The sequence below is a fragment of the Lygodium microphyllum genome, chromosome 4, assembly GCF_053477565.2.
Source record: "Lygodium microphyllum isolate KBCC chromosome 4, Lygodium_microphyllum_v1.1.10, whole genome shotgun sequence".
NCBI classification, from domain to species: Eukaryota; Viridiplantae; Streptophyta; class Polypodiopsida; order Schizaeales; family Lygodiaceae; genus Lygodium; species Lygodium microphyllum.
Window position 1 is genome coordinate 60,679,450 of NC_141138.1, and position 72,089 is coordinate 60,751,538.

The following is a 72,089-nucleotide window of genomic DNA, read 5'->3' on the forward strand; positions in this document are numbered from 1 at the left end:
ATTTTACCCCAAGGCTCCTAGAATAGGTGTAGCTGAGAGGTTGGGTTGCAAATTTCATGTTGATAGTGAAGGATGAGATCCATCTATCCAACTCTTGAATGCCTACCACTTTCATTAGACCCTAAGAAAAATCAAGATATTGGTGGATGCAATGATGGAGATAATGCTAGGTTCTACCTTTTGCTATCAGCATTTGTATTTCTCTCCATTATGATCTAGAGTTGTAATCTCTTATTCATGCATATCCAAGTCCAAGTCAAAGTAGAGTAGTTTCATAATAGAGTTGTTAAGGTTCAAAGGTTGGGCAAGAAAAGGAATATGTGAATCATGAGAGAGATTAGGCAGATTGATGGTCTCCAAATTAATCTCAATCAATAATTATTTTTGTATTGCTTTTACCCATTCCTTGATCTTATCTATTGTGGCCAATTTCGCTGCCTAGGATTGGGGCATTCCCCTACTTTTGCATAGCAATCTTCTCAATTTAGGGTATTGTTGTTGCACTTTTGTACTCCAGTCAAGAGCTACACCATGTAGAGTAGTTAATCCTTTGATTTTTAGCGTAAAGCCAATGCATTTCCATCTTTTCCTAGCATTCTTACTACCTACTATTTACCTTTTCACTATGGTCGATTCCTCAATGGTGAATCCAACTTTTTTGCTATATGCTCTTGTGAAGGTATTGATTAGAATATAGATGATTATTCAAAATCAAGCTCATCAGTGGTATTGAAATTGACTTCACTTAGTATAGTTGTAGCTAGTTGTTACCAATCATGTGTGGCATAATAATGAGTCACTCTCACAGGTTAGAGATGTCAGGTTAGTTAGTGACCTACTTGCATACATTATATGTTTGACTTAGGCTTAGAATCTGTTGTGTGTTACACAATGAATGAATAATGGAAAAATGAAAATGATACAACACCTTTCATTGTGAAATTATCGATCAAGGAAAAACAGTGACTACTTGGCTATTACACACGAGTAGAATCATGTTGGGGTACAAACTGATACCCAGAATAATGTACATGTATGGAGATGTTTATGTCTTTGAGCTATAGATCTAAACTACATTTTCTATTTGGGAGCTTTGTTACACTACCACTGACTATGGTAAATATACTTAGTTTATGTCTTGAGCATTTGATGATATTTGCAATTACAACTAGTAAATTATAACCTGGTTCTGGGGAGATGTTTTGGATGTGCTTTCTACCCCATTCTTGTTAATTCTCCTCAAGAAAGACAATCAGTGTTGAGAAGAACTATTAGGGATAGAGGAAACTCTATTATATAAGCTACTATGGTCAGCTAACTTTTACCACTAATAAATTGATGTGGGTCTCCTTTCCTACACTAGTCCTTGATTGGATGGTTGAGGAGTTTTAAAGAACCTAGCTAAGGTACTAGGCTAAGCCTTGTGTGTGCTTCATGCACAACAATTTTGTTGAGGTTAGAACAATGAGACTATGTTATGGGTTTTTCAAAATGACTCCCTAAAAGTTATGGAGGTGTATGATGATAATGGAATTGAGTTAATTATATAGAAAATTTTGGCTTGCTCTAGTCTTAGTATCATGCTATTTGTGGAAATAGTTTGGTTGATATGCCTGTTAGAATATCAAGCTCATTTAGTGTGTGTTGACCGACATGACCTAGACACAGCTAGTCTAGCCATAGTAGTTAGATACATTAAATAAGTCGGTGCCTTTGGTGTGAATGGTCTTATGACCGTAGGTTGTATCTTTCACTATTGAGTGTGGTATGAATAATGGAGTGTGAGAGAGGAAGCAAGTTGCTTCACTCTGTCTGTCATCTATCTGCCTCTTTGAATTTGAACATGGTATCAGAGCCATGAATGGGCTCACTAATGGAATGCTCTCAATAAGAAGACTTGAAGAGTGAACTGAAGAGCTGGAAAAAGAAGAGGAGTGACTGTCATTTCCATCAAAGGTCACACTAGAGGTATGTACTGTGAAGCATTGGAGTCTCATGGCTTGAAGAAGGGTTGTGGCTTGCTGAGAAGTCTTCCAAGGACTGATTGAGCATCAGTGAGTGCATCATTGTCATGGTAATGAGCAAGATGTGCAGCAGCACAGATCTGTCTAGCCAGCGTGTTTGCGCCTGTTTCCAGGCTGAACTCCATGGCTGAGATTCAGCACATGAACTGCTTACCAAGGCTCTATTGAGCATCACCAGGAGTGTAGCTTGTCTGGAGATTCACCAAAGCTCCGTTGAGCATCAACAAGTGGGCAAATCTGATTTGAATGTACTCTGAACAGTCTGTGTGGACTGTGCCTATGAACAGGCTGCTCTCATTGGCTGAGATTCAAGGAGTATAGTACTTGTCAGGTGGCATAGAGCTTGGATGCATACCAAGGAAGGTTCTTGAAGGGTCTATCTTACTATTGCTCTTGTGGGAGCTCATGTGGGAGCTACAATAGAGGTGTAAAAATCTGAATACACAGGGCTGAACTGTCAGTGAACTTACAGTGACATTGTACACTTGGGAAGTCTGCATATTTGGATGCTCTTTGGCATGTACATTGAACTTGGATGTAGCACTTGATGCTTGGTAGAAGACATGTCATACTTCTTGGGTATTTTGACATAAACATGGAGCTTCAAATGGCCTGATCTGAGAGCCTGTGATAGGCTGAAAAATTGAAAAAAAATTTGCAGACATAAAGCACAAATTGGTTATTTCTGAAGAACTAGTTGGCTGGGTTTGTTCCACAGGTACTTGAAGACTTGGTCTATGACTGTTGAATGCTTGAGCATTGGAAACAGAAGTAATGCAAATGGTTTATGGATATTTGGGACTGAAATTAATCCCTGTTGGTAGTGCATTGGCTATTTGAAATCTGGGAATTTATTTACAATATTCATATATGCTGGTTATATACTATTTTGAGGTTCTATGCCTATGCATGGCTTGACACATGTACCCACAGTCAACTAAGCAGTTTTGGAACATGCATTACGGTTATCCAGGTAGAGTTTGAATTTGGAAAGGCTGCTGTAATTGCAGTTTACAGGTTTGGACTGCATGCTTTTGGACCCTGGCAGTGGGTCTGCAGGAGTTAAATCTGAACCAAACATCAGGCATATGTAATGGCAGGTGTCTTTATGAGTTGGATCAACCGATTGTGACTTTGTTTGGGATGATATTTGACTGAAATTTACTGGTTTTTTTCTACAATTAATTGCAGAAAACTATCATAAACAGTTCTGGGCTGAAGTTGAACTGTTAAGAAGATCTTGGTTTGCAGGTAGTCAGGCAAGGTCTGCAACATGGCAAATGCTGATAGAACTGATAATGTAACCCAGATTGTGGGAGAAAAGCTTGATAGTAACAATTATGCAATATGGAAGTTCCGCATGGAGAACTTTCTGATAGGCAAAGGATACTGGGACTTAGTGTCAGGTATTGAGGCTGAACCTGAAGTTCCAGATAGGAATCCTACCGCTGATCAAAGACGAGCTCATCGAGCTTGGACGGAAAGAGCTCGCAGAGTTTTACATTGGCTGTCATTATGTATCTCGGATGCTATGGTGATGCAGATCATGAACTGTAAATCCCCAGCAGATGCATGGAACATATTGGTCAAGTACTATGGCACAACTACGAGTGCCAGGAAGATACAACTAAAGCAAAAATTCAACAACATAGAGAGGAAGAACAAATCCATACAGGACTATGTCACGGAGATTAAAACCTTAGCAGATCAGCTCGCATCTGTTGGCTCACAGGTAGAAGATGAGGATATGGTTGCAGTGACCTTAAATGGCTTGGGTCCGGAGTACAAGTCTTTTGACACTTCAGTATCTGTGCGGGCTGAGATGCCTGATTTTAATGAGCTGGTTGCATTATTGATTCATGAAGAGGTAAAGCTTGGCTTAGCTACTGGGTCAAGCAGCTCAAAGAATAAGGATGCAATTTTTTATTCGAATCAACGTGGTCGTGGTAGCCGTGGTAGAGGCTATGGATCTGGCAGAGGAGGCCAGCAGAATGCATCCTATAGTAATAGCAATCAGCAGTCATCAAATTGCAAGAGGTAGTGGCAACTTTCGAGGCAGGGGGAGATCGAACTCCCATGGCAGAGGCTCATGGCAGCAGCAGCGTCAATCAGACAATCCAAATAAGGACAAGGATTGTCACTACTGCGGAAAGTATGGGCATATTGCAAAGGATTGCTGGAAGAAACAGGGAAATCAGAAGGGCAAGCAGTATGAACATTATGCTACGTCCAGTCAGGTAGATGACTCTGGTGATAGACTGTTTGACATGCAACATGTCAAAGATAAGGCTGCTAAAAATTCATCTGACGATGTAGTGTGGTACATTGACTCGGGGGCGTCGAATCACATGACCCCTCATGGTGATTGGTTCACGGATATGGTGGCTGAAAAGCATGGCTATGTATGCACAGGTGATGACACGCAACATAGCATTGAGCATAAAGGCAAAGTGCCTTTGGTTGTACATGATGGCAGGAAGAAGAATCTTCATGATGTTTTGCATGTTCCTTCGATTACGAAGAACCTATTGTCTGTGGGCCAAATGACAGAGTAGAACTTGCAGGTTCGCTTCAATAAGCATGGCTGCTTTATTGAAGAGTTTGGCAATGGATGCAAGTTGATCGCGAAAGGCCACAGAAATGGAAGAATGTTCACTCTTGATGCTACACTGCCAGAGCTGAATTCCGCTATGTTTGCTCAGGGTTCTGGCACTATCAGGGACTTAGAGATTTGGCACAAGAGAGTGGGGCATGTCAATTTGCAGAGGCTACAGACCATGCAGAAGAAGCAGCTGGTAACAGGGCTACCTAGATTCCAATATTCAGACATTGGCCATGTCTGCGAGGCTTGCCAGTTTGGTAAGCAGTCACGATTGCCGTTTGTCAGGCATGTAAGACAGAGTACATGACCACTGCAGTTAGTGCACTATGATGTTTGGGGACCAGCTCATAATGCATCTATGGGGGGTTCCAGATACTATGTATCTTTCATTGATGACTACAGTCGATATACCTGGCTTTACATATTGAAAACAAAAGATGAGGTCTTTGCTGTTTTTCAGAAATTTAAGGCACAGGTTGAGAAGGAATTTGAGTGTTACATCTCTTGCTTGAGATCTGATAGCAGTGGGGAGTATGTCTCCAATGAATTTGCTGTTTTTTTGGCTGAAAATGGCATTCCTAGATAGCTAACCTGCAGCTACACTCCGCAGCAAAACGGAGTAGCTGAAAGGAAGAACAGGGTTCTGATGGAAGCTGCTAGGGCCATGATGAATGAGAAGCATATGCCTCTTTACTATTGGGTAGAGGCTGTTGTGACAGTCGCATATATTCTGAACAGGACTCCCACTGCAGGCATTCATGACATGACACCGTTTGAGAGGCTCTATGGCTATAAGCCGAATGTAAGACACATGAAGGTCTTTGGCTGTCTTGCTTATGTGCACATTCCAGATGAGAAGAGGAAAAAGCTGGATCCCAAAGCGCATAAGAGTGTGTTCATTGGATACTCGCAGGAGAAGAAGGCATACAAATGTTATGATCCCTCTACCAGGGAGACTTTGGTAAGCAGGGATGTCATCTTTGATGAGCTGGGCTCTTGATATGTCTCACCAGTTGCAGTGCCATCTGATCTACCTTCCACTCATGTCTCTACAGTTGATATGCAGCAGAGCACTACTATGATAGGACCTATCAGTCAGACAGTATCCCCATGGACAGGGAGATTGAGGAGATCACCGTCCACTGACACGGGTATGTCAGTGAGGGGGAGACATGATGTCTTGGACAGCAAAGGAAAAGAGAAAGTTATTGAGGATGGTATGATGACACCTGGCAGAATGACTTCGGGCTATGAGTCTAGTGATACTTTAGACAGCGAACTTGGTATTCCGACTGTCTATACGCCTGGCATGAGGCAGAACAGGTACATTCCGCCTCATGAGAGAGGTGAATTGAGTAGTGCACCACAGCCTAGACGATCGCAGAGGGTCAGATACCCTGTTGACAGGTTGACGTACTCTGGTTATTCTGCAAAGCATTATGCATACATGACAAAAGTGATGGAGATCAAACAACCAGGTACTTATGCTGAAGTAGCAAAGGATGAAAATTGGTGCATGGCTATGGACGAAGAGATGAAAGCCTTGGCTGAAAATTAGACTTGGGATTTGGTGCCACTGCCTGAAGGGAAAAAGCCTGTTGGCTGCAAATGGCTTTATAAAATCAAATGTAAGTCTGATGGCAGTGTGGAAAGGTACAAAGCAAGGCTGGTCGCTAAAGGATATGCTCAGCAGTATGGGTTGGATTATGATGAAACATTCAGCCCGGTTGCAAAAATGGCAACCATACGAACTGTTATTGCCTTGGCTGCTGCAAAAGGCTGGAAATTGCAGCAGATGGATGTTAAGAATGCATTCCTCAATGGTGATTTAGCAGAGGATGTATACATGGTTCAGCCGGAAGGGTATGAGCACCCTGATTTTCAGCATTATGTGTGTAGGCTGAAAAAGGCACTGTATGGGCTGAAGCAGGCTCCGAGAGCCTGGCATGCTAGGATCAGCAGTTACTTGCAGAGTCTTGGATTTGTTGTTGGCAGGGCTGATCACAGCCTGTTTACAAAGAAGACTGACAGTGGCTTGGTAGTGCTGGCCATATATGTTGATGACCTGATAATCACTGGAGATGATGACATGGGAATTCAGCATGCTATGAGGATGCTGAAATTTGAATTTGACATGAAAGATCTGGGAGATCTGAAGTATTTCTTGGGTATTGAGGTTGTACCAGCTGAAAATGGCTTATGGCTGATGCAGAAGCACTATGCCATGGAAATGCTTAAGAAGTATGGCATGGCTGAATACAAACCACTGGATACACCTCTGGACCAGAATGTAAAGCTAGACATGAACACTGGGGCTGAAGTAGAAGATGTGACTATGTACAGGCAGATGGTCGGCAGTCTGATTTACTTGACCATCACTAGGCCTGACTTGAGCTAAGCAGTAGGGCTGACAAGCCAGTTTATGCAAAAGCCGAGAAAGCCTCACTTGGATGCAGTTAGACGCATCATGAGGTATGTTAAGTCCACTGTAGACTATGGGCTGTTCTATGTCAGAGATAAGCCCTTGATACTGATTGGATACACAGATGCAGATTGGGCAGGATGCTCAACTGACAGACGATCTACGAGTGGCTATGCCTTTGGCTTTGGTAGCGGCATGATCAGTTGGAGTAGCAAGAAGCAGCCTACGGTTGCTTTATCTAGTACTGAGACAGAGTACAGGGGGGCTGCATTGGCAGCATGTGAGATTGCTTGGCTGCTCAAGCTTATGGCTGATTTGGATATTCAGGTTGATGCTCCAGTGAAACTGTTATGTGATAATCTGAGTAGTGTACTCCTGGCCATGAATCCAGTTTACCATGCTAGGACAAAACACATAGAGGTACACTATCACTTTATTCGTGAGATGGTCCTTGCAGGAAAGGTTGATCTTATGCATGTGAGGACTGATGAGCAGGTAGCAGATATCTTTACCAAGTCTCTGGGTAAAGATAAGTTATGTGGTTTTAGACAGCTACTTGGAGTACATATGCTGTCTTGAGCTTGAGGGGGAGTGTTAGGATATCAAGCTCATTTAGTGTGTGTTGACCGACATGAGCTGGACACAGCTAGTCTAGCCATAGTAGTTAGATATGTTAAATAAGTCAGTGCCTTTGGTGTGAATGGTCTTATGACCGTAGGTTGTATCTTTCACTATTGAGTGTGGTATGAATAATGGAGTGTGAGAGAGGAAGCAAGTTGCTTCACTCTGTCTGTCATCTATCTGCCTCTTTGAATTTGAACAATGCCTAAGACTACCTTCACAAGGGGAAAGTAGAGAAAGAAACTATTTTTTGTAGTTGTGAATGCAAGGCTCTCTAAACTTGTTATTAATAGCATCAAGCCTATTACTAGTCAATGCAAGACAAAGCTAAGGACAAGGAGGAGGAAAAGGGTTTCATCAAGATTGGCAAGTAGAAGATGAAAGCTCCCATTAAGCATGGACATGAGTAGTCATCATTCAACAAAAAAGCTCAATACATTAAGGAGAGTGTGTCAAGAATCGAGTGGTGGGGAGACTTGCTTGAGCTGTTGTACCAAACACACACCATACACACAAGAGGAAGACCACTCAAGAACATAAGAAGAGAGATGGTGTTATAATATATGTCACAAACACAAACCATACATCCAAAAACAAGTAGAGGAAGACCGAGGAAGCCCAAGTCAAAATTTGAATGAAGAAGCTCATTCTACCCAAGTAGGAAAAGTGTAAGAGAAGGCAATCTCAGAAACAACGTGGAAGACCATCGAATATTCTAGCAAGGTCCTCTCAAATATAAGGGAGGTCCTCTCAATGATGAAGGAGGTCCTCTCAAGGATCAAGGAGGCTCTCTCAAGGATCAAGGATGCTCTCTCAAGGATCAAGGGGAACCTCCAAGGGCTCTCGCAAGGAATGTGCGAGGCACAATGTAATTCATGGGAAGGCTCCGAAAGCCTTAGAGGTGCAATCAACATTAGAAATTATAATCGGATACTATAGAATTAGTGGAGTAGGAGACTGTAGAGGACCAAGATTGATCAACCTCATCGACAATTTAGTGGAGTAGGAGATTGTAGATATGGTAGCCCAGTGTAAACCACGAAAATGAAGAGCTTGACCTAGGAGATTTTCCAGTCGAAATCTAATAAATGGTGAACGAATATGATGCACAAGCTAGGCTAGATCCCCATGGTGAACCATCAGAAGACATCATAGCGGATCTCGAGGAGGAAAGAAAGCTAGTGACGAAGGCCTTGTAGAACATAGCAGCATACAACCAGTAGCAATAGACATTGAAATGCAATAGACATTGAAATGTGAGAGGTCCAGCACATGCAACCCTAGTGAATAGAAACCCAAAAGTACTAGCGCATACTAGCAAGACATTGAAAAGCAAGAGGTCTAGCTAGCCAATAGAAACCAAACAGGACCGAACGCAGAGAGAGAAAGAGTGCTACAAGCAGACGTAACGCTGAGCAAGCTTCTCATGAAGTGTCTAATAGAGAACACGTTGGTAGAGCAAAGTGTGGTAGCACTAGCAACATCATTGTTTGTAGGATAAGGAGTTACCTATGAGGACTCCAAGAGAGAGATGAGGATCCCTGTAGTTGTGAAACAACTAGACAAGTACCAGTTGAGAAATAGTACAGTTTTGTATAGCAGTTCAAGCATGCTTATGAAGCTAACGGCTTCACAGATCTCACTTATTAGCGCTCACAAGCTTTGGGACTTTGCCTAGGAGACAAACGATGGATGTGGTACACTAGTCTAGACAATGCCAAACGTAATGACTTTAATACCCTCAAGAGTCTCTTCATCAAGAGATTCTTTGAGGAGGCAGGATACTCTAACAACCTCATTGTTAGATTAATAAACGTCAGAGTTAGAAGGATAAGGAGGATATCTATCTGAGACTATGTCACCCATGTGCGAAGTCTCTTTAAGCGAATCCCAATTGCAAAGTGATCTAGCAAAAAAGTGGTCTCCACCATGTTCATAAGTGGAATCCGAAGTGAAGATATTTATAAAGCCTTGGAGAGAAACTCATTTTAGTGGTGATGGATACCTGGAAGGCTACACCAGTCAAGCTAAACACCATCTCAACTACGCTTAAGGGCAATGCTCAGATCAGGAAATCTTATGAGCCAATGACTAAGTATATCCCTTGCCCTAGGGATGAGTAAGATTGGATGCATGTGCTAGCCATAATCAATTTGCCATTCTCAGATAATGAGGAATACGAGCAAGTCGCTAAAGCAATCAGTAAGCCTAGAGACACACCCTTAGTACCAATTTGCATGATGGCTAGGAGCTCGATACGGGCAGACTTTGAATTGCAAAAAAAAAGCATATTTAGAATCGAGAAAGGAGTTGTGCAAATGGGAAAAAATCGCACCTAGTAATAGGAGTGATTGATTATGACAAAGTAGGTCTAGCCGCACGAGTACTCAAAATAGAATCGCCATCAAAGAGCTACAACCTCCAAGAGAGACTCCCTCTTCTAGCAAAGAAAGAGAGTTCCATTCTAAGTTGGAAGTTAGCTTGGATAGTGATCCTGAGATACCCTAGCCACTTAAGACCAAATGCACTAGAGGAGACCTACCAGTCCACCTAAGGCACCAAAGTTAAAGGAGGAAAAAAGAAAATAGCCTAGGGATGCACAAGTTCAGGAGTAGAAGAAGCCGCAAGACTTGCCGAAATGATTCAAGGGATTCAAGAAAGGCGAGAGAGGGTAGTGGTATTTCTAGGAGCCAAAAGTAGAGGGCAAGTGAGTGAGCCTATAGAAGGACCTGCCAAATTCAAGAAGGTCAATCTAGCTAAGGAAGGGGAGACACCTTGACATGTTTTCATGGCCATGACTTTCCTAGGGCACGTGGTGCCAAAGAATAGCATTGCCACACCAACTTCTCCAAAGTTAGGGTTGTTGTCTATCTTCCACCACCAATCGACTACAAGGGAGTTCAGTGCTTCCTTGGCTATACAGGCTACTATCGACAATTTGTGTTAAACTATGCATTAATTGCTAGGCCTCTATACAAATTGCTCATAATATTTGAATGGACCAAGGAATGCCAATGTGCATATGAAGAACCAAAGCACCAATCTTATGAGTGCTAGGCTAGACCATAACCTTCCACGCCAACATTAACGCCTTGAAGTCTGCCGTGGGGGCTCTGTTGTGCCAGTCAAGTGAACACAATTTAGACTCTCCAATGAGCTTTGCTAGAAAAAAACTCACGGATACCAAGATGAACTACTCCACCACGAAGAGGGAGGGGTTAGCCATGGTGTTTGATGTAAAGAAATTTTGGCATTACCTTCTGGCCACACCTTTTGTCTTCTTTGTTGACCATCAAGCCTTGCTTTATCTTGTTAACAAAACCTATGCTACAGGACACATTACTTGATGCTTGCTTCTGCTTCTCAAGTTTGACTTCTTTGTGGTTGTACACAAAGAAAAGTAGCACTACATGGCCGACCACATGTCTTGCATACCAACATGAGAAGCCGCGCCTGGACAGGGCATCACAAACAACTTGCCATACAATCACCTATTCAACCTATCCAATGACAGGGACTTGTTTAGAGCTGACTTGATGCCATACTAGGCTGACAACATAGTCCAGGTGCTTGGGCACAGACTATCCAAACGACCCATCAAGAATGCCCAATTTAGGTGACTCATCCTTCAAATACAACCCTATAAATTGATAGTAGGACAACTCTATAGGCTAGGGCATGAGAGCTTGCTACGTAGATGCGTATGCAAACATGAGATGCATGACGCACTTCTAGAAGCACATGACAAAATTGCAAGAGGTCACTTCAACGAAGACACAACATCCCACAAGGTGCTGTAGTCTCAAATGTGGTGACCTACCCTTTTTCGAGATGCAACACAATTTGTAAGGCACCGTGACAAAGTGCCAACAGACCAAGGCACCCATTTGCAAGGATAGAATGGAGCTAAGTCCAATCATTGTAAGACAACCATTCAAAAAATGGGGGATAAACATCATTGGGCCGATTAGTCTTGTAGCATAGTACTCATAGGCCAAGTATAGCATTGTTGCTACAGAGTATCTCACCAAGTGGGTAGAAGCTCAAGCCACAAGGAAAAACGATGCTCAAACTACTGCTAAGCTTCTTTGGGAGTAGGTGATCTCACTGTTCCGCTACCCCATTGAGTTAGTTAGTGATCAAGGCATACACTTCATTAATGAACTGTTCGCTCACTTGCTCTTGACCTTTCTAATCATCCATTGAAAATCCTCACCCTACTACTCTCAAGAAAATGGCAAGGCTGAGTCTACTAAAAAGATCTTAGTGAACATCCTAACAAAAGTGGTCTCTGCCTCGCGTGGTGACTGGGACAACAAACTGATGGAAACCTTATGGGCCAATCAAATCGCCTATAAAGCAGTGGTAGAACAGACTCTCTTCAAGTTAACCAATGGAACTGAAGCCATTTTACCTATAGAGTTCCTTGTCTTGAGCTTGAGAATAGCCACCCAAGAGACATGGGATGGAAAGAAGGCATGGACTGACCACCTGATCAAGCTAGCACAATTATCAAAGACTCAACTTCTAGCCACCCATGCATTGATTTGCAAAAAGGCATGTCACAAGAGTTGGTTTGACAAGCATTTCAAGTAGTGGAGAATTCAAACTGGGTGATTTAGTGTTGTTGTACTCAATCAGGGGCCACAAACAAAAGATGAAGTTTAGGGGATTACGACCTTTTCAAGTCTGCACTATTAGCCAAACTAGCAATGTAGAGTTTGAGACCCTAGATGGAGAGGGCATAGGTTTCTTCAATGGGAGCCTCATAAAAAAGTATTTTTCTCCCACACATCCACTACATGAGCCTCCATGCTAGAGCCCCCTGTAACACAATATTAGTGATTTTGGGAATCTCCCAATTCCCATTTTTTGAATACTAAAAAGGTGACACCCGGATAGCATGCCCATAAGTTTCTCAAAACCATACGATCTGACCTATCACTGGAAAGTGCTTGAAAAGTGGAATCTATTGAGCTATAGAGCACTCAATTTGGAGTTATAGTATTCAAGTTATGACAAATCCAAATATTTGACCATGTGTCCCAAACTTATGGGAAATTTCCGTATTCCCCAATATGGTGTTCTGTGAAAGTCAAAGTCACCACAATAACAGAAATTGAGGAAGATGAGAAAGCAGTTGCCCTTGCTTACCTACGCATAATGGTCACTACCCAACAAACACATACCTTTGACACATTGATTGATTAGGAAGCTGATTTCAATATCTTAACTTATGATCATTGGACTCAAATTGGCCACCCCCACAACTACAACCTACCAATGCCAAACTCAGCCCATTTGGGGGTCAATCATATGCCCTTCTAGGAAGGTGCAAAGTAGCAACCTCTGTCAAGTCTGAAAGCATATTCATAATCGTATACCCTTCTAGGAAGTAGTAGCCTCTATCGAGTAGTTTGAAAGCATATCCATATCGAGTCTAAACACAAAAGATGTTGGTGAGGAATCGTTGTTAGGATGTTCATTTAAAAATCAAGCACATTATTGTAATGTTGATTACAAGTCACAACATATTCACCTTGCAATCAGCACTGTACGAATAGTCACAGCTTTCAACAAGGGCAGTGCGGCTCCACCAAAGCTCGTGAGCTCATCGGTAGAGCAACACACCACCAAGTTTAAGGAGGGGGGTAGAGACTTGTCACAATTGTCACAATTTGTCACTCCACACCATCAGCATACCATTGAGATCAAAGCTAAGGCCCCTAAACCAGAATTTAAGTGGGTGCCTAAACATCAAGGATCACCTAGGAGCATGCAATCGTGACCTCGCAAGTCTAGGAACTTACATGTGAGACCTAGAAGGCAAAGAAGAAACTACAGGTACCAACGAATGGCTTGAAAGAGATCAGAGAGAGAGAGAAGGATTAAGGCCATGAAAAAAGGGTAGCAACCATGCTCCCTATTTAACCTATCATTATCTTCCACAGTCAACTATGTACACACATACAAATCATACAGATGTAAGGTAACCTATATGTAACCATAGTTGAGTTAGTGTGACCCAACCTTATTGAGCTAAGGTAAACAAACTGAACCAAGGTTCATGAGCTTGACTCTCAGCACTCCCCCTCAAGCTCAAGTGTGATACTTCACTCCAAGTAGCTCTCTGAAATGCACAAACTTATCTTTACCCAATGACTTTGTAAAGATATCTACAACTTGGTCTTCTGTCCTCACATGGACCAAATCAATGTCACCTCTTATAATCATTTTTTCTTTTATAAAGTGATAGTGTACCTCAATGTGCTTAGTCCTAGCATGATGTATAGGATTATTGGCTAGGAGTACACTAATGTTGTCACAATAGAGTGTGACAGGCCTGACTTCCTACATGCCCAAATCATTAAGAAACTTCATGAGCCATGCTGCCTCACATACAATAAGTGCATCACCTCTATACTCTGTCTCAAGTACTAGAGAGTGCAACTATAGGCTGCTTCATACTGCTCCAGCTAACCATACTACTACCAAGGTAAAATGCATACCCACTAGTAGATTTCCTATTATAGGCACTTCTTGCCCAGCCTCAGCATCTATATATCTTGCAAGATCCAAAGGCTTATCATGCTCATAGAATAGACCATAATTTGATGTAGCCTTCACATATCTCAAGATCCTCCTCATTACATCCAAGTGAGGCTTCCTAGGCTTGGGTATGAATTAGCTAATCATTCCAATTGAATAGCTAAGGTCCAATCTAGTAATGGTAAGGTAAAATAGGCTACCCACCATTTGTCTATACATAGTTAGATTCTCAATCTCATGCCCAACATGTGCAAGTAGCTTAATACTTTTCTCCAATGGAGTGCTCAAAGACTTACAATACAACATACCATACTTGGTTAACATGTCTTGTGCATATTTCTTTTGCAACAACTAAGTACCATGAGGTGTAGAGACAACCTCAATCCCAAGGAAATACTTTAGTTCACCTAAATCTTTGATGTGAAATTCAGCATGTAACATTTCCTTGATCTCTCCAATTTCCGTGGCATTATCACCTGTAATGATCAAGTCATCCACATAGATAACTAATATCACATAACCAACCCTTGTTCTCTTTGTGAATAGGCTATGATCAGCCTTTCCCATAGTGAAACCAAGTTTCTATAAGCATGCACTTATCTTAGCATTCCAAGCTCTAGGTGCTTGCTTCAACCCATACAATGCTTTCTTCAATCTACACACACGTGTAGGAAAATCTAGATGTACATAGCCCTCAGACTGATCCATGTATGCTTCCTCAACCAAATCACCATTGAGAAAAGCATTCTTCACATCTATTTGATGTAAAATATTACACGGCACAGCGAACAGAATCTGAGAAAGAGATAGAGAGTACGCAACAGAAAATAGGAGAATAAGTAAATTCTTTAACTCCAAACAACTGATACAAAGATGGCTCTGTCCACCCGTGCGCTTCCACTGTGTGAAGCTTAGATGGAGATCTAGACAGAAGATAGGTGAAGAGATTAAGGCTAGCTGGAACAACAACTCTGACTGGGTGAAAGATGAGTGAGAGATGGCTGCGAAGGGGTTTAGCTTTTATAGCCCGCGAAGGTCGTTAGGTCCGACCTACCATATGAGCCTCCACTAGTCGGCCAGGAAATATTCTAGGGAATATTCCCTTTACCATCGGGCACTCTGTCTAACCCAAAGATTAGACCCACAACAGTCACCTTTTTGCCATCCGGTCACATAGACCTCATCTGATATACAAGTCAGGACTCAACCAATGTCCGGGCTCACATTTGGCTTCTCCTCATAATGGGGGCCTTACAACTTTGAGCACCATGGATCATTGGTAGCACCTAATGAGGGTGGGGCATTGATCATATCTAACACCCCCCCTCAATGTCCACCCATAGGTGAACTATCTCCTCGGCCCAATGCCGAGTCTCTGAAGATAAACTTGAAGCAGATCCTTCGTAAGTGCTTTGGTGAAGATATCTGCTCCATTCTCCTCTGTTGGACAGTAGACCAATTCCACTATCCCATCCTCTATCAAATCATGCACATAGTGATACTGGATCTCTATATGTTTGGTGCATGCATGAAACACTGGATTTTTGGCAATGGCGATGGAACTCTAATTGTCACATCTCAGCATAGTTGATTCTTCATCCTGCACTCCCATATGCCATAGAATCCTTCTCAACCATATTGCTTCACATGCAGCAAAACAAGTTGCCTTATACTCTACTTCGGTAGAAGACAATGCCACTGTTGGCTGCTTCTTACTAATCCAAGAGAAAATTCCTGAACCAAAAGAGAAACAATAACCAGAAACTGACTTCTTGGAATCACTGTCTCCTGCCCAATCTGAGTCACAGTTCCCCACAAGAGAAGTTCCGAAACTGTATATGATACCATAGTCAAGAGTTTTCTTCAAGTATCTGAGCACCCGCATCCCAGCCTTCCAATGACTCTCATGAGGTTTGCTTGAGAACCTGCTCAAAACACCAACAGCAAAACTGATATCTGGTCTGGTGTTACACAAGTAGATCAGACTGCCGACCAACCTCCTATACCTCCCAATGTCTGCTAGTGCTGATGTATCCTCGACGGATAACTTTGCATTCACCTCCATAGGTCTAGCTATCTCCTTGCACTCGGTCATGCCAAATGCCTTCAAGATCTCCCATGCATACTTCTTCTGAGAGATGAAGATCTTTCCTAGCTCTTGCCAGACTTCAATCCCCAAACAATAGTGCAGCGAGCCCAAGTCTATCATTTCAAACTCAAAACTCAAAGCCTTTCGAGTTTGGTTGATCATATCTTCATAGTCACCTGTAATAAGAAGGTCGTCCACATATAGGACAATCACTCCAAACTTTTTACCATCCCTGTAAACATACAAGTTAGCATCTAAGGCACATCTTTTGAAGTTTAGGTTTAAAAAGAACTTATCTATCCGCTGGTACCATGCTCTGGGGACTTGTTTCAGCCCATATAATGCCTTCTTTAGCTTACACACTTTATTCTCAGAATGGGGGGCCTCAAACCTTGGTGGCTGAGCCACATACACCTCCTCCTTGAGGTCACCATTTAAGAACATTGCCTTAACATCCATTTGGTACACTGGCCACTTCTTGTGGGTAGCTACTGCAAGTACCGTGCGAATAGTGGTCATTCTAGCAGTTGGGGCAAATGACTCTTGAAAAATCAAACCCTTCAACTTGTGAAAATCCTTGGGCAACTAGTCTAGCTTTTTACTTTTCTAAGGTACCATCAGCCTTGTACTTTACCTTCCAGATCCACTTGGTGCCAATAACCTTCCGCTTTGCTGGTCGATCCACTAGCTCCCAAGTGTCATTCTTCATTATGCTGTCATACTCTGCCTGCATAGCAGCCTTCCATGATGGATCTGCAAGTGCTTCTTCTAAGTCAGTTGGCTCCTTTACTTCTCTCATAATCTCAACCATCAAGGCCATATTGACTATGTGAGCAGAAGCCCTCCTTTGCTCCTCTATTCTCTGAGACCTCCTTGGCCCGTCTACCTTCTCCTCAATAGATGCAGGTATAGGATTATTGTGGTCATAGAGTTGTTTCACCCAGCGCGGCAATGGCTTTTCCAGTGGGGTAATGTCAGGTTGGTGAGCTTTTTCCTCATCATCTGAAGATGATGCTTCCTCCTCCTTAAGGATAGGGATAGCTCTCGGGACAGATTGATAGTGGACTACTTCTTTGCTTGATGATAAAGTGGAAGAACTTGCCTTCTCCTCCTCCACTGTATGCGGCTCCTCTTTGAAAACCACATCACGGCTCGCGATGATCTTCTTTGCCTCTCGGTCATATAATTTGTAAGTCTTCTGCTCATCACTATAACCCAAGAAGATACATTTTATGCTTTTTGGTCGTAACTTGTTTCTCTTCTCATCTGGAACATGTGCATAACATTCACATCCAAAAATTCTGAAATGTGAGACAAATGGTTTCTTACCACTGTAAGTCTCATGGGGTGTTTTTCCCTTGAGAGCCTTTGTGTAGCTCCGATTTAGAATGTAGACTGCAGTATTAATAGCTTCAGCCCAAAAATGATTAGGAAATCCCTTTCCCTTTAGCATGCATCTTGCCATCTCCACAATGGTGCGATTCCTGCATTCCACAACACCGTTCTGCCGAGGTGTGTGAGGCGTCGTCAATTGATGCTCGATCCCTTTGCTCTTGCAAAAGCCTTCAAACTCCTTTGAGTTGAACTCATCACCACCATCTTTTCTAAATTTCTTCACACTTTTCCCTGTTTCATTCTCAACAAGTTTTAGCCATTCCTTAAACTTACCAAAAGCTTGAGCCTTATCACGAAGGAAGTACACCCACATCTTCCTACTGTAGTCATCGACAATCAACATAAAATAAGAAGATCCCCCCAAGGCCTGTGTAGGCATTTTACCACACAAGTCAGCATGCACCAACTCTAGAGGAGCCTATGCTCTATTCTTGCTTTCTTATGGAAATGCCTTTCTCTGTTGCTTGCCCATCATACAAGCTTCACATGGTTCCTTCAATTCAGTTATTGTAGGTAGGTGAGCAACCATACCTTGCTTTTGCATCTCCTTCAACACTGCAAATCCGATGTGTCCAAACCTTTCATGCCAAAGCTTACTTGTGCCCACTCCAGCGGTGGCTGTAAGAGCACTTAGCTCATACAGGTTGTTCCTTCTTTCTCCTTTGCCAACAATTGTGCCAGCACTATCAAGAATTTTTGCACCTGTCTTCTTGAACCTCACTTCATGACCAAGATCAGTTAACTGATAAGAGATTTCTCCTGATTTCGGGAACATACAACACATTTGAAAGCTTTTTGACTTCATCATTTGCAGCAACAAAAGAAATAGTACCTGTGCCCACAGCAGGGCATTTAGCATCATTTCCAATCGTCACAGTGATGGTTTCTTGTAGAGGCTACATAGAACTGTATAGACCTTTGTTGTTGGTCATGTGACGGGAGGCCCCACTATCCAACACCCATGAGTCAGTGGTAGATTTTTCTTGCGCCGAAGAGCACACTTCCTCAATGGTTGCCATGAATAATTCCAACTCTACTTCAGCCGTATTGGCTGTCTCTTTCCCTTTACTTTTAAGGGTACCATTCTTTTCATCTGCCTTCTTAACACGACAATCTGCAATTGCATGTCCTTTCTTCTTGCAGTAGAAGAACTCTCCTTGAAACTTCTTCTTGCCGCCCTTCTTCTTTTTGTCACCATCATTTTTGGTGGAGGAAACACCTTTGCCTTTTGCATTGGCAGAGAATGCAGCATCTCCATTGTTGCTTCCTTCTCGGGCTTTCAGCCTCAACTCCTCCTCCATTAATAATGCACAAAACTCCTCAAAAGTCAAAGCTTGAGATCTCACCTGAGTATTAAGGGCAGTTACTAGTCCATCAAACTTTTGTGGACAAATCCGAAGACACCTCCGAACTAACTCTTCGCTAGTCTTTTGTATCCCAGTGCCAGTCATCTAGTCGCGCAGATTCTTAATCCGAGTGATGAATGCTTCAACCGTCTCTCCTTCAGCAAACTTCTCCACTGCTAGTTGATTCTCCAAGTTTTGAATCCTTGTTTGGTTTCGTGTTTCATACTGACTCCTTAGTACATTCCAAGCCTCTGACGCTTTGGTTGTATGCTGAATCAAAGTCAAAACACTGTCAGAACAGCTTGTAACTAAGGCACACAATGCATCTGCATTCCTTCGTTTCCAAGCTCGTAGAAGATCTGCATTCGGAGGAATCATCACACTAGGATTTGATGGGTTGAGGGTAGGCTGTGGTTCTGCGTCAGTCCCCAGCACAGTCTCCAGAAGCTCATAAGAATCAAGGATAGTTGTAATTTTGAACTTCCACAAGGTGTAGGTTGTACCATCTAACTTGCCTTCGCTGAAGGTTGGTGGACGAATCCTCAATGTTTGAATAGTCGGTACAGCAAAACCACCTCCTGCACCACTTCCTAATGCGCCAGAACCGCTTCCGGAAGTTGACATAGTTTCTCTTTGCTGTTGAAGCCTTTGCCTCTTGCACACTCTCCAATCTCTAGAGCCCCCTGGGCTCTGATACCATGTAAAATATTACATGGCACAATGAACAGAATCTGAAAAAGAGATAGAGAGTACACAACAGAAAAGAGGAGAATCAGTAAATTCTTTAACTCCAAACAACTGATACAAAGATGGCTCTGTCCACCCGTGCGCTTCCACTGTGTGAAGCTTAGATGGCGATCTAGATAGAAGATAGGTGAAGAGCTTAAGGCTAGCTGGAACAACAACTTTGACTGGGTGAAAGATGAGTGAGAGATGGCTGCAAAGGGGTTTAGCTTTTATAGCCCGCAAAGGTCGTTAGGTCGGCCTGCTGACTAACCTACCATATAAGCCTCCACTAGTCGGCCAGGGAATATTCCAGGGAATATTTCCTTTACCATCAGGCCGGGGATGCTGCCCTCGGACCCCTGCCAGGGGGGCACTGGCCCCCCTGGGACTCCCCAGCCAGGGGCCGCTTCCGCAGCCCCCAGACCCCACAATAGGGGCCCCTTTTAACTCCCTTACACCGCAACTCCATGCAATGCGCCTCAAGTTGCTACCAGCTTAACCACTCCATCTAGCCTAAAGATTAGACCCAAAACAGTCACCTTTTTGCCATTCGATCACATAGACCTCATCTGATATACAAGTCAGGACTCAACCAATGTCCGGGCTCACATTTGGCTTCTCCTCATAATGGGGGCCTTACAACTTTGAGCACCATGGATCATTGGTAGCAAGCTATCAATGCGCCAAGTGAATCATAACCACAAGTGAGTGGCCATGTAACATCATCAAGTTTTCCTTTGCCTTTACCTTTATCCACATTTCTCCCCGTCACTGGCATAGCCGCGCCAGTGGACAAATATGCTGAAGCCCTTAATCTACTTGTTCGAGGAATAACTAATGTAGTAGCATCTTTAGAAGGCCTAGAATTTTCTACACTCTCATTTATACCTGCATGTACATAAGTCTCTTGACAAACATCATCATCATTCATCAATATGGTCTTCTTCTCATGCCATGACTTCAGCTCATCAAATACTATATCTCTCAAGACAAATGTCTCATGAGTAGAAGGATTGTAGCATTTGTAAGCCTTCCTATCTTGTGCATACCCAATAAAGATGGACTTTTTGCATTTGGTCAAGCTTCTTCCTCTTCTCATCTGGAACATGTACATATGCCAAACATCCAAAGACATTAAGATGGCTAATGTCAGGCTTTATCCCATAAAGCCTCTCATAAGGAGTCACCTCATGTATCTCTACTGTTGGTGTAGGATTCCAGATATACACATCAGTCATTATAGCCTTTACCCAATATGCATTTGGTAGGCTCTTCTCATTCAACATGGCTCTAGCCGATTCCATCATCACCCTGTTTTTCCTTTTTTCCACACCATTTTGTTGTGGTGTGTACCTGCATGTCAATTGCCTCTTCATCCCATGGGCTGCCAAGAAAGTGATCAAAGTCTTTAGAAACATATTCTCCACCACTATCAGATCTCAAACATAAGATTAATAAGCCAATTCTTTCTCAACATGTCTCTTGAATTCCTGAAAAGCATCCATGATACCACTCTTGTACTTTAGCACACATACAACTATGTGTACCTACTATAGTCATCTTTGAATGACACATAGTAGCATGATCCCCCAAGAGATGCATTCTATGAGGGTCCCCATACATCAAAGTGTACAAGCTGTAATGGTCTGGTAGTGGTGCTTACATGAATCATAAATGGAAGCCTTGATTGCTTTCCAAATTGGCATGACTGACATACATGGACCAATTCCACATGCTTGAACTTAGGAAATCCAAGTACAACTTGCTTATGCTGCATATTTTTCAGCTTTTGAACATTTACATGACCAATCCTTTTATGCCATATCTCATTGTCCCTTATTGTAGCATTGTCATGTGAATACATAACAACATTAAAGGCTGGAATTTAAGTATCCAATGTGGAAATCTTGCCATTTCTTTTGCCTTTAGCAATGAGCTTGCACCATTGACCATACTCTTCAATGTAGCATCCATCTCTCTTGAATCTAACTTGTAGATTCTGTTCAGCCATTTGTCCCACAGAAAGAAAGTTTTTGGCAATGGAGGATACATGTAACACATCATATAGACTCTTTTTCTTGTCACCATGCATCATCAAGGGAAACAATACATGTATGCTTAATGTCATGATGCATATCAACCCCTGTGCAAACATAGCAAACAACCTATCATCCTCTTGCATACCACTAGAAGAAGGATGATTACCATGTTTCCTTCCTCTTACTCTGTAATTATTTTGCTTCTTGTAGAAATCTTTAGCTACATGCCCATATTTTCCACAATAATGACAATCCTTATTTGCATTTGATTGCTATCTAGGACTCATTTGGGGCTGATGCCAAGTACCTCTTCCTCTAGATGAGTAACCCCCTCTTCCATGAGCATTAGAGACACCTCTATTTTCTTGAGACTACCTAATTTTTCATCTAGTACCTTGCTTTCATGGGTTGCATATGCATTTCCAACCCCTTTTCCTCTAAAGTTGGACCTTCCTCTTCCACCTCTACCCCTTTGATTTGAGTAGTAGACATTTTCCCTACTGTTCTTAGTAGACAGCTTGGATCTTGTATTGAGTCCAAGCTTCAATTCTTCATGCAAAAGAAGTGCCACAAGTTCATCAAAGTCAGGTTGCTCTTGACGCACTGATATGGAAGTGTCAAACTGCTTGTACTCCTCTCTAAGACTATGAAGGGTAGTGGCCACCAAATCATCATCCTCAACTTCAGCTCCAATTGAGTCTAGTTGCTATGCAATGGTTCTAATCTCACTCACATAGTCTTCAATAGACCTTCCATTCTTTGATATGTGGCTGAATTTTTGCTTCAATTGTGTCTTTCTTGCATGAGTGACATGGCCATAATTCTTCATCAACAAGTCCCAAGTGGCTTTTGGTGAAGTACAATTTGCAATTTGCATAGCTTTTGTGTCTGACACACATAAGGATAGTCAATGCAAGACCTTGCTAGCCTTTTCCGACCATGTCATATGTGCCTTTAATTGATCTTGTGTTGGAGGTCTATCCTCCGATAGCTTGGGCTCATCTTCAAGACCTGTGACTAGATCCCAATAACGTCTTCCAATTAAGAAATTTGACATCTTGAACTTCCATAAAACAAAGTTATTGTAGTCCATCTTCTTACCTTCTATCTGGGTGATAGTATCCTTCTCTCGTGTGTTTGCCATTCCAAAGTCTTCAGCTTTGCAAAACAAGATTTGATGTGTAGTTTCAAATACCCCAAAGTGCGAGTAGAGGCAATGCACTTAAATCACCTATAGTGCAACCAATTTTTACTGAAAATTTATAGCAATAACCTCTATTGCATTCTCAGCCAATACATGTACTTTGTTCCCATTCAACCCTAGTTGCAATGCCTCCAAACAAACTTGCATTCCAATCTAATGTGGTGACTACAAGCCTTGGCAAAAAAGCTACTGCCTCTCTTTTTGCAGCTTGCAAGAAAGAGAACAATACCTACGCAGTAGCCTTGTGTTGTCACGTGTCCAAAAAAATTGTTTTCCCTTGGCCTTAGCAGTAGTAGTCAATGTGGCGATTAGTTTAGTTAACTACCACATGTACAAATAGGAAACTATCATAAATTTTCATCACATCAGAGTGCTTGACCCAATTCTCACTTGGTAAGTTTCCTTTTTCTTTTAGAGTCATATTGTCCAGCAACCCTGTTCTTTTTCAGCATAGTTGTGCCACAGCAGGAGTCAACAAGAATAGGCAGTGTTTGCTGACGATGAAGCCATAAACTAGAACTTTGATGGGCAGCCGTTTTGCCGTGCACACTCATAGATACAACAGGGAAAGAGATGGTGCTCATGGGGTCTCACTCCTTGATTTGGGGAGTACAGCAAACCTTTGCATCGACTTCGTCTTTGGAGACGGCATTCCACGGCTCTTACAGCACATGCTCTTTTGGGCATGGATCAGCTAGCGTCCCCCACAGAAGATTAATGAGGAGAATAGTGATTCTTCTATGATGATGATGTGATCTAATCTCAAATGCCTGCTCCAGAATTAGATGGCAGTAGATGCTTCACGTGGGATTCCTCTTCTACTGTTTGAATCGGGATATCTTGGCAGAATCTTGCACCACACCAATGACTTTAGTCCCACCAGAGATTTAGAAGCATCTTCACTTCTGCACCAGGAGTTTAAGCTGATCAGCAAGCGTTCGTATGATTAGATGTGACTCTTTGTCAGAGTTCCGAAGCGGTGAATCTATCCTATAGATGAACTGTGCGACTATCAAGTCATTTCTATCAAAGAAATGAACTTTAATGGAGAGAATGATGGCAAAAAAGGATAGCAGCTTGAGCCTTGACTGCAGATTCAATTAGACCTTAAAGAGTGTGCAAGGGTTGCTCAATCAGTGGCAAATCATTTCCAGACAGAGTCTTGCTGAGTCGAGGAACAGAAACTATAGTTGAAAAACTCTCAACAAGTAGTAGAGGCAACTCCTCAACATTAAGTGCATTGAACATTGACAATGAGTATGCAGCAAACTTGAGTGACAGTTAAAATAATATGAAGGTGGAGAATGGTGGCTCTGACACCATGAAAGAGATGAGAGAGAGAGGAGGATTAAGGATAGGCAAGAAGGGTAGTAGCCATGCTCCCTATTCAACTTGTCATTATCTTCCACAGTCAACTATGTACAAACACAAATCATACAGAAGTAAAGTAACCTATATGTATGCTACAACTATCTATATCATCTCTCACTTGACTTGGGTGTCACCTATATATACTAACTCTACATCAATATGAATCATTCTTTGGGAGCATGTATTGTGTATCTCTCTCGTACTCTCTCTCTCTCTCAACATGGTATCATAGCTATGGATGCATAGCAACAAAAAGGAAGATAAGTTGTTTCATTATTTATATTTGATTGAATTCTTTGCACAAGTGATGATTTGATACATGAACTTGTTCAAATTAGAAGTATTAGTTAGTTTTGTCTTTAAAAACAAAACCAAGTCTGGGTGCGTAGCTCTCGTCGTGCTCTCGAATCTTGTCAAAACCGCTTGTCAATCGGAGTTCTGGATCAAAAGTTATGACAGTTCGGGATTCAAGACAACAATTCTGCTCGAATTTGCGATTCTTTATTTAAAACTGTAATTTTAATTACAGTTCGTTAATCCCCAATTATAGTTCGTTAATCGCTCGTCTTCGTTAATGACGTTGATTACGACAAGCAAACATCTTGCTATTTATAGCGATGTTTTATTCTCGTTCACGTTCTTTGTTCGACCGAAATAGCACTTTTCCTATACGTGTCATCTCGTCTTGCACGTTACGTCTCTCTATTTCGCGCTTTCTTTTTAGTCACTCAATGATTTTTGTCGTTCTTACATGCATCTCCCTATTTTGATTGTCACGCGTCTCAATTATGCTCATCTTGTTCATGGTTTGCAGATTTTGCGATCTCATCTTATTTGTTTTCTCTCGAGATACAGGCATGGCCAGTTGCGTAATTCTTAACGGATATCCTTCTGACCAACGTTCGGTTCCCTTCTTCCAAGGATAAGGCTTTTCTGGGTGGAAAGTAAAGATGATGCTAATTCTTGAAGGTGACAAATTATTTGATATTGTTTTGGGCGACCTGTCTTGCCCAGTTCAACCTATTGATGTGACGAATGACAATTCTCTGATTACTGATGGCCCATTATTTGAACAATGGAAAATTGATCATACTGATTGGATTCGTCGTGACAAAGTGGCTCGTCGTTATATATTGTCTGCACTTTCTGACTCACTTATGTTGGATGTCTTTCATCTGGAAACCTCTCATGCTGTTTGGGAGTATCTTATCTCAACGTTTGAGAAGAAATCAGTCACCGAAATTTTATATCTCCAAACTCGTTTGAAAAATCTTCAATATAAGGTTGGTACTTCTATGCACTCTCATATCAAGGCTTTTAAAGACATTATCAATCAGCTTGGTACTACCGGCACTCCTGTTGCTAAAAATCAGATTGTTACTCAACTTCTTCATACCATCAAAGATCTTTTATATGACAATATCATCACTATTTTGTCTAACAAGGATGATATCCACTTTAACAAAGCATGTATATCTCTTATTGAATATTCTAAACGTCATAAGCATCATTTGGAAAAATCTGATGCTATTTTGGTCACTCGCGAACAAAGGGATGTTGATGCTGCTTTTGTTGCTTGCAAGTGTCCCGCTTCATGTTTTCAGCAGGGTGGACGCCCTAATCAAGGTGGTAAATCTTCTCGTCTTTCTTATCCTAACAAACATTGTTCTTATTATGATAAGAAAGGCCATGTGGCTTTTGATTGCTGGGCACGTCAATATGATGAGGAGCATGGAGTTACTACAAAGCAACCTCGCTCGTCCAAAAGTTTTTCTCCTTGTGATTATTGTGCACATACAGATCATCCATCTCCTCGTTGTTATAAACGCAGATATGATGAAGAACGTTCTTGAGCTTATATTGTTCAACAAACTACAACTAATGATGATCATACTCATCAGGAGCTCAATTTCGTCCATCATGATATCTCTTCAGAAAAGGTACTTCATGTTCATGATGGTTCTCTATTCATCGTTGATTCAGGTGCCACTGGAAACATGACATACCAGTCGCAGTGGCTTCACAATTATCATTCTCTTCCTCTCAAGAAGTTTGTTTACCTTGCGGATGATACGACTTGTCAAGTCAAAGGAGTGGGTGATTTATATCTGGGGACTGTTTCATCCACTAGAATATTAAGAGGAGTTTTTCATATTCCAGATTTGCAAAGAAATCTTCTTTCTGTTGCTTGTCTAGTTGATCTTGGTTTGTTTGTTGGCTTTGATCATAATCAATATCATATAGAGAAAGATGGACATACTATAGCAGTGGCTCCTCGACATGGTAATCTATTTGAGCTATCATTGAATGATACTGTTGCAAATGTTGTTACTGCCCCTGGAGATGCAGATTGCAAATTATGGCATCAACGATTTGCACACTCCGATTTTGCCAAAATTCTTGATCTTCATCGTCATGGTCTTGTGCAAGGTATGGATCTTAAATCTCATCCATGTATGGGAATATGTGTGTACTGTGCAACACCATCGTTCGCCTTTCCACACTTCTACTTCATCACATTCCTGTGCTCTCTTGGATTTGATTCATACTGATATTTGCGGTCCTTTTCCTACCTCAAAGTCTCAATATCGATATTTTATAACTTTCATTGATGATTTCTCACGGTACACACATGTCTATCTTCTTCGACATAAGTCTGAAGCTTTATCTATATTTAAACAATACAAGATAAGTGTGGAGCTTCAAACTGGATTCTCTATAAAGACTCTTCATAGTGACAATGGTGGTGAATATGTATCCAATCTATTTGATGACTTTTGCAAGGATCAAGGTATTCATAATGAGTTTACTGTTCCTTATTCTCCTCAGCAAAATGGTGTTGCTGAGCTCAAAAATCGCACTATTCTTAATGCTATACGTTGCATGCTTATACACTCTGGGAAAGTGACTCTTTTTGGTGTCAATATTGTGGGAGAGAAGGAAGGAGTCTCACTTGTAGCTTTCTCACTTACACAATGGGGGAATACACACAAAGGTGGAGGCTGAAAACAATTTTCCTCTTCTTAGTTGTGTAAGTCAAAAGAACTCTAGTATAGAGAAATAGAAGAACCCTATATATGGGTCTCAAACCAAACTCAACTAACTAAGGTGGCATACTAACTGAGCCACGAACTAGAGTACATAAGGATAGTTGTCATCTAGCTATTATTCATGGGCGGTGTACCAACCGCATCTGCAGCTAACAAGTCGGTGACATAAATGCACAACGGTCACCCTGTCATTTCACGAGTGGAGCTCGATATCTCAACACTCCCACTCGAGCTCAATCCCAATTCCTGCACACCAAGTAGGTCTCTCAACTTGCGCAGCTTCTCTGCGCCCAATGCCTTCGTGAACATGTCAACTACCTGATCCTCTGTGCTGACATAAACTAGATCAATAAGACCTAGTAAAATCCTCTCCCGCACATAGTGATAATGCACCTCAATGTGCTTTGTTCTACATGATAGACTGGGTTATTTATCAAGTGTATACTACTCATGTTGTCACAATAAATGACAATTGGCCCATCTGTAGGCTGATGCATATCATAAAGTAGCTTATGCAACCAAGCTACCTCACATGCAGCCATTGCTGCACCCTTGTACTCAGCCTCTATGCTCGACAAGGCAACTGTAGGCTGTTTCTTGCTGCTCCAAGTGACTGCGGCACTCCCAAAAGAGAACACATATCCACTGGTAGATCATCTATCAGAAATACTACCAGCCCAATCAGCATCAGTGTATCCATGCAACTGTATCTGAACCTCAGTCTCATAAAATAGTCCATACTGTAATGTGGACTTCACATACCTGAGTATGCGTCTAGCCGCATCCAAATGCGGTTTCCTTGGAGCCTGCATAAACTGACTTACCAATCCAACAGCATAGCTCAAATCTGACCTGGTAATAGTCATATAAATCAAACTTTCTACTATGTGTCTATACATAGTAGGGTCTTCGCGAAGCTCACCTGCATCTACGCTCAGCTTCACATTCTGCTCCAAAGGAACTGAAATAGGCTTACAGCCTGTCATCCCATATTTGGACAGCATGTCCAATCCATACTGCCTCTGTAAGAGCCGTATCCCACTTGGTGATCTAATTACCTCAATGCCCAAGAAATAACATAGCTCTCCCAAATCCTTCATCTCAAACTTCTGCTTCAATAGCATTTTCACATGAAAGATATCTTCATCACTATCACCAGTCATAATCAAATCATCAACATAAATGACAAGTAGCATAATACCTTTCTCTGTTTTTCTCACATAAAGTGAGAAATTTGCCTTGGAAATCTGAAAGCCAATAGTGACAAGATACTATCCTATCTTGTCAGACCATGCTCTAGGTGCTTGCTTCAAGCCATACAAGGCTTTCTTCAACTTGCAAACAAACTCAGGATGAACAGCATGCACATAACCTAGTGGTTGCTCCATATAGACCTCTTCTTGAAAATCACCATGCAAGAACGCATTCTTTACATCCATCTGATGTAAAGACCATCCCTTTGATGCAGCCATAAGCAATGACTGCTCTTACGGTCGCCATCCTTGCAACCAAATTGAATGTTTCTTCATAATCAATGCCATATGTTTGTGCATACCCCTTGACTACTAATCTTGCCTTGTATCTATTCACAGAACCATCTGCATTGTGGTTCACCTTATAAAACCATTTACAACCAATTGTATTCTTATCTTTAGGCAAAGGTACCGATTCCCATGTAGCATTTGCTTCCAAGGCATCCATTTCTTCATCCATGGCTTTCTCCCATTTTTCTTTTCCCATGGCTTGCTAAAAAGAAGTGGGTTCGGGTTCTTGTATCACTTTGACCATATAGGCATAGTGAATGGCTGTAAATCCATCATATTTCAGTCTATCCATAGGATACCTAGCTCTGGTAGACCTGCGCAAAGTAGGTTCACTCCCAGGTGCTCTCAAAACATCCCTGGTCTTCCTTACTCCATGTATAACAATAGAAGGAATACCCAACTCATCATCAATGCTCTGTTTTGAGCCACTGGATTCACCATCCACATAAGAGTGACCTACATTCACATCAAACATGGGATAATCTACCTTCTCTTTTCCTTTTCGTGAAACCTGCATACCACTATCTGCATTGTTTTGAGGTGATTCTCGTGATCTCAATGTGCCTGTCCATGGCGAAGAATGTGAACCACTGCTAGAGGACACTCCAGGTCCACTAATATTTTGTGACTGCTGCTGTGAATTCTATGCACCATTACCATTTTGTGCATCTATATCATCAATCACATTTATTGGTTTATACCAGCTACTCATCTCATAAAAAACAACATCTCTGCTCACTGTAAACTTACGAGTAGAAGGGTTATAGCATCTATACCCTTTCTGCAGAGAGTAACCAATAAAGATGCACTTCTTAGCTTTTGGATCCAACTTGGATCTCAACTCATCTGGCACATGAACATAGGCAATGCAACCAAAAATCTTCAAATGAGAAATATCTAGTTTCCTACCAGTATACCTCTCCTCTGGAGTCATCCCATATATTGCTATAGTGGGAGTCCTGTTCATTATGTAGACTGTTGTAGCAACTGCTTTGGCCTAGTAAAAATCTGGCAAGTCTTTTTTGTTGAGCATGGCATGAGATACCTCTCCAATATGTCTGTTTTTACTTTCTGCAATTCCATTTCGTTGTGGGATATGACTGCATGAATATTTTTGCTTTATGCCATGCTCCTGCAGGAACCTTGCAAACTCATTTGAGAGGTACTCTCCCCCTCCATGTGACCTTAGGCATTTTATTTGTAGGCCAGTTTATTTTTCAACGATAGCTTTAAGAGTCTTGAAATGCCCAAACACTTCACTTTTCTTTTTCATAAAATACACCCAAACTTTTGTAACGTGTCCACTAGAATCATCTAGGACACGTCTTGGCAGTCCATCGGAAAGGATGTCTAGAAAACTCCACCCGGCACTCCCATGGAATGTTACGGGTTTTGCAATCTAGGTCTTCCCTCGTCTGCCACGTAGCGGAAGTATCCTGGCCGTTTCCCACTTAGGATCGACCGGAATTAGGGTTTTCCTGTTTGGTCATTAGCTAACAACAACTAGCGTCAAACCCGATCGAACTACTTTACGCAGAAACGCCAGGTCTGAAGCGGATTCACGCTGCACTTGGTTCAAGGAGAATGGGAAACGAGAGGGATGCAAGGCTCAACCTCTCTGCCATAAGGCATAGTCCCATTCCGTTCCCCGAAAACAGCGTAAATCGGGTAAGACGTAACTCTAGGTTATCGCTCTCATTATTCGCTTTGATAATGATGATAATCCCGCTGTTCTTCGAGATTTTTGAGAAAAGTTCCCGGCTAACCGGGACCACCCAACCGTAGGACGGACCCATGGCCCATCCTCCGCACTTTCCTCAGTTTGTTTTAGTTATGTAATTATCTAACACATTAATTTGACATATAACAATCAGCTTCTTTAATTAACCCTATTAGGCACTGGTTCCTTCACGTAATTTTATCACGTGACATAGAAAAACAATATCAAACAACTTCTTTATTATCATTTCATCATTTTATCTTTGAAATACAAGGAGTTCCGCCTGTAGGCTTGTCCATAATCCGCCTGAAGGCTATCCAGTAATCCGCTAGGGATCACTATTCCAAGCTTCTGCCCGTAGACTAGTATGCGGGCCTCGAGATCCAATCCCGAGTCACGTTAGCCTCTTGTGCAGGACCCGGAAGGCGAGGGATTTACGGCCAGAGCCCCCCTGGTACCCAAGCGTCCTCCTGCTCCAAGTAGAGCTCAACGGAAAGACCTCTCGCGGCGGGTTCGGTCCACGTTCCCGGCGCGGTCAACAACCCCCTTGGTTAGGGTCAGGCAGGCAGTCGGGGGTAACTGAAGCTGCCCCTCCCTTCAGGCCTTCAACCTGAAGAATTTAGATATCTTTTCATCCTTTAGTTCCTTGAGCAAACAATGCAAACAGTGCTTTCTAAACTAATACAAGCACAATCAATTTCCAGTGGTCGTTTAGTTGGCAAACTGTTAAGGAGTGAATCCTTCTCTCCAAATGCATCCAGCATTCGATCCGGAATCAATTGCAACTTGGCAAGATTCCTATTGTCCTTGGGTTAGGGCCATACCCTGTTAACCCAACTTAATCAATACCTTAGGTTTTATTAATAGTAAATCCTGGCGACCATGTCGCTTTAATTTATTGATTGATCATTTGCTTCCAAGCAAATACCTAACTTCCCTTAACTTGGCAAATTTTCCCAATAAGGGTGATGTAACAGGATGACTACTCATCCTTTTGCAAGTTAAACTTGCGCAAGAACCTGCCAACCTCATTCCAAGGAATGGCAAAGCTTTCTTGTGATCAAACCACAAGGCTATGCGACGTTGCAACTTGTTGCACAAGTGTCACCTCTATTCCAAGGGATCATTTCACCCATTGAACGGTGTTTTCTGGTCAAGGAATTTTGATTAGACTAGAAGTAGGGCTTAGGGTGTCTTCTTACTCAACCCAATCCTAATTGCACTAGGCCGACAACGTTCGGTCCTAGGGATCCCAACTCAATCCAAGTTCTAGCATTAGACCGAATGATCCTTAGGGTAGAAACCCTAGATCATTATTTGCGTGAGCGTCCCATTGACTCAACATTCCGGGAAGGTGGGTAGTACCTTTGGGTTTGAGGCCTTCGACTTGGCGTCTAAGTACGATACTTGGCTGCATTTCTAACGTGCCAAGCCCTAGCTAGTACTTGAGGTTTTTATTGAATCGGCTAATTATGCCTATACGAATCCCTTACGGGTTAGGTGATTTAGATAAATTGATCTACTGTCTTATGACAAGGGCAATCCTTTCCTAGAGATTCTAACCTTGTTCTAACGGTGTAAACAGATGCTAGATACCACATTTTGTGCAAGTATACGATTTGCTACATCTATGTTCATTAAGGTATGCAATAACCCTTTACTTTTCTTACTAAGGTCATGACGAATGATAACTTGCATGAAACTTACTAGGGTTTACATTAAAAAAAATCATGCCTACAACCCTTTTGTCTAAGCTTTAGAATTTCATGCTTTGATAAGCCATGCAATCTTGTCCAAATGCAACTCGATGAAATGAAATTTACGCATGATGAATATGTAACATGTGACCCCTAGATACAACATCGTTAATGTTCATGTGACATGCAACCTTCAATCCGTTCGACAAACATATTTGTATGCAACGTGCAATGTCCATAGTTTCATTTTCGTGTCGTGCAATGGAAGTTAACAATTTCCTCATGCAAGTCATAACAAAGGAAGTTATTAACTAAATGCGAGATACTCTTTTCCTTCACGGCCAATGCACTTAACAATTTCATCTTTAACCCTAGGCAATATGTGTTTTAGACTTCCACTTTGAAAATGCACGACAAGGCAATTTGCGACTAAGTTCATAGGGCGCGTAAGTAATTTACATTCATAACTTTGGAGATGCAAACGATCCAATTGCATGATATGCACCAATCCTTATCCATCGTTTACAGAGATACTTTCTCAATTTACTTTTATCACTACTACATGAATTAACAATAAGCGTAAAATGCATTCTACCTATGGAATTAAGCGTGCTTAAAGCATTTCTTTATGTGTAAATAAATTCGTGGAACCTGGGCTTGTGGGTCCGCGGTGATGTCCACGTGCAAGTTCGGGGAGGAACCTCCCGCGGGTGCGCCTTGCGTCTTCTTGGGAGCCATCGTTGATGACTTGAACTCCGCGGATTCCTCCTATCTTTGGCAAAACAACCTCCAAGTCTATCCGCTTCTCCCTTACGCCGGAATACCCGTCACAAGGTGTGGGGTTTTAAGCCCCACTGGGTAAAGACCGTGTGCACAGGGCTTAAGGGCCTTTCCTTTAGAAGCTTCTATCCTTTTCAGAAAACGTGGGAGGGAAAAGTAATGATTGGGGGGAAAATTGACGACGCCAGGGGGAAAAAAACTATGATGAAGACCCCTATAATTGTGGCGGCAGCCTGGCGGAAATCTGGTGCAGCACGGCGGCGTTTTCTCTGCAGATCTCCCTCACGGCTGGCGGTAGCCTTTTCTTTCATCCATGGTAGTGTTTCCCTTCTCCTCCATCCTTCAACACGGCGATGGCAGCAGCGGCGCCCTCCACCTCCCCCTTTTGCTCACGGTGTAGCAGGCATCCACAGCAACTTTCCTCTCTCTCTCTCCACGCAGCACGACATCCTCTGCTTCCTCCTTCTTCCCCTCTACGGCCGCCTTTGTCAGCTCCTTCCCTCTATCAATCTCCCGACTCCCCTTTTCAGCCCCTAAGAGGGAGTATATATAGGCATGGGGGGGGGGAGAGAAGGGCTCCACCACGTGGCCCCTTGCATGGGTTCCCCCTTCCCCATGCAGCCCACGACTCCACCACGTCCCATCCCCCCACACTCCCTCTCCTCCAGCCGTGCATCGGCTGGGGAAAAGGGATAAAAATAAAAAAATTTGCCTTGATAATATTCAATTTGCCCCTCCCAAGAGGGTGTTTACGTGTGATTTGCGGGTTTGAACTCTCGGGTTTGCCTTGCCAATGCGGAGGTCCCGATTTCTTGCGTGCAGGTCACAGGTTACACTGCCGGAAATTTCAATATGTGAGATAACCTTTGCACAAGGTTTACGCAGTGTGCGGGAAGTCAATATTCACGAGTGGGAATATTACAACTTTTTTGCTATAGTCATCAATAAAAGTGACAAAATAATGACAGCCTCCAATAGATGTAGCTTTAGTAGTCCACACATCAAAGTGGATTAATTCCAATGGCTTCTTACTCTCTTGAACATGTCTAGGAAATGGTTTCCTTGCCTGTTTTCCAAATTGACAGGCTTCACATACCTTATGCATTTCTGCAACCTTGAATTTAGGCAATCTTGCAACAATATTTTTGGCTTGCATTGATTTAAGTCGCTGTACATTAACATCACCAATGCGTTTATGCCAGATATCAATATCTGCAACTACACCAGTCCCATGTGCAAACATTGCTGCACTCAATTCAGGCATGTCTGCATCCAACGTAAACATTCTGCCCTTCTTCTTTCCTTTTGCTATCAAGCGACCTTTATTTTTCATATCCTCAACAAAGCATCCATGAGAATTAAATCTGACCTACAAGCCCTGCTCAACCATTTGACAAAAAAAAACCAGGTTCTTGGTGATATTCGGGACATGATATACATCCGAAAGGTTTTTTTTTTTCCCATCCTGCATAGACAAAGGAATTTTTCCAATCTGCACAATAGGATGTGCAGTATCATCACGAGTCTCCACAAATCCTGGTTTTTCCATTTTCCTTGCATCTTGCATCCATTCTGCATGACCTATCATGTGGTTTGATGTATGTGAGTCAACATACCACACATCGTTGCTTTCTTCTGCACTTATCACAGAATTGGTCATGTGCTGCACCATAAACAAATGCTCATTTCTGTCATCACCCTGTCTACTAGAAGATGCATAATTCCCTTGTTGCAATTTTCCATTCATGATGTCATTCTGCTTTTTATAGCAGTCTTTGATCATATAACCCATTTTACCACAGTAGTAGCATTCAACATTGTTGTTTGCATTTTGGCCTCTTTGCCATCCACCACGACCTCTTTGGCTCCCCCTATCTCTAGAGTTACCATGTCCTCCTCCATAGGACTGGTTTTCTTGAGTTTGTTGCATATTCTGATTTCTATCACGGCCTCCAGATCGGCCTCCTCTACCTCTGTCTCTACCTCTTCCAGCATTTGAGCAGAAGACAGCTTCTTTTGAAGTTCCTCCTGAAGAAGATGCACCACCATTTCTCTACTCCTCAGAAATTAGAAGAGCAATCAACTCCTCAAAATCAGAAAATCTTTCACGGACGGAAATCAATGTTCAGAACTGTGCATAATCCTTTCCTAGACCATTCAAGGTCACAGAAACTAAATCATCATCTTCCACTGGCGATCCAATGGAAGCAAGTGCATCTGCAATCTTCTTCACCTTCATGTGGTAGTCATTAATGCTCATACTTTCTCTTTGCACATTGTGCAACTCTTGCTTGAGCTGCATTTTCCTGGCTTGCGTATTTGTGCTATATATTTTTGACAAAGTATCCCATGTCTCCTTTGGCGTACTTGCATCCTAAATATACACAATCATAGAGTCTGAAATACTGATAGGACAGCCAGTACATAACTTTTCTAGCTCTCTCATGCCATCCTTTAAATGCCTGCATTTGTTGTTGATTGGGAACATCAGGAAGAAATGGTTCTTCTTCGTTTCTTGCAATGAATTCCCAATATCCTTTTTCCATAAGGAAATTTGTCATTCTAAACTTCCATGCTTGGAAGTTGTTTTTGTCAAGCTTTTTAGTGACAATCTGTGAAAGAGAATCAGACGCCATTACAAAACACTGCAAAAGATTCTGTCACTGCAAAAAACACAGCTTCAGCCTCACAAGGGCAAATCTGCAAAACTGATGAAAGTGGTATTTGACCACACAGTCACTTCCTAGTGAGGATTTTGCATCAACAGGCAACAAGGATGATTCTGTAACTCCCAATGTCTCTGTGCATAGGCGTACGATGCAATTTCTACGGTAACTTTTCACACCGACCTGTAGAATAGTGGTTGCACAGCAAAAAACAGGGCCTTTTCCTGAGTGCGTGCAAAAAACTTCTTCCTCCAAAACAGGCCTCAAAATGGCCTCGAATAAAAAAAACATGGCAACCAAGGGCCAAAGCCCTTTCCCACAGCATATACTGCCCTCTTGCTACACCGCGAAGGGCGTGTCAATCTGAGACAATGCACTCTTGCACTTTTCGGCTGTGCTACCTACAGAGACTTGCTCCCAAACTCGAAAAATGAAAGAAACACTGGTCCTCTTACCAAAACACCGCGAACTTGGTTTTCTTTCTTGAGCTCCTTACCACAAAACAGGCTCTGATACCATGTCAAGATTGTGGGAGAGAAGGAAGGAGTCTCACTTGTAGCTTTCTCACTTAGATAATGGGGGAAAACACACAAAGGTGGAGGCTGAAAACAATTTTCCTCTTCTTAGTTGTGTAAGCCAAAAGAACTCTAGTACAGAGAAATAGAAGAACCCTATATATGGGTCTCAAACCAAACTCAACTAACTAAGGTGGCATAGTAACTGAGCCATGAACTAGAGTAGATAAGGATAGCTATCATCTAGCTATTATTCATGGGCGGTGTACCAACCGCATCTGCAGCTAACAAGTCGGTGACATAAATGCACAATGGTCACCCTGGCATATCACGATTGGAGCTTTATATCTCAACATTTGGGGCTACTTCACAATGCAAAATCTATTATTGGTGGACTAGAATTCCATGTGAATTACCTAGTAGTTCTCTCATTGTTGAATATCTCTTCATATTCTGTGTTGTTGGCTCGATCTTGGTTATACCAAGCAAGGTGCACTTAGGATTGGAATAAAGGTTTAATTGCGATCAATCCTCGAAATGATAGGGTCAAGATTCTGTGTTGTTGGGTTGACCTTAGTTATACCAAGCAAGGTGCACTTAGGATTGGTATAAAGGTTGTGATCGGTCCTCGAAATGATAGGGTTAAGATTCAAGTTATCACAAAAGGGTTTTTAAGGGAGTTAAGAGATGAAGTAGTTAGTGATATGGATGAGAAATCCAATAGTGAATTCTATGATTCAAAAGTAGAGAGGACCGATAACGAAGGGCCTTACGCCTGGTTATTTAAAGCACAATGACCAGCAAGAGCAGAAAAGATAGAGGTGAATATTGTGCATCAATCAAACAAAGTAGAACAAGTGGGTATTGGTGAATATGCTATTAAATTCTCATCAAATAATGACTCTAATAGCGATATTAATTGCTGGTTATCCACCTTAGAAGATACAACCCTAGACTATTTAATGGTTTTAGCAAAGGAGGATAAAATTCTTGAGGATGTAATCCATGAAATCAATGATTTGAATGATTCATATAACGAAGCATGTCCTAGATTTTGTAATGATGAGGAAGAAGGTAACCTTGGGGATGCATTTTTTGCATATGATAGATAAAAAATCTTTTCCCCTAATGAATTAAAAGAGGAGGAGGAGAACAAGGCAAGAACATCAGACTTAGACAAAATTTCAATAAGCTCCTTAATAACTATGGAGGAAGTCAATATTATTGAGAATGATCATGACAAGCATGAGGAAAGTTTAGTTACAACATTTCCTTATGAGGTAGATATTCTACCTTTTGGGTTCAAACAACTTCCATTTGTTGCTAAAATGTCTTACTATCATCAGCTAGAAAAGAAAGCAAGAGAGAGAGAGAAGAAAAAGGGATAGTTGAAAACCTTTACAACAATCGATATTACATGATGATAGAGATGACCCATCTCTGGCTTTAAATAGATTTGTGTAGACTTTTAATGAATGTCATGGAAATTATGATAGGATAAATAGATAGTTAAATGAGGCTTTGGAAATAGAACGTGAGGTAGCAGTGACATCTCTGAATGCAGCAATGAAGAAAATAGCTGAGTTGCAAAAAGAGAAGTTAGGATTTTGATTTAGGGAGAGGCGATATCTAGAAGATATTTTCTTCTAGAGATGTATTTAGAAGAGCAAGAATCTAAATTAAATAAGGATGTGCAACAAATGGAACAAATATCACCTATTCCTAGGAAATGCTCCGTTGAATGTGAGCAAACAAATGAATTTTATAAAAGAAGTAAATCCTTGTCTACTTCTAGAATTGGACTGCAAAAAAAAACTCTACTACCACTCCTTGGCTATATCATTCCCTTAAGCGCTCTATGAGAAATATGCAAAAGTCATATAATTATTCTAAAGGGCAGCTAGGGGGATATTATAGAAGCCAATTGAAATCAAGCAAAGCTTGCCTGCCAAGTATATGTGAGATAGTATCACCTCATCCTAAAGAAAGAGTAATGGATTTTACTTTTTATGGGGATGGAGTTGAACCACAGCTTAGAGGGTTTGAACCTCTGGCACCTAAGGACTTTCCAAAGCTAAAATGGGCTATACACTATTTAGGCTGTCAAATTCAAGGTGAGGAAGATGAAGATTTACACTCACTAATACTTAAGCTTAGCAATACTCAATGGTCTTGGGATTTGAATCACCAATAAAGTTTGGAAAAGCAAAATAGAATTTTATGTCATTATCGTTGAACATTACATGCTCAATTTCCATGTGATCAAGAGCATATTTATCAAATAATAGGTTCTATAAATACCATGTTCATAGTAAAGTATAACAAGAATTTGAAGCCTTTTTTGCATGGCTTGAGCAAAAGACAAGGAAGTGATACGAGTAAGTTATTATCTCATATGCTATGTCTATATGATAGAAACGACTGATGATATTCAAGATACCTTATGGGGCTTTACCCTTGGTACACTCTGTGAATGTGAGGGAAGAAGAACTAGAAGTGAGTGCCAGGCATAGTTTGCTTGAAAATGTATCAATGGAAATATCAGAACACGTGCCTACTATTGTCAAGCCTCAGAAAATAGCCTCTTTGTTTATTGAAGAGCCCAAAGTGGAGGTAGTTAAAATAGAAATGGTAGAAGGGAAATATTTAAATCTAGGAGCTCAATTGGAATCCCAAGATTGAGAGAGGTTTGAAGAAGTATTACAAGCATATGTTGGGGGATTTGCTTGGCCTTCTAATGAATTTAAAGGTATTAAAGCTGTACTTTGCCAGCATTATATTGATCTATAACTAGGCAAAAAACCTATATGCCAATGTCAACAAAGAACAAATCCTACATATGCGAATTTGGTGAAAGCTAAAATCGATAAGCTTCTTGATGCGGGACTTATAGTGAATGGGTTTCTCCAATTGTGGTAGTACCAAAGAAGAATAGTAAGAAAATTTGCATTTGTGTTGATTATAGAGAGCTTAATAGTAAGACACAAAAATCTCATTTTCCTTTTGCCATTTATAGATCAAGTACTGGATAAGGTTGCAAGCCATGAGCTATATTCTTTTATGGATGGGTTTAACAGCTAAAATCAAGTGTTAATTCATCTTGAAGATCAATCTAAAACTACATTTACTATTGAATGGGGTATATTTTCTTATAAACTAATGCCTTTTGGCTTGTGCGATACACCCACAACATTCCAAAGGGTTATGATTGCAGCTTACCAAGACTTTCTTCGACTGTGGATGAATTTTTTTCTAGATGACTTTTGTGTCTATGGGACAATAAAAGAAATGACTAATCAATTTTGGCGCAAGTGTTTGACCAGAGTGATGAGGTAGGTATATCATTAAATCCCGATAAATGTGTTTTTGGAGTTCCAAAAGGAACATTGTCAGGGCATATAGTTTTTAAGGAAGGAATTGCAATGGATTTGGCTAAAGTTGCAAAGATTTTTGCACTTCCTTCACCAACAAATCTTAAACAATTTTGAGGTTTTTTAGGGCATCTAAATTATTATTGATGATTCATTTCTTACTTTGCAAAGGTGGCCTCACCCTTAACAAATTTGCTACGAAAGGATATTCCTTTTAATTGGGTTGCTACTTGTTAAGAAGCATTTGAATTTCTTAAGAAAAAATTAATTGAAGGACCAATATTAGCACCCCCAGGTTGGATGAAGGAATTCCATATCCATGTAAATGCATCTATGCATGTTGTGGGAGCTATTTTATGTCAAGTAGATGACAATAAGGTTGATCATCTGATTTATTGCGCAAGCTGTAACCTAAGTGATGTGGAAAGGAATTATACCACCACTGAGAAAGAATGCTTATCAATGGTTTTTGCAGTGGAGAAATTTTGGCATTATTGATTAGGGAATAAATTTATCATTTATGTTGATCATGAAGTGCTAAAGTACTTGCTTAAATAAAGCAAAAATTTCAGGACACATAATTCGTTGGATGTTATTATTTCAAGATTTTGATTTTCAAGTAGTTAATCATCCTAGTAGAGCTTATGTTTTAGTAGATCATATTTCTCGATTATTAACATTAGACAAGGAGGAAGGTGTGGAAGATGATTTGCCGGATGCATCAGTTTTTATAGTGGAGACACAAGCTCCATGGTATTCTAATATTGCAAATTTTCTTAGCACAACTCAGTATCCACCTGGTGCAGATAAACGAAAAAAGTGAAAGATATTGATGCAAGCATGCTCCTATGGATTATTGGGGGATTACCTTTATAATTTTTTTCCAAGAGAAGGTAGTTCTTAAAGCGTTACATGATGAACCTTGTGGTTGCCATTTTGCTGGTGAACTAACATCAAGAAAGGTTTTATTAGCTGGGTATTGGTGTCCTACCCTATTTAAGGATACTCATTATTATTGCTTGAAATGTGATGTATGTCAAAAAGCTGGTCAGCCTTCTAAAAGCGAAGCTAGACCTTTGACCCCTATCTTGGCACTTTCACCTTTTGAGCAATGGAAAATTGATTTTGTGGGCCCAATTGATCCGCCTACACTGTATTGATCTAATCGATATATTTTAGTTTGTACTAACTATATTACCAAGTGGGTGGAAGCAAAAGTACTTAAGATAGATAAAGCCATTGAGGTGGCTAAGTTTATGTATGAGAATATCATAACACATTCTTGTTGCCCACAGGAATTAGTAAGTGATCGAGGTTCCCATTTCTTGAATGGTCTAATTAGCAAGTAAACAGAACTATATCAAATTAAGTATTGCAAATCAGCACCTTATTATCCCAGAGCTAATGGCCAAGTAGAAGCAATTAATCAAATTATTTGTGGGATTTTAACTAAAATATTTTCTTCTCATAGGCGAGATTGTAATGAGCGTCTGTATGAGGCATTATGGGCCTACAAAACTACCTACAAGGTGATAGTCTAAAATAAACCATTTAACTTAGTTTATGAAACTAATGCTATTTTTCCAATTGAGCAAGAATTGCCTACTTTGTGAGTAGCTCTATCGTTACATTAGGGAAAGCCAAATTGCTGAAGCAATGGATTTTACAATTAGTAAAGTTAGATGAGGAATGATTGTTAGCTTTACAAAGTTTAGAAGCAATGCAGAAATGCTGAAAAGATTGGCATGATCATAATGATTTAGTTTTACTTTATGACAATCGTTATTATAAATTTTCGAGGAAGCTTAAAATTCATTGATTAGGACCTTTGAAGGTTATTAAAGTTTATGATAATGGTTCTCTAGATGTACAAGATATTGTTGCTGAAAATGAGATTTTTAGGTCAATGGCCTCCGCCTTAAACATTTTGTGACTTAGGGTAGTTAGGTATAGTTAGGATAGTGGTAAGAATTACCCCTGACTAAACTACACTTGGGTTTCTCTCTTTTTGTTGGGGGGGGTTAATGGGATATAGGTATGGCTTTTCTATGGATGGATGCGCTTTACCCTTGTCTTGATGCTAATAGTTGTGATTCTATTCATGCTGGGCCTTATAGTATTTCGCATTTTTGGATGCATAACAAGTTTTTGTATGCCCTAAGGGAAAGTCCTGTTGCAGTTTTTCTTCTGTGATCATTTTTTGTTTGCAGTACCATCCACCAATTGGTTGTAGATAGTGTTAGCGGCATCTTTATGTGCATGCATAGCTCCTGTGTTGGCAGTGTCGCACTTATGGCTTTACTTGATTAAGGTTGATCAGTAACCAAGTTGACTTGTAGTGTGTTGAAAACCACAAGCAATGTTAGCATAAAATTTCACTATGCTTGATGCTTTTACTTCAGTGAAAGCTTCAAATCTTCAAAAGCTTTCCAAGCCTTGCTTTTTGGATATTGAAATCTTGCTGTAAACTTTAATTCTCAGTGAATTAGAGTGCTAGAGGTTTGGTTTGAGTGGTAGGGGAGAGAAAATGAAGGAAAGATGAAGTTTCAAGTAAGTTGGCTATGGGGTTTTAGGGTTTGCAAGACAAGGGCCTGGTTTTTCTCTCTATGTGGCTCACACAGTGAACCATTTGGGACAAGATTTGAGCTGAGGGTGCCTTAGCTGATGGACTTTCATTTCCCTATGATCTTGGTTATGGTAGCACTATCATGCAAGATGCTATTAGTTACACTTATCAGCACCACAATCATGATTGTGTATTCTCACCTAAGCATGGCATTGCTGAGTATAGGTGGGTAGAGAGGAGCAAGAATTTTATTGATATCAAGCTATTGTTTTACTGTCTTACTCCATCATATCCTGATGATCATGTAACTGTCACTTGTTCCTGTTGGAATTATATCTATTGGTATATAGATGCTACCAATGGCTTCTCTTGAGGTTGTTTACTAGTGGCACACCTATGCCCTATTATGACGATGTAGGTATGACTCCCCTACATGATGTGATGAAGGTTCTTAGTGATGCACCTAATAGTGGATCTCAAACCTTTGATGTGCCTATGCTAGAGGCTATTCATGAGCATCCTATATCTAATAGTTTAGTTGATAGTTTTGACTTAGATAGTGTATATGATTTTGGTTTGAATTTATTATTTGTGTTAAAAGATTTTAGAGGATGTGAGGATTTTAGTTTAGATCTTTTGTTTTCTTAGCTTATTTTGTGTTTATTTTATCATATTTCAAAAATAAAACAATATAAACCCTTTGAAAAAAAAAATTCAATACTTCTTTTTACCTTTTTATTTTAGGTTCTAGTACACTTTAGCTTCACATGGGTAGGTAGGTAGTTGCATGCATGGTTGGGATACTACAGTGCTATGAGCTCATTACAAGGAAGTTTGACTAGGTGACTAGTTTCTAAAGGATTTTCACTCTTTATTGATCTAACCTATTAATGGTTAGTGGTTAGTGGTTGAGTTTTGTGCATTTTTGATGATTTTTGCAATTGCCACTACATGTTTATCTTTGCATTATTTTGGAGATGTAATATCCATGCACATATAACAGATTGTTTCATACCTAATCTATCTATACATATTCATTTGAAGTAAAGGAAAGTAAAAAAATATAACGTGATTGAAATAATTTAGAGATTTTAAAGCCTAAGTAATTATATAAGGAGCACAACACAAAACTTTTAAAACAAAAATAACACGAAAGAAACATAAACAATTCAGTCTATATGAGAGTCCACCCACTTGGTATGGGACATTTGCACTAGGAAGTGATTTTAGGGGGGATGGTGTGTGGAGGGTGTGCAGTGTGTGCATGACTGGTGAATTTTAATGTATGTGGTGACTACCTTGGAATAAAATAGAGTTTACTCTCATAACTTTGTCGCTTTTTTAGCGATGTAGGGTAGTTGAGTAACAAGGTTCTCTCCACGACATTTTGATTATGGATGAGAGATACTGAGCTAGTGGGTATCTTTGTCATTTCACTTGCCTAGGCAAGGTGACTGATATTATGTGCTAGATTAGATTTCTTGAGCGAAGTTGTTGAGTTGAAATGTTCGAAAGTTCAATTTAGTGATGAATTCCTAGCCTTCTAGTCATTCCTATAAGTCAAGAGACTCATACCTAAAATAACAATAAATTAAGTTTGGGAGAGTATATCTATTTATTCTTCTAGAAAGAAAAAGAAAAAGAAAAAGAAAGAAGAAAAAAACACCCTAAAGAATGAAGGTTTGAAAAAGAAAAAGAAACCAAAAGAAGATAACCATCACCTCTGAGGGTAGACTGTAGGAATTTCCTTGACGGGTGTCCTACATTCAATGCCTTGCATCTCTTTGGGGTGGGACCTTTTGGGATCGAGAATAAATATATATACTCTTTTGATTAAAATTTATAAAGGAAAATATTCTTTTAAATAAAATGAGAAAAAAAGAGGAAAGTTTGGAGTTAGGGACCAGTGATGGTTGTTCTAATAGAACATGAAGGATTAGCAGTTAAACCATAGGAGTCCTATTTGGTATTTTAGTATTAGATTGCTTGGTACAGGTTCTTTGATAAGCATGGACCTTATCAATGACGCTACTTGAGAAGCAATATTTCTAGTAGGAAAATAGTGTAGCGTTTCGTTGCCTTTTATACACCTTACTTACATATTTGTCTTGTTTAATTTATAATACGGCATAAGTCAATATTTTTATACATTTTTAGTGTCTACTAGTCTTGTATGTGCTATTTTTCACATCTTGTAGCTGTCCTCGTGAGGATGCTTTGCAATTAAGTGGGGGAGAACATATTTTATTTTTTTGAAGTTGTGTAGCAGTGCTTGTGGTAGCTATGTTCGTGATGCTGGATGATTGTGATGTAGCTGTGTTCATGATGAGGACACTTCGCAATTAAGTGGGGGAGAATGACAATACATCAAAACGTGCAAAAAATTGTCCAAAATTTTCAATAAAATTTTATATATCTGATATACTATTACCATATTTTCACATTAATTTAATGCAGATGCAGTGTTTGTATCTATTGTCTTTGGAAGACGGTCCAGCAGTCATGCAAAGAGGGAAAAGAAGGATGTTACATTGAGCAAAGTGTTCTAGGACTTGTAGTAGAGAAAAATGGTTATTGCTAATTTTTGTAGAAGTGATAAATTGCCAAGGCAAGTTAGAGGTGGAGAGAGAAATTAAATGCTCTGCTAGGGACGGTAAGGCCAAGACATTCAAATGTCTTAATTTAGATAGCTAGAGGTATAGCTAATTTTGCAAGATGTGAGCCAAAATCAATACAATGGCAAGGGAAAGTATTGACAATTAGTTGGCACATAAAGATTACACTTTGTCATCTTGCTCAATATGGAGTAAAATGCCAAATATATGGTTGTCTATTGGAAGCAAATTTATCTTATAGTCATGTTGAGCTTGTTGCTTGCAATCTTATGGGCAAAGATGCCAATGCTCAAAAATAAGAAAGACATGGAGTTCGGAAGAGCTTATGCATGACTTGGAATGCTTGCCACTTCAATTCCAAAGAGCATTCCACTCCAAAGGATGCACTTGATTTTGATATTGCCAAAGAAATCTCTTCATTTCATATGCAAGGAAGTACATGTACCATCGTCAGATTACTATCATTGCTTCCTCGTAACTCTAGGTCTAATTGTGGGAAGAGTTTAACCTAAAATGGTTTAAAGCAAATAAAATGAAATAGATTTTTTAAAAAAAATGGAAAAACCGGTTGTAACCATGATAGAGAGGGTGCACCTTCTTGGAAAGGGATCTGTAGGGGAAGAAGAGAGACAACAACAATAATCATATAGCAAAAACAACTTTCTTATGCCTAAAATCACTCAATGCCATCATTTTTCTTATTAACCTCATGATCATTGCCTTCACAATCATCATCATGATCTTCATTTGGATTTGCTTGAGGAGGAAATGTCAAACTGGATGATTATTGCATTAAAGAAAGCACCTGATCATTGCATCAAGAAGGGGGAACCTCACAAAATGTCATCAGAGAGCAAGGGAGAGAGGGCACCTTCAAGAAATCAACGATTTACTCAAAAGAAGGCAAAATTAAGTCTCCTAAAGCTTGGGTAAGACATATAGACAATACCAAACATGAATTTGATCTCAATTTCTATTATTCTTCTCCATCGCTCTGTCTTTATTATAATCATCAATATGGAGTTTCAATGTATTGGGGTAAATTGAAGCTACATGCTATAGAAGAATTTCCTGGCTTCCAATCACCCTACTTCACATGCGATTTGGTGCACATATGGCCAAGATTTTTCAATTTGTCTTCCCCCCTTCATGAGTCATCACTTTCATTTTGAGAAGAAGATGTGGTCTATTATTAAGCTTTTAATTAAAGCTTAATCTTTAACTCATAAAAGATCATTCATATTGCAATAAAGCAATTGGCAAGTTGGAAGTTTTGGGAAAAACACCATATTGGGGAATATGGGAATTTCCCATAAGTTTGGGACACATGGTCAAATCTTTGGATTTGTCATAACTTGAACACTATAACTCCAAATCAAGTGCTCTATCGCTCAATAGATTCCATTTTTCAAGCGCTTTCCAATGATAGGTTAGATCATATGGTTTTGAGAAACTTATGGGCACATTATCTAGGTGCCACATTTTTAGTATTCAAAAAATGGGAATTGAGAGATTCCCAAACTCACTAATATTGCGTTGAAAGGGAAAAGTGGAGATCTTACTGTTTGAGACGACTAGGTGGACTAAATTTCTTGGCTGGTGGACTGTGGGACGTGCTTCCAAAGACGTGATTACGACCCACGTATTTCCAAGAAAGTGCTCGTTTCATTTAAAAAGATAAATAAATAGTGTGATGTTGCAATTCTCTCAATTTAGAATTTTTATGAAATGTCTCAGAGCCTGATTTCTCAATCTAAATGCTTGCTAATGTTTGTTGATGCTTGATTTAGTTTTTAAAAATTAGAGAATGCTAAAATTCTTGAAGATTGCTCTAAAACTGCTTTCCTAGATAAACCACCACAAGCATGGAAGGAGAAAATTATGACGAGCTGTCCCTAAAAAATGGGGAGAAACCATAGCTATCCTAGGCTTAGCATTCTACTACCCAATCTAGAGACCTACCCATGAGTGATTATTAAAAAGGAAAACAAAAGAACTGAGTAGAATTGCTTAGTTATTAGGCATTGAGTGACATTAGTGGGACTACTACGGCAAAACAGTGCCATAAATACTTAGAAGGTTAGACATAATTATAGAAATTAGTAACAAATATCGCCTATCTAGGGCAATAACTCTTAGGAGTTGGCTTGGCAACCCGATTAAAAGTGGCTTAGTCTTTAGCTAGATAACATTTATGTGGTAGTGGATATACTCACTAAGGTAGCCCATTTCATTCCTCAGTTCACTCCTTCATAAGTGACTAGTGGATTATCACATGTGATTGTGCATGATAGAGATACCAAGTTTATGAGAAAGTTCTAGCAGGGGAACTAAATTGGCTCCTTCTATAGCCTATCATCTGCAGACTCATGGTCATATAGAAAGGGTTTAGACGTGGTTGGAAACTTACCTTCACCATTTTTATCATGATATACAACATATGTGAGATTCATGGTTGCATTTGGCTGAGTTTCTCTATAATAACTCCACTCATACAAGCATTAGAGTTTCACCCTTTGAGGCTATGTATGGCTACAGCGTACCCTTATCTATAGTTATTCTCACTCAAAAGATTAAACCTTATGGAAAGGAGTAATTGGAAAGAATGCAAGCCCTTCTTCAACAATGTAAAGCTCAAGATTAGATAAAGGTGTATGTTGATGAGAAGAGGCAACCTTTGGAGCTCCAAGAAGAAGATTTATTTCTCTTGAAAGTACCCAAACCTCAATATTCCACTTTAAAGGACGGCTCTAGCAACAAACTTGCTCACAGGTCTAATGGGCCCTACAAGATCTTGAAGCATATTGAAGACTTGGCACATCGGTTGGAACTTCCCTCTTTCACTAATATTCATAATGTCTTCCATGTTAGTTAGCTCAAACCCTTTTGTAGTACTCTGGTGGAAATAGTTAATGAGCTACCTCTTATGGATGAAGAAGGATAGTACATTCTTGAGGAGGTCATAGGTTATATGAAATGAAGCTTTGTTCTTGCTCCATCATCAAGTATTTAATTAAGTGGAATAGTTTACCACTTGAGAAAGCTTCTTGGAGGTGAATATATCTTGTCTTATATAGCAAGGTGTCTACCCTTTATAAATATTATTTCTACTCTCCTCTCTCTTTTTCTCTTCTTTGCCTCACCTCTTAGCTCTCTCCTTAACAATTTTAGTCCTCAACATATCTCCACACTTAACCAAAGAGCGATCTCATGACTTTAAAAAAAGAATAATAAAATCTCTAAATAACCAATTACTCTAATATTTATCTACATTCTATCATATCTAACTCCATCCAAGCCACAAAATAACTTGAGCTTGAAAAAATATATGAAAGAGAAACCATAAGCCAATACTAATAGATCCTTAACAAAAGATAAGCAAACAAACTATAAAAGGATATAATAGCTTTTCTTTCTCGTCTACACCAAATCCATAGCTTTATCTTTAATCATCATCTAGCTTTGATCTACTTCAACTCCAAATTCATTGTCTTGTGGTTAATTATAACTCACATATACATACACTTCTCACATAGACAAAAAATCCACAAAACATTGAACTCACATTCATAAGACAATGTAGTTTGAATAGCACAATCCCTCAAAAATTTGGAGAGCAAAAAAAAGTTTTTAATTAAGAATCAAGATACATCAAAAAGCTAATCTACTTGCTTATTAGGATGAAGATACTTTTTATAAAGCTGCATAATAAGCTTCAATCACTCCAATGATCTGCTCTCATCCACAAAATAAATAGGAACATTCTATAGAAACTGAGACAACACATCCTTTTCATCAGGATAGCAAATCTAGTAGGAAGAGCTTGAGCAAAAAAAGTACAACATATTCATTTGAGCTCCTAATACATCCTCATTAGGATTGATAAGAAGAGAAGGGTTAAACTTTCTTGTATTTATATGTGACAGCTAATGCATAAAAGCTAAATACTAACCAAAATGAGCAATCAACCTCATAAACACATCTTTTGAGTGTTGAGCAAATTGAAGATAGAAATTTGAATATACAAATGAAGTCTTCCATGATCTAGAAATAACAATCCAATTGATTCTATCAAAGAATCCTATAAGTCTACTACCTACAATGGAGTATATTGCTATCAAATCCATTGGTATCCATGGTTGATGGTGGAGGTAAGTTTATATAATTATAATATTTAAGTAAGGGAATCACAGTCAAACAATGGAGAGGAGGATAGGAAAAATCATAGAAAATGAAAATAGTAAGCGATAGGGATGCTACAAAAAGAGGAAAAGAAAGCAAGAAAATGTGAAAAGATTCTTTAGGAAAAGGTAAGCATCAGGTGAGGAATAGGTATCATAGTAGATTCAGTGATAAATGGAGAAGGGATAAATATAAGGATATGAGGAGATAATGTAGGGGTAAAGATAAGCATAATGATGGAATCAGGATTAGTGTTAAGAAGGAATATATAAATAGGAAGGTGTTGAGACATCTATTGATAAGAAAGGAGATCAACAGGATTAGTTGGATCAATAGTTAAAGTCTTGAAAGAAGACATCAGTAAATAAAGGATTTTTTGCAATGTAAGAAAGGACTTGGGAGCACAAGGGTTGGATATCAGATTTAAAAAATGTACTCCATAGTTGATGATAAATCAACACATCCTCCTCTAAAGGTGGATGCCAAGCATAATCTTTACACCATGAAGTCTTTTGGATATATAATATATTTGCAACCCATTCAAAAGACTAAGCTCCATAGAGTGAACATAAATAGTTGCTTGTAGAATAATATCCCCCACATAAAGATTGATATCCGCCTCATCAAGAATATCCAAGTCTCTTATGATATACATGAATGACAATAATTGGGTCTCATGGAAAACTAGATCATTAATAGTAGCAACAATCCATAGCCTACAAATTTAGTTTAATGCATGACCAATTCACACATGTAATCAATAGCTTCATGATATGCAATACATAGACACCCTAAAATCCTATAGTCAAGCACACAAAAGAAAATACAAGATCAAGCATACTGCAAACCTTGATATTGAACAAAGACCAAATAAAAATAGCAATAGACTCATAAGAGGACCATGGACTAATTTAAAAAAAAGACATGGACTAATAAGACCAACCATGACTAACAATCCCATCCTTGTAAGTTCATTTTGTCAACCTATGGTGTAGTGAAGTGAGTGAATGACTGCTATTTAGATTCCTTTTATGAGGTATAAATTATATAGTAGTTAATTTTAATTTAACCCATTAATGCAAGGTGAATCAGAATGACATATCCCAATCCCACTCAAAAACTTTGACTCGATAGGGGGTCTTTAAAAATACAGTTCATTTTGACAATTAGATTATCTTGGCACAAAGCACATACATGCATGATGGTGAGGGCTTATTTTATTAATATATCTATAGCATATGTGTGTGTACAAATGTGATAGCAAGGGTTCACTTTAATCTTAAAAATTAAGTGGGTTGGAGTGCAATGTGCTCATGCAATGGTGGGGATTTCTTTTAAAAAGCAATGGTTGTGTTGATTTTAATTATAATGTATGGGATGCACTATGTTCATCATGTGGTGCAACATTGAGTTGATTTTATTTATAATTTAATTATGTCTTGTCATAACATAGAGAAGCTCCCTCAAGAACACAAGAAGAGAGATGGAGGTCAAAAAAGTTTTATTTCTTGTTTCTTCTTCTTTCACAGACAATACAATATACACAAAGTATAGATAAGATATAAAATGAGGAAAAGTGGCCTACTAAGTCAAACATTGCATAATTGACAATACTAATTGACTATCACTATAACTATGCATGTTATATGTAGGTTCAACAAACCAAATATAATGAGTGATAAGTTAGTGGCCATGTGAGGATTATAATGACCAGGGACATGCGAAGTGTAGATGTGTGGACCCATCTAACTAGGTAATATATCATCAATGTTAACAATTATTGAGATTGCTATCTTAACACTCCCCTTAATGCTCAACTATATCTCTGCAACTCCAAGAAAATTCAAAAATTTTCAAAGCTTCTCTACACCCAATGCCATTATAAAAGTGTCAACTATATAATCTTGTGTGTTGACACATACCAAATCAACCTCTCTTGTAAAGACCTTCTCTCTCTCAAATTGGTAATGCACCTTAATGTGTTTTGTCCTAGCATGGAATACTAGGTTCCTAGCTAACTATATACTACTCATGTTATGACGAATGACAATTGTACTATCTCCTTACACATCCAAATCACCCAATAACTTTTGTAGCTATACCACCTCACATGTTGCCATAGCAATACCTCTATACTTGATAAACAAACTATAGATTGCTTTTTGTTGCTCCACTTACTTGATATACTACCAAGGAAAAATAAGAGTTTACTAGTAGATCCTTTGTCAGATATTCTACCAGCCCAATCTACAATTGTGTATCCAAACACTTGTACATCCTCACATGCCTCGTAAAGAAGTTCATAATGCAAAGTGGACTTCACATACTTCAATATGTGTCTAAGGCCAACAGTGCAACTCAAGTTTGGCATTGTGATAGTCATGTAAATCAGACTCCCTAATATCCTCTTGAGTATACTAAGGTCTTCTACATTATCCCCAACATCAATACTCAACTTCACATTTTGCTCCAATTGCACTCAAAGAGGCTTAAATGTTGTCATACCATACTTGGACAACATATCCAAGACATACTTTCTTTGGGACAACCATATACAACCATCACATTTGATCACCTCAATATCAAGAAAGTATCTTAGCTCATCTAAATCCTTCATCTCAAACTTCTTCTTCAAAATATCCTTAATTTTAGCAATCTCACTATCACTATCACCTATAATAATCAAGTCATTCACATAGATGACTATGATGACTAAACCTACATCTCCCTTTCTCACATAAAGTGAGTCATTAGCATTAGAAACATAAAAGCCAATCTTGTCAAGATACTCTCTGATCTTGTCAGACCATGCTCTAGGTGGTGCACAGATCGGATGTTGTATGCGCGCGTAGTGAGAGCCGGAAGGTCCCCAAGAACAAAAGAACTCTACTTTTGCATAAAAAACAAGGAAAAAAGCTTGCACGACATGAAGCAAGAGACTAATTGGGTACAATTTTCCCCCATGCCTTGTGTGAGCGCTCCACAAAGCATGTATTTGATATATTATTCATTGCCAAGCTCAAAAAATAGCTCAATTTACAATTAGCACGCTTTAGCTTTTGTGTTTTCTTTTGTCCCACTAAAGAATTAAAGCTATTGGGCGCCCAAGGAGTCGACCGGTACCCAAATACAATGTCCAATACAAATATTTAAATCCTGCACCCATGCGCATACAAAAATAATAAATAAATATCAAGTGCTTTAATAAATAAGCGTGTCAAAATAAATATTGGCGCCATGCCTAAGATGTGCGCCCATAAAAAGTGATAATAATTTGAATACACGCTATCCTCCAGTGCTTCCCAACACCACCACTGCCTGCTCTACACATCAACTGAAGCATCCACAATTGTTAGAAAATAATAAAATTAAATCAACAAAAGTAAATACCTAGTAGTCTTCAGCTACAAAATAAATAAATTGGTTAGAACTCAATCCTAGCCTTAATTTATTACGAGTGCGCACTCTAAACCCATAAACATCTATTAATTTAAATATGTATTTTGCAGAATCACCTGTTATGGAATCACCCACTTGCACATTAAATTAACAAGATGCCCAAAAAGGACAGGCGTCCCCATCAACTTTTCGCACAAGGAATCCACCTTGTGTATGAGCCCCGACAATAAATAAAATTTTACGGAATCCATCGTGGAATATGTCTCCTGGCATTATATCCCCGGGGTGGGATAGCAATTGTCCTCAATTGCTATTATCTCAATGTGGAGCCATCAGTGTGGGATAAACACTTAGGTCTCGTGCATGCATCCATTGGGCCTCTTCAATAGGATGATTTTTAAACTTAACCAAATATCTAGAATATCTATGGCCAGTTCTAGTGGTCATAAAGTCAATATCTAGAATAGTTCCATGCTCAAGGATTTCAATTTTTTCTTCTAGCAAAGGAGGGTTCTCATATACACAGTGTACAGGTAATTTTCCTCTAAAAGGTCGTAATAAACTGATATGAAAAGTGTTGTGGATTTTCTAGTGTTGTGGTAATTCTAGTTTAAATGCATTGTCATTGATTTTGTGAATGATCTTGAAAGGTCCATAAAATCTTAGGGCTAATTTTATAATAGGGTGTTTGTCAACACTTTGTAATCTTCGCTTTTCAATTCATAATCAAACATAATTATCAACTTTGAAACTCATAGCTTTTTGTTTCTTATTGGCTTGTTTTGTGTATGATTATTGGGCTTTGGCAATCATATCTTTAACTTCATCAAAAATAGTAGCATGCATGTTAGCAATATCATCAGCAGCTTGAACTTTGTTTGACAATGATGTAACAGGTGTAGGCAATCTATATCCATAAATAATTTCAAATGGTGCTTTCTGTGTAGCTGTATGTGGTGTGTTATTGTATGCAAACTGAAGTAAATATAAATGTGTATCCCATGTTTGTGGTTTTGAAATTGTGTATGCATGCAAAAGATCTAAAATGGTACTATTAGTAGCTTTTGTTTGGTCATTTGTTTCAAAATAAAATGCAAAATGAAAAATCAATATTTGTTCCTAAATTAGCAAACAAAGTAATCCAAAAATTATTGCAGAATCTTGAATCACAATCAGAAATAATAACTTTTGGCAAACCATGACTAGTGAAAACAGTTTTCAAGAACAATTGAGCAGGTTGAGATGTAGTTAATGTTTTCTTGCATGGAATGAAATATACTTGTTTGCTAAACCTATCAACAGTAGTCCAAATCATGTCATGATTAGCTTTAGTATTAGGCAAACTAGTGATAAAATCCATTGAAATATATTCCAATGGTCATTCTCGAATTGGTAAAGGCATTAATAAACCATATTGTTTACCATGGTGTCTTTTAACTCTTTAACAAATTAAGCATTCAGATACAAAGTTAGATACATCAGTTTCCATGTGTGGCCAATAAAAATCTTTAATCAGTGTACGCAAAGTAGAAAAAATTCCTCTATGGCCTTGGTATGTGGGACAATGAATTTCATGCAAAACAAATGATCGAAATGGAACAGTCACACAATCTTTTTTCATAAAACATAAATCCATCAGTGTAAGATAATGAATCAATGGGAATCCAATTATTTGCAACTAGTTTATTCCAATCAGCTTGAAAAGTAGGGTCTTGGTCATAAGTGTCTTTCATAGGGAGAAGAGAGTCAAAAGATATCACATAAATATTATGAATAGTCAGTCTTCTACTTAAAGCATCGGCAAAAACATTCTCTTTTCCAGGTTGATATTGTATGAGTGGATGAAAACTTTGAATAAAAGCAGCCCATTTAATGTGTCAGGCAGATATTTGTGGTTGACTAAGGAGATGCCTAATGCTTTGTTGGTCAATTTTGATCATAAATTTGGATCCCATTAAATAATGTTTCCATTGACGTAAAGCTTGTACTATAACTAGCAATTCCTTATCATATGTAGAATACTTAAGTTCAGAGGGTTTAAGTTTGCAGCTAGAGTAGGCTATGGGATGAGAATCTTGCATAAGGACTGCTCCTATTCCAGATCCACTAGCATCAATGACTACTAAGAAAAATGGTCTATTGAAGTCAGGTAATTGCAATACAGGAGCATGAGTTAAAGCATGTTTTAGTAAATCAAAGGACTTTTGTTGATTGTCGGACCAATGATACACAATGCCTTTCTTTAATAGTTTTGTCAAAGGTAATGCAAGTAATGAAAAATTTCTCAAAATTTTCTGTAAAAGATAGCAAGACCTAAGAAAGAACGTAATTCATGTACATTTTTGGATATCGGCCAATTCAAAATTGCTTCTATCTTTTTAGGGTCAACTTTAATACCTTCAAATGAAACAATATGTCCTAGATATTCAATTTGTGTTTGGAAAAATTCACTCTTTTCTGGATTGGCATATAATTTATTTTCTTTTAATAATTTAAAAACCAAAGATAAATGTTCTTAATGCTCATTCTCACTCTTACTGAAAACCAATATGTCATCAAAGAAAACAATGACACAATGTTGATGCTTCAAAAATATGCAATTCATCATACGACTGAATGTGGTTGGTGCATTAGTTAAACCAAAAGGCATAACCAGGAATTCATAGTGTCCAAATTGTGTTCTAAATGCTAATATGTCCTCGGGTTAACAGTTCTTCAATTTGGGCTTGAATTTCTTTCTGTTCAATTTGGTTATGTCTATATGGTGCTTTACATGGTGGTTGTGATCTAGAAATTAGGTCTATCTTGTGATCTTTGGGACATACAGGTGGTAATCTGGGTAGTAAGTCAGCAACAAAACAATCTTGAATTTGTGAAAGAAATTGTGTGTGCCTAGGATGCATCTGATTTTCTTTAGCTTTGATTTCATTCACCCATATTAAACAGGATTTTCTACTTTTCCGTAATGCATGGTGTCGAAGGGTTTCGAAAACAAAGTCGCGTCCACAGGACCTTGACGAATTTCAAGATAGAAGATCAATCAAGTGAATAAACAAGACGAGAAAATGATGCCAAGACATTGTTTTATTTCTGCCAATAACAAATACAAGGTACAAGAAGAAGAAACCCGAGTGGCCTCTATCACATACAGTAGCTAATCCCGAGCTTTTCTAGTTGCTTTTCTTGTAACGGAGTGTGCTGCACAAATCAATCAGAATGCTTCTAGAGATTGTCTCTTATCCAATTCTACAATTGGTGATGATTGCTTTAGCCTGACACAGGGACAATTTTCAGCAGAGTGTGCTTGGCCCTGTTCTCTAAGCTGTTGAATTAGCTTCAAAGATAAAGATCTCCTTGTGCCTTCATAACCATTCATTATGGAGCACAAGAAGACCAAGTAAGGTCCTAGCAGAGCCTTAACTATAGGCAGATGAATAGCAGCAGCTTCATTGATTACCACAAGCTTAGCTTGCGTCAGCTTCTCATGATCTTGGGGCTGTATGTACTGGATAGTCTATCGATGTTGACAGTAGATATTTACGCGTACTATGGCCTTGTTGAATTCTGGATCTATGCTCTCCACTAAGTCATAGTCCAGATGCTCCTTGTACTCCAAAGTATCAAAGCCTTTGAAGATAAACTGGAAAAGTGTCTTTAGATTCTCTCGGCTAGGGGCAGTGATAAAAATGTTGGAGTACCCTAAAGCAACAGCACCAACAATGGCCACTCCAAGTGTTGCTGATTTGCCCTGCCTATGAGCAGCTGTCAATGCTAAGTACTTCACAAGGTCTTCTCAGATACCACATCCAGAAAGGTGATGACTACAAAGCACAATCACAGGCATACATATCCATCGCAACAGTCCCAAGCACAATCTTTCTCGGCAACAAACCCAATCTGAGGATTTCATCATGAATTTTTGTTCACCCTTGAGAAGTGCTCCTACACCAACACATGCTTTACACAAGACTGCATTAGGAGATTGACCCTCTCATTGCATCTTCTAGAAGAACTTTAGTGCTTCTTCTCCTTGTCCATACAGAGCTTTATGGAGCACATGTCTTTGCAACAACCCCTCTGGTAACTTCATCATAAATTTGTTTGGCCTTTTCCACTGCTCGTCTTGTCTGTTACTTCTTCCTCTGCTTCTCTTCATCCTCTGTTACTTCTTTGTCATCGTCCTCTACTCGTCTCGTCTGTCCTTCCTGTTTATCGCAGCTTGACAATCGATATCAGCCTCCTTTCTCCATTCAGCCAGCGACTCTTTGGTATTTGAAGTATATCATATGATCCTGGAACATTAATCCAATCCCCTTGCAATGCTAGAAGCGATGAAAACAATTTCTCCTTAATACGATTGTGTCGTCAGAATTGTAGGAGCTTTTTTTCAGCCAGTTGTCGTCACTGCTTTTCTCTCTCTATTGTTGCCAACATAATAGAGTTAAGACTTAAAATATAAATATCTCCCTCTCTATCCTGAAAATTCTTTTTGGTTGAACCTTGCATATAAATAGATCTCACAGGTGGTTTTCTTCGATTTTCTACAAGATAGGCAAAGGCTCTTTTCTAGACTTGACCGAATTCTGGGATGAACCATTACCCAATACAGAATCGGAATTAACCAAATCCACTGTATCAAGATCTTTTGTTGGCATGCCAAACACCAAATTCTTGACCAGGAAAGTGCATCATAAGTTGATTGTAGAATTTCTAGATTCAAAAGTCTTCTTCTGCAACAGGAGTCAAATCAATGGGGAAATTTTGCTTTCCCTTGGTAACTTTCGCAATAGCAATGAGCTCCTTCAGCAAACCTTTCAGATTCCTCAAAGGCCATTGTATTGGAACATCAACAGGAGCATTCAAAGGGTTGTCATGTGCCTCCATGAAGATGCCATCCACGCCAACAGCAACACATGTTCTGGCAATACAACGAATGAATTCCCTCAGGCCACCACTAGCCACACCAACACCATCCAACTCCAGGAGTTGGTCACAGAGTTCCAAAATACTACCAAGGAAGATTCTAAACAGTAGATCGCTACTCATCTTGCAAACTTTGCATATGATCCTTTCAACTACAAGTTTTTTAGTGAACTTCATATTATAGACCTCTTTTTGCAGCTGCCAGTTCCATCTTTCTTGCCTCATTCTATGCACCCTTCTAACCCCTGTTTATGATAGCAGTTGCTGCCTCCCTAGCTTCATTTAGATGTGCCTTAAGCAGGTCTATAGGATGACAACACTCAAAATGTCTGAAGGTACAAGAAAATGAAAGAGCTTCCAGACGTTTACCATCATTATATAGCCTTTTAATCACCTCTGCACCCAAGCAAACATCAGCTTGTTCAATCTATGTCATTGCAAACAGCTTCAAAAGCTTGGGAAAACCATACTCATTGCAGATCTAGAGCCCATTCTCCTTCTAAATTATTTGTAACAAATACCAGATTCACTCCCAAACAACACTTGTTTCTTCTATGAAGTTGAAAATGAACCAACTGAAGGCAAAACGTTCAGGCAAAGCAAAGCACAACATGGAGGTACACACCTGGAGCCTTGGACATCCATATGCTCCTTGGCATCTTTTACAAACCTTATTGTCACAATGGCTTTCATTTGAAATGAATCATGTTGATGTATTGTTTCCTATTCATCATTATGTTGCCCACCTCCATGGGGTCTGTAGGTGTGCTTTTGGGTGAACATCAAATCATCTACTAAACAGTGATGTTCGATCTCTAGCCCATGCAAAACAAAATGCAAGCACAACGACTAAGTATGCACAAAGTAACAAATGTCACACACACAAACTTTTTGGTGGATTCCACACCTCGGATACACAGCACCACGACAACGGTTAGGCTAAGTATGACTAAGCAATGGAAAATTATCGAAAGTGTGCATACCATGCAATGTGATTTGTTTCTCATTAGAATGAAATTTCATTGAATGCGTAGAATAATCTATATCAAGATTATACTGATGTCGCCAAGGCATTCCTAAGATAATGTCACTGGACTGCAAAGGCATGACTAAGAAATTTCTACATTCAATATAATCACCAATTTTAATTTCTAAGTCATGCACCTCTTGTGTTCCATTGTATCTAGTACTTAAGAATGCAGCCTTGATGCGATAATGTGTAGAAACAGTATGTATTCAATTCTTTGATCAATTTTGCAGAAATAAAGTCGTGTGTGCTCCCATCAACATGTAAAATAGTCTTTTCTTTACCATGCACAAGACATTTCATCATTAATAAAGAATGGGGATTTGGCATACGTGGTAAAGTATCTGAAGTAGTACCAATGTCGTCATCGTCTTCCGTGAAATTCGGCATCTCTTCATATTCTTCATCTTTTGTCACTCCCAAATAATTGATATGAACAGTTGGCTTTTTAGATTGACAATTGGCTGCTAAATGTCGAGGTTGGTGACATTTGCAACAGACTATGGGTTTGGCTTTAGGTACATTATTGGTAATAATAGGAAGTTTAGGAATGTTGGAATTTGGCTGGAGAGATGGCATAGGGTTTGGATTTGTGTTTGATGGTAAAGCAAGTGATCGTGTCCAAGATTTACGGAATGAAGATGGAAGGAAACGATTTTGATTGAATCTTCGAAAATTTGAATTGAATTGTTTTGAACCAAAGTTACCATTAGTTTGAAATTGTTGTGGTTGCTTCTCTCATCCTCGAATTTTGTCTTCAGTTTCACGGGCCAAGGAAATTGCTTCTTCGAGAGTCGTTGGCTTGAACATGTTGACCTCCACATAAAAATATCCAAGTAAGCCACACATAAACTTGCGTTTATGGGTTGTCTCAGGTACATCTTCAAGCATTCATAGTTGCAATAAACCGTTCCAAAAACGCTCAATATATTGTGAAATAGGCTCACAATCTCTTTGTTGCAGAAGATCCCATTGTTTGATTCCTGTTTCATGGAATTGGAGTGGAAGAAAATTCTACAAAAATTTCTTTTGGAAAGTCTCCCAAGTAGTAGGACAATCAATGCTCTTGCGGACAACAGTCCGCCATAGGGATGCTCAATCAACTAGATGATTAGTGACACACTTAATTTTTTCTTTCTCAACATACTGTTCTTCATGGAAATAATCATCAAATTGACTGATAAAAGCAAGTACAGCCTTTCCATCGCGTAACCCATTGAAAGTACCAAATTTGAAGTTTATTTTACTTATCCTTGTTTCTTTTCGAATAAATTGCGCTTCAAGTGTTGCATGGATCATACGTCGTATAAGATCTTTAGATTGCGATCCATCTTGATCAGTAATAGATCGTTGCAGATTGGTCAATTGAGCTTGCAAGGTTTGACTTGCTCTTCGTTCCTCTTGAAGTTGCATCATAATCAAATCCAGTTTTTGCTCCATCGTTAGTTCGGGTAGGTCACCTTCAGCCATAAAATCTTCCATGGTTTGATCGGACATCCTGCAAAATTCCAAAAGACCTTATACACTCGAAATCTTGTTAGCGGGATGAGTGTAGCTCAAAGTCGGGTTTACAAGGCTTATTTCTTTCTTTTTTTAAATGGCTTTTTGTAGTATTTCTCCTTTGTGGATGTGGAATTTGATATCACGGTTGTCTTCCACAAAAATAATCTTGGGTGTATATTGCGTGTTGCAAACTGTTCGTGGGAATCTAGTTCTGTCAATCCACAGGTGTGAACAGGGGCTTCCAGAGAGTTGAAGAAAGGTTCATGTTTAGCTGGGTAGGAACTGCTGCTATGGAAAAGAGTTGGAATTGAAACTTGAGGCTTTAGAAAGCTTTGAATTTTAAAGCTTATAGAAATTTTGTGTTTTTGTGAGGACCAAAGGACGTCGTTGGCAGTTTCGGCAACGTGTCGTATATACTACCACCCTCGACGGAAAAATTGGAGGCTTTAAGCTTTATAAAAGCTTTTTCTAAAGCTTAATAAGCTTCTAATCCAAGCTTAATGAAGAATTGTTTATCTGAGAGTAGAGGAAAAAACGTATTGTTGAAGAAGCTTCCTGCATGGTCTCCTAGAATGGTCTCCTAGAATGGTCCTTCGCGATCTGAGTGTGTAGCAGGGGGTTCTTGACTGCCAGGAACATGCTAGTATTGACGGATTGCCACGAGATTGACTATAGATCTCGATCATTCTAGGAGCTCCGCCTTCGCGTGAGATGGTAAGCGATTGAAAGCTCTTGATCTCAGCTTCGCTCAGATACCACTGGTGCACAGATCGGATGTTGTATGCGCGCATAGTGAGTACCGCAAGGTCCCCAAGAACAAAAGAACTCTACTTTTGCCAAAAAACACGGAAGAAAGCTTCCACGACATGAAGCAAGAGACTAATTGGGTACAATTTTCCCCCATGCCTTGTGTGAGCGCTCCACAAAGCATGTATTTGATATATTATTCATCTCCAAGCTCAAAAAATAGCCCAATTTACAATTAGCACGCTTTAGCTTTTGTGTTTGCTTTTGTCCCACTAAAAAAATTAAAGCTATTGGGTGCCTAAGGAGTCGGGCGGTACCCAAATACAATGTCCAATACAAATATTTAAATCATGTGCCTATGCGCATACAAAAATAATAAATAAATATAAAGTGCTGCAATAAATAAGCACGTCAAAATAAATATTGGTGACATGCCTAAGATGTGCGCCCATTAAAAAAGATAATAATTTGAATACATGCTATCCTCCAGTGCTTCCCAATGCCACCCCTTCCTACTCTACACATCAACTAAAGCATTCACAATTGTTAGAAAATAATAAAATTAAACTGACAAAAGTGACTACCTAGTAGTCTTCAGCTACAAAATAAATAAATTGGTTAGAACTCAATCCTAACCTTAATTTATTATGAGTGCACACTCTAAACTCATAAATGTCTATTATTTTAAATATGTATTTTGCAGAATCACTCGCTATGGAATCACCCACTTGCACATTAAATTAACAAGACGCCCAAAAAGGACAGACGTCCCCATCAACTTTTCGCACAAGGAATTCACCTTGTGTATTAGCCCCTGCAATAAATAAAATTTTACGGAATCCATCGTAGAATATGCCTCCTGGCATCACTAGGTGCCTGCTTGAGCCTATAAAGCACATTCTTTAATATACATAGATATGTGGAATGCTCTAAATCCTTATAACTTCCTGGCTACTCCATGTACATCTCTTCTTGCAATTCACCATGCAAGAAGACATTATTTGTTGGGATGGCAAGCTCAACATGTGTGGACACTGATGTTGGACTGCATGGCTAGATGGGTCCACATGTCTATAGTTAGCATCTTGATTGTATGAGTTAGAGAGTTATAAGAAGCTTAACTCTTGGATGAAGAGCTTAGCCATGCATTTCAAAAATTATAGCAAGTTAGTATGGGTAGTAGTAGCCTCATTCATTCATGCAACCTCTTATCTAGCTCTAGTACTCCTCTTTAGGGCCCTTACGAATGCTTTAACTCTTCAAAAACCATCCCTTTTTTGGCTCTTTACTCAATCCTAGTAGTTCTTTTGCACCATACAATCTTCAAGACTAGCTTTGGAAAGATAAGGAGAGTGTTTGGCCCTTCACTCAATCCTAATAGTGCTTTAGCTAAGAAAAGGGAATCCAATAGATGGTTATTGGTAGAGTAAGAGTTGAGATGATGGCAAGATGTGGATTACGATAATTAGGATGGTCGAAGTTTCCTTGATTTATGGACAAAAAACATCCCAACTTAATAGTATGATGGGGAACGAACAAGTAATTAGAAATAGCAAATCTATGAATTTGAATGAAGCTATAGAGGTGGTAGACTCATTAAAAGGCCACCAAGTTGAATCTTTAATTGAATCATTCTTTCATAAATTTTTATCCACATCCTCTTCCCTTCTGATCCTCGGGTAAGTTACTCATGACTATATGAGTGCATCACGTGATTTCACAATAAGGTATTTAAAAATATCATCTTTATACATTTTGTAAATATAGAATGGTAATATAAAGGGGTTATTTATAGATTGAATAGGAAAGGGTTATGTTTTATTCAATAAAAAATCACAGATAAGGATTTTTATAAATAGCCCTTGAATGCACGTGATGTAGAGGATATACATATAGTAACTTCCCCGAGTTCTGATCACACACACACACACACATATGAAGAAGAATATCCAAAAAAGGGTGAAGCAAGACAATCAAAAGGTGGAAGTGCACATTATCAATGCCATTCTTCAAGAAGAGAGGATGAGATAAGGAAGGCATTGAACATAAGGATAAATGGCATATCTTGGGGAAGTTACTATATGTCTATCCACTACATCAAGTGCGTTCAAGGCCTATTTATAAATATCCTTATCTGTGAAATTTTCTTGAATAAAACATAACCCTTTTGTATTAAATCTGTAAATAACCCCTTTATAGTACACCCTTCTATATGTTTAAAAAAACACAAATGGTGTTTTAAAAATGGTTTTTGAACCCACATGATGCACACACAAATTCATGAGTAACTTACCCGAGTGGCATATTTAGCAAGAAGGGCTCATCATTGGAGGAGGATGGTAAGAATTTGTGCCTATGCCTTGGTTACAAACAGGAAGATGCACTTCCTTTTACCAAATCTTAGAGAGTTGGGAAAGAACCACAAAAGCACATATTCTTCCTAAAATTCTAAGATGAGATGGAGAGGATGGTCTTCATGAAAAAAACGGTTGTATTATGTGGACTCCCAAGGGATCCCATGTATTTGGACAATGGTCTTAGTAGGATGTAGGTGGATCACAAGCATGGGAGTGCCGAGAATAATTAAGGTCAAAAAGGAGGGCAAGAAGGGAACGTATCGAGATAGCTGAGTCATCATTAGTCATAAGGTAGTTGAATAGAGACATTTAGGCTATGAGATAGACACCTCGGATATATAGATGATACTATGGAATTGTAATGGCTCATTATGGACACATCGAAGGAGGTTGTATGAGGTGATTCAGCACCATGAGCTGATTTTGATTACAGAGACACCCTAGAGTCTAGGGAGAGGACTGCCTAGAGTATAGGGATATGTATGGGAGCCACATTAAGGAGCTGTGAGAGACATTAGGGCACCACTCAAGGATCAAGAGGAGTCACAATGTTGATTAGACATGAGATATAGAATAGAGTCTCCATCACGGCATGAGACCTTGAGATGTAATACATGTGGATTAGAATGGAGATCTTCCACAATGGGATGCTATATATTGCCCTCTACTAATTTTCCCCGAGGGATTATGATATTCTACTAGGGAGCGCTAGGAGCAACAGAAAGAGGGAGATGGAAAAATAGAGTCCCCTTTCATAGACCTATAAAATGAGATTATACATTACTTTGGACTAGAAGATATTCTCCTAGTTGGAGATTTTCATTCTAGGACGAGAGAAAATAGTGTAGCACATATGATTTTGGGGATCTAGGAAGGCTATAGGTGATGGATTTAGAGAAGGGAGTCATAGGTAGAGTATCAAAAATACTAGAGGAGATAGTACTCATTACAACTAGTACCTACTAGAGTTAGGGTCACGATGTTATTAAGTGAGCGGCGATCTAAGACAAGCCTCACTCATAGCCCGATAATGAGTCGTTAAGGAGTTCCAATTAGGGTATTGACTTTGTTGACATACAACACACACTACAACAGAAACGAGGCATAGACGCGCATGTTAGACGTGCAAAATCGGGTGCGTCTATCAGTTCGTTTATATGTGCGTGTAAAAGAGCGTGTAAATAGACACAAATTTTGCGTCTGTATATCTGTGTAAATAGACGCCAATATAGACGCGCCTCCAGACGCACAATTATTTAACCACCTGAAATTGAACTGAATATAATAAAAAAACCAGAGTTAATAATTATTTAACCACCTGAAATTGATTCTTGAGTATGCACGTGTGCGCATGATAAAAACCATAGAATTAAGAATACACATTGAATCATTGAATAAAAAAACCAGAGTTAATAATTATTTTTGCATTGCTCTCTAATGAATGGCAGTTCCTCCAGTTGACAAGCCTGATATAAGTAATTGGCGGCAAGCGACAGAAACCTTATTATACAATTAGTAGCAAGCATTGCAACATGTATCTCGTAATTTCTCTACTTGAAGATGATAAAAAATACTTCCTTTTTATTATGGAAAATTCAATTTAGCTTTAAACTTGACTATTGATTCTTGAGTATGCACGTGTACGCATGATAAAAACCATAGAATTAAGAATACATATTGAATCATTAAGCAAATTAAGTATGTTACAGTGAATAATCCATCTCATCTTCAATGAGATCAGCCCTTGCTAAACTATCTACTTCTAGGTCTATGTTACCAAGAGGTAATGAAACAAATAAGTCTATCCCACTATCAGATGTGTTGCTATATTGCTCAATAACTTCATCAATATCATCGACAATCACATTATTGTCTTCTTCTGCGTTTCCTTGAACTACATCCTCGCGAGGTTCATCTTGTACTATATCACGCATATTATCATCCATTATGGTGTCATCATATACATCATCATTAATTGTTCAATTGTCATCCGCTATCTCCATGTCGGTAATATTACCATATATTGGTTTTGAACGATTGCTTGAAGAAATAAGCGGTCTGTGGGTCTTGGCAGTTGAGCGAAAGCTTCCACATTTTGGTTTTGTTGTCGGGACCAACGGATTCAAGCCTTGAGCGCTTGCGTGCTTCAAATCGAGCATCAAAGTAAGGGTTTCCCCCGAACCGGTGCTGGAGATAGGTAGGAAGTGAGGGGGTTGAAGATGGTATTCGATCTCCTTCGGAAGTAGGTTTTTTGCTTTTTGAGATTTGTGTTGTGAGATGGAGTAGAGTAGGTATTTACTTTGTGATTTGGATGCATTAGAGTAGGAGAAAACAAAGAAAAAAAAAGAAAATAAGCACTAGGGTTTACTGTTGCAAAACAGGGCAAGAATCGTGCAAAAGTGGTAAAAATCTTGCTTGTGATGCCTAAGGTCGTCAAGTGAGTTATTGGGGATATCAATACCAAGAGCGAAGTTTTGAGCTCAGGATGTGCCTAAAATTTGCCAAAAAATCCGAAATTTAGGGAAAAAATATTGAACGTCGAAGGCGGCAGCTCCAGCTAGGACGATTTTAAGCACCAAGTGAAATATGACTCTTAAAAGGCGCCCGAGTGACACTTGTTGATTTTTGATAATTTTTCAGATTGCTGTGCGGGTTGTAAGGAGTTGCTAGTCAATGCGGGATGTCAAGTCGGACGCCCAACATTTTTCAGAGCTCGATTTGGAGCTCGGACGGGGAAATGGCCACAAAATGGTCAAGATATGAAAAGGTGGACACTTGGGAGGCCAAAATTGGGCATGCCTTTTGAGTTTGGACCCCCCCCCCAAAATTTTATGCACCTTATGAAGCAAAAAATGTAGAGAGAGAATGGAGGAAGAAGGCGCCATCATCTTCACGTCGAAATTTGCGCCCTCTCTCATGATGGGGGAGATGGCAGGTTACAAACAACCCATCCAACTAATCATGGCCCCAATCTTCTCCTTTCTTGCCGGTCTTATCGCCTGTCTTTGCCCATGAAATGGCTGTGGGAATGAGAAGAACCAGATCTAGTATTTCTCTCTCCTCCCTCTCTCTCCCCTAAGAGGCTGTTCTTGTGTGGAAGAATACAATGAAGAATGGTGGAGGAAAGCTTGTTCGGATGAGACCGGATTGCTTTCGGATGGATGAAGACATGAAGAGTGCTATTCTTCAAGATGCTGAGAATTAAATGCATGCTGGAAATCAGTCCCGTAATCAAGACCAAGAAACCGAGACCTGAAACTAAGCGGTAATGCTATTTTTACAAAGAAAAATGATCTTTTTATGCGTCACAGCAAAAAAATCTGAGTTTTTTTCTGTCAGTGAACCTAAGGGCCATAGCCCACAATCAATTCTCATTTTCAATCATTATTTATTAAAGAAAAATAGGGAAAAATGCCCAAAAATGAAAAACATGGGTTTAAAATTAGGAAAAAATAGAAAAACGGGTTGAGGAAAATTAGGGAAATTTATATCTATGTTTGTGAAATGTATAACGATGGCAAAGCACGAGGTTGGCCTCGGTTTGTCCCTGTTTCTATGTTCTGTGTGTATTTATTATTCTTTTAAAAGGGAAAAATGCATAGAAACCCTATTTAACCGATCAATGATGCAAAATGCTAAGAGTTGGATGAAGAGGGGCTGAAACACTGAAAGATAAAGAAAAGATTTGATTTATGCATTGCACTTGGCATATAGGAAACAGTTTGAATAAAGAGGATGGTAGCATGAGCATATGGCTCGGTGCCTCCTTTCAACGCAGCACGCGCTAGTAAAATTCATGGAAAGAATGGTTTATGCACCATGCACGATGCTGATCTTTCTTTTGTATGAGCACATAGTCATACATGATTTGCATTAAGCATAACAATTAAAAGGTATCGGAAAAACCTCTTGGATGCATGGCACCTGTCTTCCTTAGGTTGTGACCAATGATGAGCGTGAGAGGATGTCCTAAGCTATAGGTTAGTCGTTGGGTCCTAAGGGGAAATTGTAGTGAGGAATGGTACATCCTGGAATGTAAAATATTGGTACCTTGAGAGGAGTTTGTGCTCATTTGCATTATATGTTTAGCAACGCATCAAAGGGTCAATCCTTGCGATGTAGGAGAGCTGCAGTGGGGCTCCGACTATTAGTCGGTGGAGTGCCTCCCTATGTGCGTGTGAGGAGGCGTTATGCCTATGTACTTTGGGATATCCCTTTGAGGGGTTTAAGGGAAACGTTGGACTATAAACTATAAATGCATGAACTAAGCTTTAGGGCAGTTTGTCCTTTAGCATTAGATTGATGCTCCTAGTCCGCGAGGCCGTGAGGGTGTTTGTGTGTCATGAGCATGAGGTCTAACTAGTGCTATAGCCAGTGCCGATCCATTTTAGGTCCCATCAAATACCGTAACCGGAAAGGGGTATAAGGGCCAAAAGTGGTAAGAAAGGCCACATTATGCACTCCAGGGTTTAGGAGAGCAGGAGAGAAGAGGAAAGCTTGGTGAGGGGATCCACTTCAATCTTGGCATTAGAGACATATTTGGCCAGCCCAGGTAATTCTACACCTTCCCGTACATGAGTAGGATGGATCTGGAGAGCTGCTCGGCATGGGGGAAGGCCTCCATCACCCGGCACAATGAATTTCGTGAAGTTTGGCGAAAAGACGCGCGGCGCCTGGTGCGTCCGAGTGATGGCTACTCTGGTCCGAGGCCCAGAATCGGCCCTCGAACTGCTCGACTCGACCCACTCAGCCACTACCACTCGGACGCCCACACTCGGCCCTCCGTCCGAGTCGAGCACTCGGTGTCAAGATTGTGGGAGAGAAGGAAGGAGTCTCACTTGTAGCTTTCTTGCTTGCACAATGGGGGAATACACACAAAGGTGGAGGCTGAAAACAGTTTTCCTCTTCTTAGTTGTGTAAGCCAAAAAGAAGTCACTTACAAAGAAATAGAAGAACCCTATATATGGGTCTCAAACCAAACTCAACTAACTAAGGTGGCATACTAACTGAGCCACAAACTAGAGTAGATAAGGATAGCTGTCATCTAGCTATTATTCATGGGCGGTGTACCAACCGCATCTGCAAACTGACAAGTCGGTGACATAAATGCACAACGGTCACCCTGGCATATCACGAGTGGAGCTCGATATCTCAACACTCCCCCTCGAGCTCAATCGTAATTCCTGCACACCAACCAGGTCTCTGAACTTGCGCAGCTTCTCTGCGCCCAATGCCTTCGTGAATATGTTAGCTACCTGATCCTCTGTGCTGACATAAACTAGATCAATAAGACCTAGTAAAACCCTCTCCCGCACATAGTGATAATGCACCTCAATGTGCTTTGTTCTAGCATGATAGACTGGGTTATTTTCCAAGTGTATACTACTCATGTTGTCACAATAAATGACAACTGGCCCATCTGTAGACTGATGCATATCATAAAGTAGCTTATGCAACCAAGCTACCTCACATGCAGCCATTGCTGCACCCCTGTACTCAGCCTCTGTGCTCGACAAGGCAACTGTAGGTTGTTTCTTGCTGCTCTAAGTGACTACAGCACTCCCAAAAGAGAACACATATCCACCGGTAGATCGTCTATCAGAAATACTGCCAGCCCAATCAGCATCAGTGTATCCATGCAACTGTATCTGAACCCCAGTCTCATAAAACAGTCCATACTGCAATGTGGACTTCACATACCTGAGTATGCGTCTAGCCGCATCCAAATGCGGTTTCCTTGGAGCCTGCATAAACTGACTTACCAATCCAATAGCATAGCTCAAATCTGGCCTGGTAATAGTCATATAAATCAAGCTTCCTACTATGCGTCTGTACATAGTAGGGTCTTCCAGAAGCTCACCTGCATCTGCGCTCAGCTTCACATTCTGCTCCAAAGGAACTGAAATAGGCTTACAGCCTGTCATCCCATATTTGGACAGCATGTCCAATCCATACTGCCTCTGCAAGAGCTGTATCCCACTTGGTGATCTAATCACCTCAATGCCCAAGAAATAACGCAGCTCTCCCAAATCCTTCATCTCAAACTTCTGTTTCAATAGCATTTTCACATGAAGGATATCTTCATCACTGTCACCTGTCATAATCAAATCATCAACATAAATGACAAGTAGCATAATACCTTTCTCTGTTTTTCTCACATAAAGTGAGAAATCTACCTTGGAAATTTGAAAGCCAATAGTGACAAGATACTGTCCTATCTTGTCAGACCATGCTCTAGGTGCTTGTTTCAAGCCATACAAGGATTTCTTCAACTTGCAAACAAACTCAGGATGAACAGCATGCACATAACCTGGTGGCTGCTCCATATAAACCTCTTCTTGCAAATCACCATGCAAGAAGGCATTTTTACATCCATCTGATGCAAAGACCATCCCTTTGATGCAGCCATAGCAATGATTGCTCTTACTGTTGCCATCCTTGCAACCGGACTGAATGTTTCTTCGTAATCAATGCCATATGTTTGTGCATACCCCTTGACTACTAATCTTGCCTTGTATCTATTCATGGAACCATCTGCATTGTGTTTCACCTTATAAACCCACTTACAACCAATTGCATTCTTACCTTTAGGCAAAGGTACCAATTCCCATGTAGCATTTGCTTCCAAGGCATCCATTTCTTCATCCATGGCTTTCTCCCATTTTTCTTTTCCCATGGCTTGCTCAAAAGAAGTGGGTTCTGGTTCCTGTATCACTTTGACCATATAGGCATAGTGAATGGCTGTAAATCCATCATATTTCAGCCTATCCACAGGATACCTAGCTCTGGTAGACCTGCGCAAAGTAGGTTCACTCCCAGGTGCTCTCAAAACATCCATGGTCTTCCTTACTCCAGGTGTAACAATAGAAGGAATACCCAACTCATCATCAATGCTCTGTTCTGAGCCACTGGATTTACCATCCACATAAGAGTGACCTGCATTCACATCAAACATGGGCTGATCTACCTTCTCTTTTCCTTTTTGTGATTCGTGCATACCACTATCTACATTGCTTTGAGAAGATTCTCCTGATCTCAATCTTCCTGTCCATGGCGAAGAATGTGAACCACTGCTAGAGGACGCTCCAGGTCCACTAATATTTTGTGACTGCTGCTGTGAATTCTGTGCAGCATTACCATTTTGTGCATCTACATCATCAATCACATTTACTAGTTTATACCAGCTACTCATCTCATCAAAAATAACATCTCTGCTCACTGTAAACTTACAAGTAGAAGGGTTATAGCATCTATACCCTTTTTGCTGCAGAGAGTAACCAATAAAGATGCACTTCTCAGCTTTTGGATCCAACTTGGATCTCAACTCATCTGGCACATGTACATAGGAAATGCAACCAAAAATTTTCAAATGAGAAATATCTGGTTTCCTACCAGTATACCTCTCCTCTAGAGTCATCCCATGTATTTCTGCAGTGGGAGTCCTGTTCATTATATAGACTGCTGTAGCAACTGCTTCAGCCCAGTAAAAATCTGGCAAGTCTTTTTCGTTGAGCATGGCACGAGATACCTCTCCAATATGCCTGTTTTTTCTTTCTGCAATTCCATTTTGTTGTGGGGTATGACTGCATGAATATTGCTGCTTTATGCCATGCTCCTGCAGGAACCTTGCAAACTCATTTGAGAGGTACTCTCCCCCTCCATCTGACCTTAGGTATTTTATTTGCAAGCCTGTTTCTTTTTCAACCATAGCTTTAAGAGTTTTGAAATGCCCAAAAAATTCACTTTTCTTTTTCATAAAATACACCCAAACTTTTCTGCTATAGTCATCAATAAATGTGACAAAATAATGATAGCCTCCAAGAGATGCAGCTTTAGTAGTCCACACATCAGAGTGGATTAATTTCAATGGCTTCTTACTCTCTTGAGCATGTCTAGGAAATGGTTTCCTTGCCTGTTTTCCAAACTCACAGGCTTCACATACCTTATGCATTTCTGCAACCTTGAATTTAGGCAATCCTGCAACAATGTTTTGGACCTGCATTGATTTAAGTCGTTGTACATTAACATGACCAATGCGTTTATGCCAGATATCAATATCTGCAACTACACCGGTCCCATGTGCAAACATTGCTACACTCAATTCAGGCATGTCTGCATCCAATGTAAACATTATGCCCTTCTTCTTTCCTTTTGCTATCAAGCGACCTTTATTTTTCATATCCTCAATAAAGCATCCATGAGGATTAAATCTGACCTGCAAGCCCTGCTCAACCATTTGACCAACAGAAACCAGATTCTTGGTGATATTCGGGACATGAAATACATCGGACATGTATTTCTTTTTCCCATCCTGCATAGACAAAGGAAATTTTCCAATCTGCAAAATAGGATGTGCAGTATCATCACCAATCTCCACAAATCCTGGTTTTTCCATTTTCCTTGCATCCTCCATCCATTCTGCATGACTTGTCATGTGGTTTGATGCACTTGAGTCAACATACCACACATCGTTGCTTTCTTCTGCACTTGTCACAGAATTGTTCATGTGCTGCACCATAAACAAATGCTCATTTCTGTCATCACCATGTCTACTAGAAGATGCATAATTCCCTTGTTGCAATTTTCCATTCATGATGTCATTCTGCTTTTTATAGCAGTCTTTAGCCTTATGACCCATTTTACCACAGTAGTAGCATTCAACATTGCTGTTTGGATTTTGGCCTCTTTGCCATCCACCATGACCTCTTTGGCTCCCCCTGCCTCTAGAGTTACCACGTCCTCCTCCATAGGACTGGTTTTCTTAAGTTTGCTGCATATTCTGATTTCTATCACGGCCTCCAAATCAACCTCCTCTACCTCTGCCTCTACCTCTTCCAGCATTTGAGTAGAAAACAATTTCTTTTGAAGTTCCTCCTGAAGAAGATGCACCACCATTTCTCTGCTCCTCAGAAATTAGAAGAGCAATCAAATCCTCAAAATCAGAAAATCTTTCACGAACTGAAGTGGATGTCCGAAACTGTGCATAATCCTTTCCTAGACCATTCAAGGTCACAGAAACTAAATCATCATCTTCCACTG